Here is a 72,089-nt window from a genome sequence, read left to right as displayed (position 1 = left end):
TAAAAAAGAAGAATAAAAAGAAGCTAATTGCACGCGTGGGAATCCATGGTCATATATATTATATGAACAAAACGAGACAATTTTTGAATAGTTGAATATTATATGAATAAATTTGGCCCTTAAAAATTTGGTCATTTGCTACGCGATGTTAATTGATTTCAAACGATGCAAAAATACAAAGCCAGCACGTTCACAAAAAACAGAGCAAATGATGCAAAAAAGATACAAAAATACAGAGCCAGCACGTTCACAAAAAACAGAGCAAACGATGCAAAAAAAACGACGCAATTCGATGGCCCAACCAGAGCTTGGTTTCCTTTTGGGCCCAATAACAACGTTTTTTTCGCGGAGTCAGTGGTGGGCGAGCAACCGAGCACAACCAATAGGATAGCCTCTCGCGGATCGCCCCACGATCCAACGATGCGGAGCCGTCCTTGTGATCCAACGGCGCGGAGCCTCCATGCAGCCAGCCCACCTAATTCCTTCTAGAAGACCAGATCTGAGGGCTGTCACTTGGCGCGAGGGTATGATCGGATGGCTGACTTTGGAGCTAGGGTAAGGCGAAACCCCGCGGGGTTTAGAGGGTGTTTTGAGCTGGTCAACGGGGTTTCAAAGGTTTTGACTGAGCATAACTAATTTAAAAAAATCAAAAAATATGAAACCTTCGCCGTTCGTCGTTTTATAAGACAAACTAACGAGGAAAAATATTAAACTTGGTCTATGGTCATTTTCATGAAAAAACCCTAGCTGGTAGGATCGAGGTCAAATGAGCACCATTAATTTTTAAAAATAAAAAAAATATAAAACCTGCGCACAATGTTGTCTTATGTGACATGTTACCAACCAAAAATCATAAACTTGGTCTCTGGTCATTTTCATGAGAAAACCTTCATACATATGAGCTATCATGTACATGATTTCATAGAGTTCAAGGAGAGGAGGTGGTGTTACCTTCTGTTTTTGAAAAATAAAAAAAAAATAAAAAAAATCACTAAAGCTTTATTTTAAAGTGAATAAGAAGGATCTGAAGTTAGGTTTCCATTTTCATATTTCAAAACGTGTTTTTAATAGTTTTTATATTAAAGCATATGTTTTCAAAACAAAATGTAAAAATATGAAGATTAATTCAAAAAATAGTGAGACTTCGAATCTACACTATGGAAAGTGAATATGTGTTAATAAAAAAACATTTGGCTCATTTAGAGTAGGTTCAAAAAAAGTTGATTACAAATGGGTTGTTTACCCTAGCCTGGGAGCTCATTTGGAGCACATTTTATCAAATTCAAATTTATTTGACCTCCTCTAAATTACTTCAAATTTTGCACACATGATCTCCTACACAAACATTGCCAATGTTTTACTTGTTTTTGCATTTTCTTGAATTTGTACTGTCCAGGTTTGCCAAGGTTTACATGATCTCATTTGAAGCATGCATTTGATTTCCTACACAACATGTGTGATCATTGCAGCACCTAAGATCATAGTTCACAACATCTAAACATAACTAACCATAGATTCAGGACAAACAAATATACCACAGGCAAATTTAAGGACAGGCAAATATAGATAGCAACCAGATTACTAGCATAACCAACGAGAGATTCATTTCAATAAACCATAACCAACGAGATTCATTTCAACAAACCAAAAGTTACCCAACAGATAAACTTAAAGATTCAATTCACAGCATCACATCATCGATCACATCACGCCGGAGTCAGGGCCTTCGCGAGGGCGGCATGCTGCCCCCTGATCAACTAGTCCTTCCTGCGAATCGCCACATCCTCAGCATGATATAGAAGGTGATCGAAGCGGCCATCCCTTGGCTTTGGCTTGGTGGTGCAGTAGGGGCAGTGCCACTTCTTGAACTTGTGGTTGTAGAAGGAAGCAACTCCCTTGGCCTTGATCTTCTCCACCTCCTTGGCTGTGAAGGACGCGACGTTGCCCTTGTACACATCATCTCCAGAATCATACTGCACACATGAATGAATTGCATTAATACATTATAGATTCATATACACCATGTCAAAGGAACTAAATGAACAAGGGATAGGCTTACCTCATATTCAGAATCGTCACTAAACGCCCCCTCGTATGGGTCGTATTCGGCTAGCTTCCTCTTTCTCGCCCCCAACCATCATCCTCCTGAATATACAATTACATCCATCACTAGTAGCCAATTGAAAATTTAGATATGCACACATGACACATTGATCATAGGGCTAATATACTCCCAATATTAGAAATGTTTTAGAAGTGTTTTTTTATTTCTATGCCCCTTAGCTCTATGCATTCAAAAACCACATCCATCACTAGTATATCAATGTATTCGATTTGTACACACATTGATCAAAAACCCCAATATGACATTCAAATAACACATTGATCATTGGTCATGCACACACATTGAAGAACAGAGCTAATATAACTACATATTGTGGAAAAATTTATATACTATTGAATCAAATAACTTTTTAATCAATGGATTCCATTTGGGCATATGGCATTCAAAACCCCAATCTGAGTAGCATTCAAAAACAAATCTAATAGGGACCCAATCTAAGGCAACGAATCTAAGTAGCATTAAAAAACCCCAATCTGTGAGCACTAAAAACTAATATAATAAGCATCATAGCATTAAAAACCCCAATCTATTCACAACATCTAGCATTTTTGCAATGAATTTATCCAAATCTAAAAAAAAAAATCTAAAAACCCCATTCATTGCAGCACCTAAAATCATAGTTCACAACATCTAGCTAGCATTTTTGCAACGAATATATCCAACAAACCCTAGTCCAAAAACCCCCACCCCCAACCCATACAAAAAACCCTGGCTCATCCGTCAAACCAACTACTCTAACAATCTGAACTACTGTATGAATCACAATCTAACCAATGCAACTAGGGAGCAACTAACTCTACAAGCTAAGCAAGTGCAAATACCTGCTCCTCCACGGCAGGCGGCACAACGGGGGCATCGGGATGGACTGCGCCGCTCAACGCCGTCACCTTCTGCAGCGATGAGGCAGAGCCCGCCACATATGCAGCGGTTGCGAGTTTCCCCGCACCGCCGTGGATGCCGCCGACATCCGCGGTCACCGCGCCATGACCCTGCAGCTCCACCACATCTTCGGCCACTGCGCCGGCGTCGCCACGAGCGTCGGCCATCTGACAGATGGAGGCGATGAAGGTGAGGAAGAGGATGCGGTGGGGGAGAGCGAGACGGTGCGGTGGAGGAAGTGGAGGAGAGCCAGACGACACCGGTGGGGGAGAGGAAGACGATGCGGCAGGGAGGGGATTTGGGGGAAAATGGTAGGGGCGATGGAGGTGGTTGCCCTCTTTATATGATGGGACGTTTCGGGCATGTCCATGGACACGTGCTACCCCACGACCGCGGTCTTTCATGCGCCCACATATACGCGGCCCCACTCCTCAGCTAACGGTCAAAGGCATTGACCCGACGACAACGTCCGTTATAACCTGTTCTGAGGGTTTCGGGCAAGGGAGTGGAGAAAAGTGAGCAAAAGTTAACAGAGTGGGGATGAATGAGTAGAGCTAAGGAACCAGGGGGACAAGAATAAAAATCCCTATAATAATAATAATAATAATAATTTATCATAACATTAATAATTAGGTTTTTTATATTCTATGCCATGACTGTTATGGTTCCTGAATATGTGATTTAGAGGAAAAACTCATAAGCACGTGTAGAAGAAAAAAATGGTAAAACCTGATTCCCAGTCTTACCTCTAGGACTAGCTCAATTATTGTATGATTATTATATTTTCCTGATCATAGGCATTTGTTTAGTGTAATGGGAATGCCGACGACTTTGAGAATATTATGTTAGAAGAACGATCATATTAAATTTACCCAAGTGTTTTGTTATACTTAGAGATGTTATCGTCACAAGTATACAGTCAATAACACCGAGATTTAATGTATGCCTAGTTCCTTAGACATGAGAGTATCGAGTCATTTCATGTTGTACGATACACTTTGGCGTTGCTCCAGCGTCATATGTAACACGGTGATCATAACGATGAAGGAAATATGCCCTAGAGGCAATAATAAAGTTATTATTTATTTCCTTATATCATGATAAATGTTTATTATTCATGCTAGAATTGTATTAACCGGAAACATAATACATGTGTGAATACATAGACAAACAGAGTGTCACTAGTATGCCTCTACTTGACTAGCTCGTTGATCAAAGATGGTTATGTTTCCTAGCCATAGACATGGGTTGTCATTTGATTGACGAGATCACATCATTAGGAGAATGATGTGATTGACTTGACCCATTCCGTTAGCTTAGCACTCGATTGTTTAGTATGTTGCTATTGCTTTCTTCATGACTTATACATGTTCCTATGACTATGAGATTATGCAACTCCCGTTTACCGGAGGAACGCTTTGTGTGCTACCAAACGTCACAACGTAACTGGGTGATTATAAAGGTTCTCTACAGGTGTCTGCGAAGGTACTTGTTGGGTTGGCGTATTTCGAGATTAGGATTTGTCACTTCGACTGTCGGAGAGGTATCTCTGGGCCCACTCGGTAATGCACATCACTTAAGCCTTGCAAGCATTGCAGCTAATGAGTTAGTTGCAGGATGATGTATTACAGAACGAGTAAAGAGGCTTGCCGGTAACGAGATTGAACTAGGTATTGAGATACCAACGATCGAATCTCGGGCAAGTAACATACCGATGACAAAGGGAACACCGTATGTTGTTATGCGGTCTGACCGATAAAGATCTTCGTAGAATATGTGGGAGCCAATATGAGCACCCAGGTTCCGCTATTGGTTATTGACCGGAGACGTGTCTCGGTCATGTCTACATAGTTCTCGAACCCGTAGGGTCCGCACGCTTAACGTTACGATGACAGTTATATTATGAGTTTATATGTTTTGATGTACCGAAGGTTGTTCAGAGTCCCGGATGTGATCACGGACATGACGAGGAGTCTCGAAATGGTCGAGACATGAAGATTGATATATTGGAAGCCTATGTTTGGATATCGGAAGTGTTCCGGGTGAAATCGGGATTTTACCGGAGTACCGAGGGGTTACCGGAACCCCTCGGGGGCTTAATGGGCCATAGTGGGCCTTAGTGGAGAAGAGGAGAGGCGACCAGGGCAGGGCCGCGCGCCCCTCCCCCCTAGTCCAAATAGGACAAGGAGAGGGGGGCGGCACCCCCCCTTTCCTTCCTCTCCTCCACCTCTTTCCCCCTCCTCTCCTAGTCCAACAAGGAAAAGGGAGGGAGTCCTACTCCCGGCGGGAGTAGGACTCCTCCTGGCGCGCCTCCTCCTGGCCGGCCGCACCTCCCCTCTTGCTCCTTTATATACGGGGGCAGGGTGGCACCCTAGAGACACAATAATTGATCGTTTGATCTTTTAGCCGTGTGCGGTGCCCCCCTCCACCATAGTCCACCTCGATAATACTGTAACAGTGCTTAAGCGAAGCCCTGCGTCGGTAGAACATCATCATCGTCACCACGCCGTCATGCTGACGAAACTCTCCCTCAACACTCGGCTGGATCGGAGTTCGAGGGACGTCATCGGGCTGAACGTGTGCTAAACTCGCAGGTGCCGTGCGTTCGGTACTTGATCGGTCGGATCGTGAGGACGTACGACTACATCAACCGCGTTGTGCTCACACTTCCGCTTTCGGTCTACGAGGGTACATGGACAACACTCTCCCCTCTCGTTGCTATGCATCACCATGATCTTGTGTGTGCGCAGGAATTTTTTTGAAATTACTATGTTCCCCAACAGTGGCATCCGAGCCAGGTTTTATGCGTAGATGTCATATGCACGAGTAGAACACAAGTGAGTTGTGGGCGATATAAGTCATACTGCTTACCAGCATGTCATACTTTGGTTCGGCGGTATTGTTGGATGAAGCGGCCCGGACCGACATTACGCATACGCTTACGCGAGACTGGTTCTACCGACGTGCTTTGCACACAGGTGGCTGGCGGGTGTCAGTTTCTCCAACTTTAGTTGAACCGAGTGTGGCTACGCCCGGTCCTTGCGAAGGTTAAAACAGCACCAACTTGACAAACTATCGTTGTGGTTTTGATGCGTAGGTAAGAACGGTTCTTGCTAAGCCCAGTAGCAGCCACGTAAAACTTGGAACAACAAAGTAGAGGATGTAACTTGTTTTTGCAGGGCATGTTGTGATGTGATATGGTCAAGACATGATGCTAAATTTTATTGTATGAGATGATCATGTTTTGTAACCGAGTTATCGGCAACTGGCAGGAGCCATATGGTTGTCGCTTTATTGTATGCAATGCAATTGCCCTGTAATGCTTTACTTTATCACTAAGCGGTAGCGATAGTCGTAGACGCATAAGATTGGCGAGACGACAACGATGATACGATGGAGATCAAGGTGTTGCGCCGGTGACGATGGTGATCATGACGGTGCTTCGGAGATGGAGATCACAAGCACAAGATGATGATGGCCATATCATATCACTTATATTGATTGCATGTGATGTTTATCTTTTATGCATCTTATCTTGCTTTGATTGATGGTAGCATTATAAGATGATCTCTCACTAAATTTCAAGATAAAAGTGTTCTCCCTGAGTATGCACCATTGCCAAAGTTCGTCGTGCCCAGACACCACGTGATGATCGGGTGTGATAAGCTCTACGTCCATCTACAACGGGTGCAAGCCAGTTTTGCACACGCAGAATACTCAGGTTAAACTTGACGAGCCTAGCATATGCAGATATGGCCTCAGAACACTGAGACCGAAAGGTCGAGCGTGAATCATATAGTAGACATGATCAACATAATGATGTTCACCATTGAAAACTACTCCATTTCACGTGATGATCGGTTATGGTTTAGTTGATTTGGATCACGTGATCACTTAGATGATTAGAGGGATGTCTATCTAAGTGGGAGTTCTTAAGTAATATGATTAATTGAACCTAAATTTATCATGAACTTAGTACCTGATAGTATCTTGCTCGTCTATGTTGATTGTAGATAGATGGCCCGTGTTGTTGTTCCGTTGAATTTTAATGCGTTCCTAGAGAAAACTAAGTTGAAAGATGTTAGTAGCAATGATGCGGATTGGATCCGTGATCTGAGGTTTATCCTCGTTGCTGCACAAAAGAATTATGTCCTTGATGCACCGCTAGGTGACAGACCTATTGCAGGAGCAGATGCAGACGTTATGAACGTTTTGACAAAAGCTCGGTATGATGACTACTTGATAGTTAAGTGCACCATGCTTTACGGCTTAGAACCGGGACTTCAAAAATATTTTGAACGCCACGGAGCATATAAGATGTTCCAAGAGTTGAAATTGGTATTTCATACTCATGCCCATATCGAGAGGTATGAGACCTCTGACAGTACTTTGCCTACAAGATGGAGGAGAATTGCTCAGCTAGTGAGCATGTGCTCAGAATGTCTGAGTACTACAATCACTTGAATCAAGTGGGAGTTAATCTTCCAGATAAGATAGTGATTGCAGAGTTCTCTAGTCACTATCACCAAGTTACTAGAACTTCGTGATGAACTATAATATGCAAGGGATAACGGAAACGATTCCCAAGCTCTTCGTGATGCTGAAATTGACGAAGGTAGAAATCAAGAAAAGCATCAAGTGTTGATGGTTGACAAGACCACTAGTTTCAAAAAAAGGGCAAAGGGAAGAAGGGGAACTTCAAGAAGAACGGCAAGCAAGTTGCTGCTCAAGCGAAGAAGCCCAAGTTTGGACCTAAGCCTGAAACTAAGTGCTTCTACTGCAAAGGGACTGGTCACTGGAAGCGGAACTACCCCAAGTTTTTGGCGGATAAGAAGGATGGCAAAGTGAACAAAGCTATATTTGATATACATGTTATTGATGTGTACTTTACTAGTGTTTATAGCAACCCCTTGGTATTTGATACTAGTTCAGTTGCTAAGTTTAGTAACTCGAAACAGGAGTTGCAGAATGAACAGAGACTAATTAAGGGTGAAGAGACGATGTGTGTTGGAAGTGGTTCCAAGATTGATATGATCATCATCACACACTCCCTATATTTTCGGGATAAGTGTTGAACCTAAATAAGTGTTATTTGGTGTTTGCGTTGAGCATGAATATGATTTGATCATGTTTATTGCACTACGGTTATTCATTTAAGTTAGAGAACAATTGTTGTTCTGTTTACATGAATAAAACCTTTTATGGTCATACACACCAATGAAAATGGTTTGTTGGATCTCGATCGTAGTGATACACATATTCATAATGTTGAAGCCAAAAGATGCAAAGTTAATAATGATAGTGCAAATTATTTGTGGCACTGCCGTTTAGGTCATATTGGTGTAAAGTGCATGAAGAAAATCCATGCTGATGGGCTTTTGGAATCACTTGATTATGAATCATTTGATGCTTGCGAACCATGCCTCATGGGCAAGATGACTAAGACTCCGTTCTTCAGAACAATGGAGCGAGCAACAGACTTGTTGGAAATAATACATACTGATGTATGCAGTCCCATGAGTGTTGAGGCTCACGGCGGGTATCATTATTTTCTGACCTTCACAGATGGTTTGAGAAGATATAGGTATATCTACTTAATGAAACACAAGTCCGAAACATTTTGAAATGTTCAAAGAATTTCAGAGTGAAGTGAAGAATCTTCGTAACAAGAAAATTAAGTTTCTACGATCTGATCGCAGAGGCGAATATTTGAGTTACGAGTTTGGTCTTCAATTAAAACAATGTGGAATAGTTTCACAAACTCATGCCACCTGGAACACCACAGCGTAATGGTGTGTCCAAACATCATAACTGCACTTTATTAGATATGGTGCAATCTATGATGTTTCTTACCGATTTACCACTATCGTTTTGGGGTTATGCATTAGAGACAGCTACATTCACGTTAAATAGGGCACCATCTAAATCCGTGGAGACGACACCATATGAACTGTGGTTTGGCAAGAAACCTAAGCTGTCGTTTCTTAAAGTTTGGGGTTGCGATGCTTATAAGAAAAAGTTTCATCCTGATAAGCTCAAACCCAAATCGGAGAAATGTGTCTTCATAGGATACTCAAAAGAGACTGTTGGGTACACCTTCTATCACAGATCCGAAGGCAAGACTTTTGTTGCTAAATTTGGATCCTTTCTAGAGAAGGAGTTTCTCTCGAAAGAAGTGAGTGGGAGGAAGTAGAACTTGATGGGGTAACTGTACCTGCCCCCTTATTGGAAAGTAGTTCATCACAGAAATCTGTTCCTGTGACTACTACACCAACTAGTGAGGAAGCTAATGATGATGATCATGTAACTTCAGATCAAGTTACTACCGAACCTTGTAGGTAAACCAGAGTGAGATCCTCACCAGAGTGGTATGGCAATCCTGTTCTGGAGGTCATGTTACTTGACCATGACAAACCTACGAACTATGAAGAAGCGATGGTGAGCCCAAATTCCGCAAAATGGCTTGAGGCCATGAAATATGAGATGGGATCCATGTATGAGAACAAAGTGTGGACTTTGGTTGACTTGCCCGATGATCGACAAGCCATTGAGAATAAATGGATCTTCAAGAAGAAGACTGACGCTGATGGTAATGTTACTGTCTATAAAGCTCGACTTGTTGCGAAAGGTTTTCGACAAGTTCAAGGGATTGACTACGATGAGACTTTCTCACCCGTAGCGATGCTTAAGTCTGCCCGAATCATGTTAGCAATTGCCACATTTTATGATTATGAAATTTGGCAAATGGATGTCAAACTACATTCCTGAATGGATTTCTGGAAGAAGAGTTGTATATGATGCAGCCAGAAGGTTTTGTCGATCCTAAGGGAGCTAACAAAGTGTGCAAGCTCCAGCGATCCATTTATGGACTGGTGCAAGCCTCTCGGAGTTGGAATAAACGCTTTGATAGTGTGATCAAAGCATTTGGTTTTATACAGACTTTTGGAGAAGCCTGTATTTACAAGAAAGTGAGTGGGAGCTCTGTAGCATTTCTGATATTATATGTGGATGACATATTGTTAATTGGAAATGATATAGAATTTCTGGATAGCATAAAGGGATACTTGAATAAGAGTTTTTCAATGAAGGACCTCGGTGAAGCTACTTATATATCTGGCATCAAGATCTATAGAGATAGATCAAGACGCTTAATTGGACTTTCACAAAGCACATACCTTGACAAAGTTTTGAAGAAGTTCAAAATGGATCAAGCAAAGAAAGGGTTCTTGCCTGTGTTACAAGGTGTGAAGTTGAGTAAGACTCAATGCCCGACCACCGCAGAAGATAGAGAGAAGATGAAAGAAGTTCCCTATGCTTCAGCCATAGGCTCTATCATGTATGCAATGCGGTGTACCAGACCTGATGTGTGCCTTGCTATAAGTCTAGCAGGGTGGTACCAAAGTAATCCAGGAGTGGATCACTGGACAGCGGTCAAGAACATCCTGAAATACCTGAAAAGGACGAAGGATATGTTTCTCGTTTATGGAGGTGACAAAGAGCTCATTGTAAATGGTTACGTTGATGCAAGCTTTGACACTGATCCGGACGATTCTAAATCGCAAACCGGGTACGTGTTTACATTGAACGGTGGAGCTGTCAGTTGGTGCAGTTCTAAACAAAGCGTCGTGGCGGGATCTACGTGCGAAGCGGAATACATAGCTGCTTCGGAAGCAGCAAATGAAGGAGTCTGGATGAAGGAGTTCATATCCGATCTAGGTGTCATACCTAGTGCATCGGGTCCAATGAAAATCTTTTGTGATAATACTGGAGCAATTGCCTTGGCGAAGGAATCCAGATTTCACAAGAGAACCAAGCACATCAAGAGATGCTTCAATTCCATCCGGGATCTATTCCAGGTGGGAGACATAGAAATTTGCAAGATACATACGGATCTGAATGTTGCAGACCCGTTGACTAAGCCTCTTCCACGAGCAAAACATGATCAACACCAAGACTCCATGGGTGTTAGAATCATTACTGTGTAATCTTGATTATTGACTCTAGTGCAAGTGGGAGACTGAAGAAAATATGCCGTAGAGGCAATAATAAAGTTATTATTTATTTCCTTATATCATGATAAATGTTTATTATTCATGCTAGAATTGTATTAACCGGAAACATAATACATGTGTGAATACATAGACAAACAGAGTGTCACTACTATGCCTCTACTTGACTAGCTCGTTGATCAAAGATGGTTATGTTTCCTAGCCATAGACATGGGTTGTCATTTGATTGACGAGATCACATCATTAGGAGAATGATGTGATTGACTTGACCCATTCCGTTAGCTTAGCACTCGATTGTTTAGTATGTTGCTATTGCTTTCTTCATGACTTATACATGTTCCTATGACTATGAGATTATGCAACTCCCGTTTACCGGAGGAACGCTTTGTGTGCTACCAAACGTCACAACGTAACTGGGTGATTATAAAGGTGCTCTACAGGTGTCTCCGAAGGTACTTGTTGGGTTGGCGTATTTCGAGATTAGGATTTGTCACTTCGACTATCGGAGAGGTATCTCTGGGCCCACTCGGTAATGCACATCACTTAAGCCTTGCAAGCATTGCAGCTAATGAGTTAGTTGCAGGATGATGTATTACAGAACGAGTAAAGAGGCTTGCCGGTAACGAGATTGAACTAGGTATTGAGATACCAACGATCGAATCTCGGGCAAGTAACATACCGATGACAAAGGGAACACCGTATGTTGTTATGCGGTCTGACCGATAAAGATCTTCGTAGAATATGTGGGAGCCAATATGAGCACCCAGGTTCCGCTATTGGTTATTGACCGGAGACGTGTCTCGGTCATGTCTACATAGTTCTCGAACCCGTAGGGTCCGCACGCTTAACGTTACGATGACAGTTATATTATGAGTTTATATGTTTTGATGTACCGAAGGTTGTTCAGAGTCCCGGATGTGATCACGGACATGACGAGGAGTCTTGAAATGGTCGAGACATGAAGATTGATATATTGGAAGCCTATGTTTGGATATCGGAAGTGTTCCGGGTGAAATCGGGATTTTACCGGAGTACCGAGGGGTTACCGGAACCCCCCGGGGGCTTAATGGGCCATAGTGGGCCTTAGTGGAGAAGAGGAGAGGCGGCCAGGGCAGGGCCACGCGCCCCTCCCCTAGTCCGAATAGGACAAGGAGAGGGGGGCGGCGCCCCCCCCTTCCCTTCCCCTCCTCGACCTCTTTCCCCCTCCTCTCCTAGTCCAACAAGGAAAAGGGAGGGAGTCCTACTCCCGTGACCTCAAGAACAAAAGTAACTACTCACAAATGACAAACATGTTCATGATCAGAGGAATATTAAATAGCATAATGGATCTGAACATATAATCTTCCACCAAATAAACCATATAGTAATCAACTACAAGATGTAATCAACACTACTAGTCACCCACATGCACCAATCTATAGTTCCGGTAACAAGATTGAATACAAGAGATGAACTAGGGTTTGAGATGAGATGGTGTTGTTTAAGATGTTGATGGATATTTCCCTCCCCAAGGTGGGAGAGTTGTTGGTGATGATGATGACGATGATTTCCCCCTCCGGGAGGGAAGTTCTCCCGGCGGAATCGCTCCACCGGAGGGCAAAAGTGCTCCTGCCAAAGTTCCACCTCGAGACGGCGGCGCTCCGTCCCGAAAGCCTTCTCCTTATTTTTTGTAGGTCAAAATGACCTATATACCAGAAGATGGGCACCGGAGTTGGGCCGAGGAGGGCATAACCCACCAAGACGCGCATGGGGGCCCTGGCACGCCCAGGTGGGTTGTGCCCACCTGGTGGCCCCCCTCTGGTGGTTAGTTGCTCCAATAATTCTTAAATAATCCATAAAAAATCTCCGTGAAGTTTCAGCTTGTTTGGAGTTGTGCAGAATAGGTGGCCTGACGTAGCTTTTCCAGGTCCAGATTTCCAGCTGCCGGAATTCTCCCTCTTGGTGTGTTCCTTGCAAATTATGAGAGAAAAGGCATTAGAATTACTCCAAAAAGCATTATTATGGATGAAAACATTATAAATAACTGTAAGAAAACATGATGCAAAATGAACGTATCAACTCTTCCAAGCTTAGACCTCGCTTGTCCTCAAGCGAAAACCGAAATCGAAAAACATGTCCACATGCTTTGAGAGAGGTGTCGATAAAAACAAAATACGGACATAGAAGCATCATGTTGATTATTATAACAACAACAAATTTAAACATAAGACTTTTATCATAGAAATTTTATCATATACTTCTCATGAATAAGTAATAGTTCATCACACAATCGAAGTACAAAGCAAACACTCTATTAGAAACCAATGAACTATGTTCTCATTCAACTTTGCAACTACAATTCATCATCTTTTCATGAAGAGTCACGTGTCGGAGCCTTTAGGCAAGTCCAGATACTCAACCATCATATAGTCTTCTATGATTGCTAACACTCACCTCGTACCCATGAGCAAAACGTTTCAACCGGACACATAGAAAGATAGGGGCTTACAGTTTTGCCTCCCAACATACTCACCTCAAGTGTGATGTCAACAATAATAACTTATACTATCTATTTTCAACTGGACATATGTGCCTAGATCTTTCCTCACCACATGATGCTTGCCAAAGGAGAAAACTAAAAAAGGAATAGAAGGAAAACTTTGACTCTTTGCATAAAAGTAATAAATACATAAAAGTAAAAGATAGGCCCTTCACAGAGGGAAGCAGAGGTTGCCATGCGCTTATTTGTTTGTATGCTCAATCCCTTAGTGCAAGAGAACGTTAAGTTGTATTGCCCCTTAAGATGACAACCTTTATTATGTAGTCTGTCGCTTTTATTCTTTGTCATCCAAGTTCGTACGACGCTAAATTTTCTCATACACTAAACGATCTCACATATTTAGAAGCAATTTTTATTGCCTTTTTGCACCGATGACAACTTACTTAAGGGGTCTTGCTCAATCCCTAGGTAGGTATGGGGGACACTTGAAAAAGATTTGGGTTTAAGGGTTTTTCGGATGCACAAGTAGTATCTCTACTTAGTGCAGAATTTTTGGCTAGCAAAGACAGGGGGCAAGCATCACATGTTAAAGGATCTATGAAAATATGACTTCTATGTGAATATAAACAAACATAAACCATTAAGTTGTCTTCCTTGTCTAACGTCAACAATTTTGGCATATAATATTTTGATGAGGGCTCACAATCACAAAAGAGTTCTAGGATAGTATATATTTATATGTGAATCTTCTCTTCCCTTATTAATTCTTTCATGAGTTGCATCATTGACTAATGTTATGTTTATCAATCTCTAATAAAATTTTCTACTTATACTTTTCCTTATGTGGTGCTATCACCTACCATAGGATTAGTATATAATCTTATTGATTTATTTCCTTTGTTCTATTTATTTCCTTTCTCTTTTTCTTTCTCTTTTTCTTTTCTTTATTTGCAACAGGAAAGTAAAGAAAGCAAAAATTAAAACTAAACTTTATTATGTAACTTGCACACGATTACAATGATAGATCACTAAGCAAACTTTCAAAGAAGAAAGGATCGAACTAAACTTCATTTCATCTAAAGAAAAAGATCGAACTAAGATAAGTAAAAGCAAAAAGATAGTGGGATGAGACGATACCGAGGCACCTCCCCCAAGCTTGGCGGCAGCCAAGGGGAGTGCCCATACCCGATACTCAGTTCTCCTTTGGTGGTGAAGAAGATGATGGTGATGAAGTAGTATTCTCCAATATAACCATAAGTAGATCCTTCAACCCTTGAATCTCCCGAAGGGCTTGATGAATTAATTCACTATGTTTCTTCACCTCATCCATTATGTGTTTATTCTCAGGGCCCCACGGTTTGGTTCCTGCACTGTTTTCTCTTGGCCGAGATATGTCCTAGCTGGATGGTATGTGCCTACGAGGAGTGTTCTTGAACCCATAATTGTGAATCAAATTATAAAAATTGTTACGATGTAACCTGTGTAAGGGCCTCCTCGGTGGGAGCTCTTCTTGCACTTCCAGGCTCGCTTGATTGTTCGACGATCCCATGGCTTCATGAGGATTAGGGTGGGTGGAGATGCCAGCTAGTGTACCCCTCTCAGAGTCCGGAGGGTGAATCCCAAAGGGACTTTCCTCTTCTTCCTCCATAGCAACCTCTTCAGCTTTATCCCTCCTTAGATCTTCCTGAACCTGTTGGAGAACGTAGTAATTTCAAAAAATTTCCTACGCACACGCAAGATCATGGTGATGCATAGCAACGAGAGGGGAGAGTGTTGTCCACGTACCCTCGTAGACCGACAGCGGAAGCGTTATCACAACGCGGTTGATGTAGTCGAACGTCTTCAGGATCCGACCGATCAAGTACCGAACGCACGGCACCTCCGAGTTCTACACACGTTCAGCTCGATGACGTCCCTCGAACTCCGATCCAGCCGAGTGTTGAGGGAGAGTTTCGTCAGCACGACGGCGTGGTGACGATGATGATGTTCCACCGACGCAGGGCTTCGCCTAAGCTCCGCAACGGTATTATCGAGGTGTAATTTGGTGGAGGCACTACTGGAATCAGCTAATTTGCCATCTGCCAGCTCTTTGCCGTCTACTAGCTGACGGCAAAGAAGCTCTTTGCCATCAGCTACCCAAAAGCAGACGGCAAAGAAAGGGCAGACGGCAAAGAAGCTCTTTGCCGTCTGCCAGCTCTTTGCCGTCGGCCAGCGGACGGCAAAGAATCTTTGCCGTCCGCTGGCGGACGGCAAAGAGTGAGGTGGCCCCCACCCCCCGCCTGTTTTTTGAAAAACTTAACGGGCCACCTCTTTGCCGTCCGCTAGCAGACGGCAAAGAGGCAAAAAAGCGGACGGCAAAGAGCCTACTACCTAACGGCCCGTACCCCCCGCCCGTTACTCACTTCTTCCCTCTCCCTCGCCGTTTCTCTCCTCCCACGCCGCCGCCCGCCGCCGCCGCCCGCCGCGCGCCGCCGCCCCGTCGCCCCCGCCGCCCCGTCGCCCCCGCCGCCCCGTCGCCCCCGCCGCCCCACCGCCCCGTCGCCCCCCCGCCCCGGCCCCCCGCAGCCCCGCGCCCCACCGCCGCCCCGCGCCCACCGCCGCCACGGCCCCCCGCCGTCCCGGCCCCCCGCCGCCCCGCACCCCCCGCCGCCTCCTCCACTGCCACGCCCCGGCCCCCCGCCCCCCATCCCCCCCGCCGGCCGGGCCCCCGCCGCCCCGCCTCCTCCACCGCCCCGCCCCGGCCTCCGTCGCCGGCCCCTCCCCGACCCATCGCCGCCCCCCACAGTGAGCCCCTCCTCCCTTTTTTTTTCTGTTTTTTTGTTTTTTTTCTGTTTTTTTGTTTTTTTTTTCTGTTTAAGTTTAGGTTTAATTAGTTTAAATAGTTTAGTTTTAATTAGTTTAGGTTTTTAGTTTAGGTTAGTTTAGGTTTAGGTTAAGTAGAAGGGGGAAGAAGAAGAAGAAGAAGAAGAAGAAGAAGAGGAGGAGGAGGAGGAGGAGGAGGAGGAGGAGAAGGAGAAGAAGAAGAAGAAGAAGAAGAAGAAGAAGAAGAAGAGGAGGAGGAGGAGGAGGAGGAGGAGAAAGAAGAAGAAGAAGAAGAAGAAGAAGAAGAAGAAGAAGAAGAAGAAGAGGAGGAGGAGACACCCCGAAGCCCCGACCCCGAAACAGCACCCCGAGCCCGACACGGCACCCCGAGACCGACACGACACCCCGACCCCGACACGGCACCCCGAGACCGACACGACACCCCGACCCCCGACACGACACCCCCGACACCCCGACACCCCGACCCCGAGACCCCGACCCCGACCCCGACCCCGACCCCGACACCCCGACCCCGAGCCTGACCCGACACCCCGACCCCGACACTGACACGACACCACGACCCCGACCCGGCACCCCGACCCGACACCCCGACCCCGAGACCTCGACCCCGACACGGCACCCCGAGACCGACACGACACCCCGACCCCGACACGGCACCCCGAGACCGACACGACACCCCGACCCCCGACACGACACCCCCGACACCCCGACACCCCGACCCCGAGACCCCGACCCCGACCCCGACCCCGACCCCGACCCCGAGCCTGACCCGACACCCCGACCCCGACACCGACACGGCACCCCGACCCCGACCCGGCACCCCGACCCGACACCCCGACCCCGAGACCCCGACCCCGAAAAGGTGTTCTTTGGCCTTCCAGAAGCCGACGGGGTCATATATTTGTGAATTATTAGTTAGGTCATATATCTTTCGATTTTGTTATGAAAAACATCATATATAATTGTGTTGATCGGGTAGTTTTAAATGTGCAGTTGTTTCATCGCTGCGAGGTTTGGTGTTCGACGACCTCGCCGTGCGTTTGACGAGCTCTGCCCCTTCGTTCGTGGGTGAGCACAAATGACATGTCCTCCTCCCCCATTAATTATTTGATCTATTCCGATGAAACTTGATAGCTAGATATATATGTGTCTTGAATCATCAGTATGCGTAACCAATATGTGTCTCCCGTTCGAAAGCGTCATAGTTATAAATATGCATGCATTTGCATATTTATAACCTTGATTCTTTCGAATTGTCCAACGCTATCCATGGACAGCCCGAGTATGTTTAGATTGGGTTCGTTTTCCCATATGCTTTGCTCCGGATCCGACGCATAAATTTCGTCAGTGCCTCCCCTGTTGTTCTCCGGGTACACATCCTCTCTGTTTATTGCAGAGACGTGTATCAGGAGAACAGCGGGGAGGTGCTGCCGAAATTTTGCGTAGGATCCGGGGCATAGCATGGGAAAATGAACCCAATCTAAACATACTCGGGTGGGATTAGGACCTATCATTACCTATTAGAGTGTAGGTTGCATGGACGTAATAAAATTGACAAAGTAGATCAACTGATGAATACATACATGGTGAATTATATATATATATTTGTTGTGTGTCTAGTAGCTCTGAAACTCAAGATGAGTGATCGTGCGTGGATGTACACCGGTCACACTGGTCAGAACAAATGGAGCACTGAATGGTTCACAAAAACCAAGGGGTTTGTGCGAGCCGCATTTGCAAATGGCCAGAGGAAAACCTGGTGCCCCTGTTTACGGTGCGGCAATTGGGAAAAGAGGACAGAGGCTGAAATGGGCAAACACCTGCAGAAGAGTGGTTTTACGCCCGATTATACGGTGTGGACATTTCATGGTGAGTCTGCGCAACGTGACCGAGCTGAGGTGGATCGTCGTCGCACCGACGAGCATGGTACCGGTATGGAAAACATGGTGCAAGACTTTGATGATGCTCGGGATTCGGACGAGGAGATGGAGGAATCTGCAAAGGCCTTCAATGAAATGTTGGAGTCTTCAAAACGTCCGCTCCGTGAGCACACTGAGCTTTGTCAGTTGGATGCCATCTCACAAGTAATGGCTCTGAAGGCTCAGTTCAACTTGGGCAGAGAATGCTACGATGCAATGATGACAGTATTTGGACGCTTTCTACCCAAAGGCCATGTAATGCCTGCAAACCTGTACCAGTCGGACAAAATCCTCCGTGCACTGAAGATGCCCTATGATAAGATACATGCCTGTGAGAAAGGATGTGTCTTGTTTAGGCTTGACTATGCGGACTTGAACTGTTGTCCCATTTGCAAGTCTTCCAGGTATGTTGTGGTAGACAACGGTATGGGTGAGAAGACACAGACCAAAATCCCCGTTAGTGTTCTTCGGTATATGCCAATCGTACCAAGACTTCAACGTCTTTTCATGGTTGAAGAGACGGCCAGACAGATGACATGGCACAAAACGGGCAAAAGAACCGAACTAGATGCAGATGGGAATCTGATGATTGTACACACATCGGATGGTGTTGCGTGAGATAAGGCCTCGTGAACGGCCAGTGCAACTCGCCATCAAGGTTAGTGATACGTACTCAGTTATCTTTCTCCATTACATTGTGTGCGCTTCCATCAATGATTACAAATGGTCATGTGAGTGGTGTTGCAGGCTGCTATACAGACTGAGAGAGATAGAACGGATAAACTTCTGGCGGAGGCGGCGGAGAGGCAGCGGGAGATGGAGGAGAGGACGAGAAAGATGATGGAGGAGGAGAGGGCACGGAATGACATGCAGGCAAGGGCCATGTACGAGCTCCTTGTGGTAAGTTTCTTCTGCAGATTACTTGCTAGTATTAACATTTGAGTCTCATTACTAACTAGTATGACTCTGTTCTGAAAACCAAATGTGCAGTCTGTGTGCGAGAAGTCCGGTCAGCCCGCTCCGCCGATGCCAGTGATTGCTCCTGGGAGCACGGTGAGTTTAGTTTGAATGGACATTACTTGGTAGTCTTAACATTTGAGTGTCGTAATGCTAACGAGACATTGGAAATGATCTTTGGTGCAGCTTAACTCCAGAAACGCATCGCACGATCCTTCTCCAGGTAGCGGCACTAGCCACCCCGCTCCTACACCTCCCTGATCACGGTAAGTTTCTCTAGTGTTTTGCTTAACAAATGCATAAAGACCTAGACTTAGCTTTATTTCCTCCAATATGCTTACCATAATGACCTAGAGTTAGCTTATTTTCCTCCAAAATGACCCATTTTACCTAGGTTAGCTTATAAATGATGCAGTTCATCCAAGTTAGCTAAAAAATGACCCATTTTACCTACATTAGCTCCTAAATGATCCATTTTACCTACGTTAGCTTTAAAATGGCCCATTTCACCTAGGTTAACTCCAAAATGACCCATCTTACCTAGGTTATCTCATAAACGATCCATTTCAACTAATTTAGCTCATAAACGATCCATTTGACCTAAGTGAGCTAAAAAACGATCCATTTCACCTAAATTAGCTCTTAAATGATCCATTTCACCTAAGTTAGCTCAAAAAGATCCATTTCAACTAAATTAGCTCATAAATGATCCATTTCACCTAAGTTAGCTCAAAAACGATCCATTTCAACTAAATTAGCTCAAAAATGATCCATTTCAACAAAGTTAGCTAAAAAACGATCCATTTCAACTAAGTTAGCTCAAAAACGATCCATTTGACCTAAGTGAGCTAAAAACGATCCATTTACCTTAGTACCTCAAAAACGATCCATTTCAACTAGGTTAGCTCCAAAATGACCCATTTCACCTTACTTAGCTCAAAAACGATGCCCTTCACCTTAGTTAGCTCATAAACGACCCATTTCAACTAAGTTAGCTCATAAATGATCCATTTCAACTAAGTTAGCTCATAAACAACCCATTTCAACTTAGTTAGCTCATATATGATCCATTTCACCTAAGTTAGCTCATAAATGACATATACTTCTTGTTCTAGTCTTCTTCTTGTTCTAGTCACCTATTTCTAACTTTCTTATTTACCATTTTGCAGATTTCATTCACTTGATGGAAGCTAGCTTGCTATGATGGAGTGCTTGCTTTTCCTTTGATGAAACTTTGCATTGTATCTAGCTTGCTATCTTCATGACACTTTGCATTGTAATATATATATGGATGGAACAATGTGTATGGATGGAACTTCCTTATGTATGAACAATGTGTATGGATGAAACTGATGTGATATGTGATATGAAACTTATGTGCTAGATATGTGTTGGATATGTGCTGGATATGAAACTTATATATGTGATATGTGCTGCAAATTGTGGGATTTAATAAAAAACAGAAAAAACAGACAATATGCAGGCTCTTTGCCGTCTGCCACCGACGGCAAAGAGCCTTTGCCGTCTGCCGCGGACGGCAAAGAAGTCACGTGGCAGCCAACTGTGCTTCCTGGGAGCTGACCCATTTGGTCAGTTTGCCTACAGTGGCAGACGGCAAAGACTTTGCTGTCCGTGGCAGACGGCAAAGAACCTGCACTTTGCCATCAGTGGCAGACGGCAAAGAACCTGCCATCTAGTGACGTGTAGATGACATCATAAGGCGGACGGCAAAGACCAAAGGCTCTTTGCCGTCTGTGGCCGACGGCAAAGGTCTGCCGTTAGCCACTTAACGGACTGACAGCGCAAATATTGCCGTCCGCCCTCTTTGCCGTCTGCCACGGACGGCAAAGAGCCTTTGCCGTCCGCCGCCAGGAAGCAGACGGCAAAGCAGCTGTTTACCGTAGCCTTCTTTGCCGGAGCCTTTTGCCGTCCGCGGCTGACGGCAAAGGTCTTTGCCGTCCGCCTTTCGAGCCTTTGCCGTCCGCCATGGCAGACGGCAAAGTAGCTATTTCCTGTAGTGAGGGGGGCACCGCACACGGCTAAGAGATCACAAGGATCAATTGTTGTGTCTCTGGGGCGCCCCCTGCCCCCGTATATAAAGGAGCAAGGAGGAGGCAGCCGGCCAAGGGAAGAGGCGCGCCAAAGGGGGGAGTCCTACTCCCACCGGGAGTAGGACTCCTCCTTTCCTTGTGGGAGTAGGAGAAGGGAAGGGGGAAGGAGAAAGAAGGAAGGGGGCGCCCCCCTTCCCTAGTCCAATTCGGACCAGATCATGGGGAGGGGCGCGGCCACCTTTTGAGGCCTTTCTCTCCTTTCCCGTATGGCCCATTAAGGCCCAATACGAATTCCCGTAACTCTCCGGTACTCCGAAAAATACCCGAATCACTCGGAACCTTTCCGAAGTCCGAATATAGTCGTCCAATATATCGATCTTTACGTCTCAGCCATTTCGAGACTCCTCGTCATGTCCCCGATCTCATCCGGGACTCCGAACTCCTTCGGTACATCAAAACTCAATAAAACTGTCATCGTAACGTTAAGCGTGCGGACCCTTCGGGTTCGAGAACTATGTAGACATGACCGAGACACCTCTCCGGTCAATAACCAATAGCGGGACCTGGATGCCCATATTGGCTCCCACATATTCTACGAAGATCTTTATCGGTCAGACCGCATAACAACATACGTTGTTCCCTTTGTCATCGGTATGTTACTTGCCCGAGATTCGATCGTCGGTATCTCGATACCTAGTTCAATCTCGTTACCGGCAAGTCTCTTTACTCGTTCCGTAATACATCATCCCGCAACTAACTCATTAGTCACAATGCTTGCAAGGCTTATAGTGATGTGCATTACCGAGTGGGCCCAGAGATACCTCTCCGACAATCGGAGTGACAAATCCTAATCTCGAAATACGCCAACCCAACAAGTACCTTTGGAGACACCTGTAGAGCACCTTTATAATCACCCAGTTACGTTGTGACGTTTGGTAGCACACAAAGTGTTCCTCCGGTAAACGGGAGTTGCATAATCTCATAGTCATAGGAACATGTATAAGTCATGAAGAAAGCAATAGCAACATACTAAACGATCGGGTGCTAAGCTAACGGAATGGGTCAAGTCAATCACGTCATTCTCCTAATGAGGTGATCCCGTTAATCAAATGACAACTCATGTCTATGGCTAGGAAACATAACCATCTTTGATTAACGAGCTAGTCAAGTAGAGGCATACTAGTGACACTCTGTTTGTCTATGTATTCACACATGTATTATGTTTCCGGTTAATACAATTCTAGCATGAATAATAAACATTTATCATGATATAAGGAAATATATAATACTTTATTATTGCCTCTAGGGCATATTTCCTTCAGTCTCCCACTTGCACTAGAGTCAATAATCTAGTTCACATCGCCATGTGATTTAACATCAATAATTCACATCACCATGTGATTAACACCCATAGTTCACATCTCTATGTGACCAACACTCAAAGGGTTTACTAGAGTCAATAATCTAGTTCACATCGCTATGTGATTAACACCCAAAGAGTACTAAGGTGTGATCATGTTTTGATTGTGAGATAATTTTAGTCAACGGGTCTGTCACATTCAGATCCGTAAGTATTTTGCAAATTTCTATGTCTACAATGCTCTGCACGGAGCTACTCTAGCTAATTGCTCCCACTTTCAATATGTATCTAGACCGAGACTTAGAGTCATCTAGATTTAGTGTCAAAACTTGCATCGACGTAACCCTTTACGACGAACCTTTTGTCACTTCCATAATCGAGAAACATATCCTTATTCCACTAAGGATAATTTTGACCGCTGTCCAGTGATCTACTCCTAGATCACTATTGTACTCCCTTGCCAAAATCAGTGTAGGGTATACAATAGATCTGGTACACAGCATGGCATACTTTATAGAACCTATGGCCAAGGCATAGGGAATGACTTTCATTCTCTTTCTATCTTCTGCCGTGGTCGGGCTTTGAGTCTTACTCAATTTCACACCTTGTAACACAGGCAAGAACTCTTTCTTTGACTGTTCTATTTTGAACTACTTCAAAATCTTGTTAAGGTATGTACTCATTGAAAAAACTTATCAAGCGTCTTGATCTATCTCTATAGATCTTGATGCTCAATATGTAAGCAGCTTCACCGAGGTCTTTCTTTGAAAAACTCCTTTCAAACACTCCTTTATGCTTTGCAGAATAATTCTACATTATTTCCGATCAACAATATGTCATTCACATATACTTATCAGAAATGTTGTAGTGCTCCCACTCACTTTCTTGTAAATACAGGCTTCACCGCAAGTCTGTATAAAACTATATCCTTTTATCAACTTATCAAAGCGTATATTCCAACTCCGAGATGCTTGCACCAGTCCATAGATGGATCGCTGGAGCTTGCATATTTTGTTAGCACCTTTAGGATTGACAAAACCTTCTGGTTGCATCATATACAACTCTTCTTTAATAAATCCATTAAGGAATGTAGTTTTGTTTATCCATTTGCCAGATTTCATAAAATGCGGCAATTGCTAACATGATTCGGACAGACTTAAGCATAGATACGAGTGAGAAACTCTCATCGTAGTCAACACTTTGAACTTGTCGAAAACCTTTTTGCGACAATTCTAGCTTTGTAGATAGTAACACTACTATCAGCGTCCGTCTTCCTCTTGAAGATCCATTTATTCTCAATTGCTTGCCGATCATCGGGCAAGTCAACCAAAGTCCACACTTTGTTCTCATACATGGATCTCATCTCAGATTTCATGGCCTCAAGCCATTTTGCGGAATCTGGGCTCACCATCGCTTCTTCATAGTTCGTAGGTTCGTCATGGTCTAGTAACATAACCTCCAGAACAGGATTACCGTACCACTCTGGTGCGGATCTTACTCTGGTTTACCTACGAGGTTTGGTAGTAACTTGATCTGAAGTTACATGATCATCATCATTAACTTCCTCACTAATTGGTGTAGAAGTCACAGGAACAGATTTCTGTGATGAACTACTTTCCAATAAGGGAGCAGGTACAGTTACCTCATCAAGTTCTACTTTCCTCCCACTCACTTCTTTCGAGAGAAACTCCTTCTCTAGAAAGGATCCATACTAAGCAACGAATGTCTTGCCTTCGGATCTGTGATAGAAGGTGTACCCAACTGTCTCCTTTGGGTATCCTATGAAGACACATTTCTCCGATTTGGGTTTGAGCTTATCAGGATGAAACTTTTTCACATAAGCATCGCAACCCCAAACTTTAAGAAACGACAACTTTGGTTTCTTGCCAAACCACAGTTCATAAGATGTCGTCTCAACGGATTTAGATGGTAGCCCTATTTAACGTGAATGTAGCTGTCTCTAATGCATAACCCCAAAACAATAGTGGTAGATCGGTAAGAGACATCATATATCGCACCATATCTAATAAAGTACGGTTATGATGTTTGGACACACCATTACACTGTGGTGTTCCAGGTGGCGTGAGTAGCGAAACTATTTCACATTGTTTTAACTGAAGGCCAAACTCGTAACTCAAATACTCTTCTCCACGATCAGATCGTAGAAACTTTATTTTCTTGTTACGATGATTTTCCGCTTCACTCTGAAATTATATGAACTTTTCAAATGTTTCAGACTTCTGTTTCATTAAGTAGATATACCCATATCTGCTCAAATCATCTGTGAAGGTCAGAAAATAATGATACCTGCTACGAGCCTCAATATTCATCGGACCACATACATCTGTATGTATGATTTCCAACAAATCTGTTGCTCTCTCCATAGTTCCGGAGAACGGCGTTTTAGTCATCTTGCCCATGAGGCACGGTTCGCAAGCATCAAGTGATTCATAATCAAGTGATTCCAAAATCCCATCAGTATGGAGTTTCTTCATGCGCTTTACACCAATATGACCTAAACGGCAGTGCCACAAATAAGTTGCACTATCATTATTAACTTTGCATCTTTTGGCTTCAATATTATGAATATGTGTATCACTACGATCGAGATCCAACAAACCATTTTCGTTGGTGTGTATGACCATAGAAGGTTTTTATTCATGTAAACAGAACAACAATTGTTCTCTAACTTAAATGAATAACCGTATTGCAATAAACATGATCAAATCATATTCATGCTCAACGCAAACACCAAATAACACTTATTTAGTTTCAACACTAATCCCGAAAGTACAGGGAGTGTGCGATGATGATCATATCAATCTTGGAACTACTTCCAACACACATCGTCACCTCGCCTTTTACTAGTCTCTGTTTATTCTGCAACTCCCGTTTCGAGTTACTACTCTTTAGCAACTGAACCAGTATCAAATACTGAGGGGTTGCTATAAACACTAGTAAGTACACATCAATAACATGTATATCCAATATACCTTTGTTCACTTTGCCATCCTTCTTATCCACCAAATACTTGGGGCAGTTTCCGCCTCCAGTGACCAGTCCCTTTGCAGTAGAAGCACTTAGTCTCAGGCTTAGGTACAGACTTGGGCTTCTTCACTTGAGTAGCAACTTGCTTGCCGTTCTTTTTGAAGTTCCCCTTCTTCCCTTTGCCCTTTTCTTGAAACTAGTGGTCTCGTCAACCATCAACACTTGATGTTTTTCTTGATTTCTACCTTCGTCGATTTCAGCATCACGAAGAGCTCGGGAATTACTTTCGTCATCCCTTGCATACTATAGTTCATCACGAAGTTCTACTAACTTGGTGATGGTGACTAGAGAATTCTGTCAATCACTATTTTATCTGGAAGATTAACTCCCACTTGATTCAAGCGATTGTAGTACCCAGACAATCTGAGCACATGCTCACTAGTTGAGCGATTCTCCTCCATCTTTTAGCTATAGAACTTGTTGGAGACTTCATATCTCTCAACTCGGGTATTTGCTTGAAATATTAACTTCAACTCCTGGAACATCTCATATGGTCCATGACGTTCAAAACGTCTTTGAAGTCCCGATTCTAAGCCGTTAAGCATGGTGCACTAAACTATCAAGTAGTCATCATATTGAGCTAGCCAAACGTTCATAACGTCTGCATCTGCTCCTGCAATAGGTCTGTCACCTAGCGGTGCATTAAGGACATAATTCTTCTGTGCAGCAATGAGGATAATCCTCAGATCACGGATCCAATCCGCATCTTTGCTACTAACATCTTTCAACATAATTTTTCTCTAGGAACATATCAAAAATAAACACAGGGAAGCAACAACGCGAGCTATTGATCTACAACATAATTTGCAAAATACTATCAGGACTAAGTTCATGATAAATTTAAGTTCAATTAATCATATTACTTAAGAACTCCCACTTAGATAGACATCCCTCTAATCATCTAAGTGATTACGTGATCCAAAGCAACTAAACCATGTCCGATTAACACGTGAGATGGAGTAGTTTCAATGGTGAACATCACTATGTTGATCATATCTACTATATGATTCACGCTCGACCTTTCGGTCTCTGTGTTCCGAGGCCATATCTGTATATGCTAGGCTCGTCAAGTTTAACCTGAGTATTCCGCGTGTGCAACTGTTTTGCACCCGTTGTATTTGAACGTAGAGCCTATCACACCCGATTAACACGTGGTGTCTCAGCACGAAGAACTTTCGCAATGGTGCATACTCAGGGAGAACACTTTTATCTTGAAATTTTAGTGAGAGATCATCTTATAATGCTACCGTCAATCAAAGCAAGATAAGATGCATAAAGGATTAACATCACATGCAATCAATATAAGTGATATGATATGGCCATCATCATCTTGTGCTTGTGATCTCCATCTCCGAAGCACCGTGCTCGTGATCTCCATCTCCGAAGCACCGTCATGATCACCATCGTCACCGGCGCGACACCTTGATCTCCATCGTAGCATCGTTGTCGTCTCGCCAACTAATGCTTCTACGACTATCGCTACCGCTTAGTGATAAAATAAAACAATTACATGGCGATTGCATCTCATACAATAAAGCGACAACCATATGGCTCCTGCCAGTTGCCGATAACTCGGTTACAAAACATGATCATCTCATACAACAAATTATATCACATCATGTCTTGACCATATCACATCACAACATGCCCTGCAAAAACAAGTTAGACGTCCTCTACTTTGTTGTTGCAAGTTTTACGTGGCTGCTACGGGCTTAGCAAGAACCGTTCTTACCTACGCATCAAAACCACAACGATAGTTTGTCAAGTTGGTGCTGTTTTAACCTTCGCAAGGACCGGGCGTAGCCACACTCGGTTCAACTAAAGTGAGAGAGACAGACACCCGCCAGTCACCTTTAAGCAACGAGTGCTCCGAACGGTGAAACCAGTCTCGCGTAAGCGTACGCGTAATGTCGGTCCGGGCCGCTTCATCTCACAATACCGCTGAACCAAAGTATGACATGCTGGTAAGCAGTATGACTTATATCGCCCACAACTCACTTGTGTTCTACTCGTGCATAGCATCAACGCATAAAACCAGGCTCGGATGCCACTGTTGGGGAACGTAGTAATTTCAAAAAATTTCCTACGCACACGCAAGATCATGGTGATGCATAGCAACGAGAGGGGAGAGTGTTGTCCACGTACCCTCGTAGACCGACAGCGGAAGCGTTATCACAACGCGGTTGATGTAGTCGTACGTCTTCACGATCCGACCGATCAAGTACCGAACGCACGGCACCTCTGAGTTCTACACACGTTCAGCTCGATGACGTCCCTCGAACTCCGATCCAGCCGAGTGTTGAGGGAGAGTTTCGTCAGCACGACGGCGTGGTGACGATGATGATGTTCCACCGACGCAGGGCTTCGCCTAAGCTCCGCAACGGTATTATCGAGGTGTAATTTGGTGCAGGGGGGCACCGCACACGGCTAAGAGATCACAAGGATCAATTGTTGTGTCTCTGGGGTGCCCCCCTGCCCCCGTATATAAAGGAGCAAGGAGGAGGCAGCCGGCCAAGGACCGGGAGTAGGACTCCTCCTTTCCTTGTGGGAGTAGGAGAAGGGAAGGGGGAAGGAGAAAGAAGGAAGGGGGCGCCCCCCTTCCCTAGTCCAATTCGGACCAGATCATGGGGAGGGGCGCGGCCACCTTTTGAGGCCTTTCTCTCCTTTCCCGTATGGCCCATTAAGGCCCAATACGAATTCCCGTAACTCTCCGGTACTCCGAAAAATACCCGAATCACTCGGAACCTTTCCGAAGTCCGAATATAGTCGTCCAATATATCGATCTTTACGTCTCGGCCATTTCGAGACTCCTCGTCATGTCCCCGATCTCATCCGGGACTCCGAACTCCTTCGGTACATCAAAACTCAATAAAACTGTCATCGTAACGTTAAGCGTGCGGACCCTTCGGGTTCGAGAACTATGTAGACATGACCGAGACACCTCTCCGGTCAATAACCAATAGCGGGACCTGGATGCCCATATTGGCTCCCACATATTCTACGAAGATCTTTATCGGTCAGACCGCATAACAACATACGTTGTTCCCTTTGTCATCGGTATGTTACTTGCCCGAGATTCGATCGTCGGTATCTCGATACCTAGTTCAATCTCGTTACCGGCAAGTCTCTTTACTCGTTCCGTAATACATCATCCCGCAACTAACTCATTAGTCACAATGCTTGCAAGGCTTATAGTGATGTGCATTACCGAGTGGGCCCAGAGATACCTCTCCGACAATCGGAGTGACAAATCCTAATCTCGAAATACGCCAACCCAACAAGTACCTTTGGAGACACCTGTAGAGCACCTTTATAATCACCCAGTTACGTTGTGACGTTTGGTAGCACACAAAGTGTTCCTCCGGTAAACGGGAGTTGCATAATCTCATAGTCATAGGAACATGTATAAGTCATGAAGAAAGCAATAGCAACATACTAAACGATCGGGTGCTAAGCTAACGGAATGGGTCAAGTCAATCACGTCATTCTCCTAATGAGGTGATCCCTTTAATCAAATGACAACTCATGTCTATGTCTAGGAAACATAACCATCTTTGATTAACGAGCTAGTCAAGTAGAGGCATACCAGTGACACTCTGTTTGTCTATGTATTCACACATGTATTATGTTTCCGGTTAATACAATTCTAGCATGAATAATAAACATTTATCATGATATAAGGAAATATATAATACTTTATTATTGCCTCTAGGGCATATTTCCTTCAGAACCAACCTTATGTCTCCTTCTCCCTTGTTGAAGGGTGAGGAAGACATGATGTTGGTCTAGTTGAATCTGTCAGAAAACAGAAAGAAAGGAGAACAGAGGATTTCTTCGTGATACGGTGGTTAACAGGTTCGGGAAGTTGATACGTCCATTTTACATCATGCTTTTATATCGATATTTATTGCATTATGGGCTGTTATTACATATTATGTCACAATACTTATACCTATTCTCTCTTATTTTACAAGGTTTACATGAAGAGGGGGAATGCTGGCAGCTGGAATTCTGGGCTGGAAAAGGAGCAAATATTAGAGACCTATTCTGCACATCTCCAAAAGTCTTGAAACTTCACGGGAGCACGTTTCAGAATATATAAAAAATATTGGGCGAAAGAAGTACCAAGGGGGGCCACCCACCGTCCACGAGGGTGGGGGGCGCGCCCCCTGTCTCGTGGGCCCCCTGGCAGCCCTCTGATGCCCATCTTTGACTATATGGAGTCTTTCGTCGAGAAAAAAATCATAAGCAAGCTCACGGGATGAAACTCCGCCGCCACGAGGCGGAACCTTGGCGGAACCAATCGAGGGCTCCGGCGGAGCTGTTCTGCCGGGGAAACTTCCCTCCGGGAGGGGAAAATCATTACCATCGTCATCACCATCGATCCTCTCATCGGGAGGGGGTCAATCTCCATCAACATCTTCACCAGCACCATCTCATCTCAAACCCTAGTTCATCTCTTGTATCCAATATTTGTCCCAAATCCTCAGATTGGTACCTGTGGGTTGGTAGTAGTGTTGATTACTCTTTGTAGTTGATGCTAGTTGGTTTACTTGGTGGAAGATCATATGTTCAGATCCATTATGCATATTAATACCCCTCTGATTATGAACATGAATATGATTTGTGAGTAGTTACGTTTGTTCCTGAGGACATGGGAGAAGTCTTGCTATAAGTAGTCATGTGAATTTGGTATTCGTTCGATATTTTGATGAGATGTATGTTGTCTTTCCTCTAGTGGTGTCACGTGAACGTCGACTACATGACACTTCACCATTGTTTGGGCCTAGAGGAATGCATTGGGAAGTAATAAGTAGATGATGGGTTGCTAGAGTGACAGAAGCTTAAACCCTAGTTTATGAGTTGCTTCATAAGGGGATGATTTGGATCCATATGTTTCATGCTATGGTTAGGTTTACCTTAATACTTCTTTTGTAGTTGCGGACGCTTGCAATAGGGGTTAATCATAAGTGGGATGCTTGTCCAAGTAAGGGCAGTACCCAAGCACCGGTCCACCCACATATCAAATTATCAAAGTACCGAATGCGAATCATATGAACGTGATGAAAATTAGCTTGACAATAATTCCCATGTGTCCTCGAGAACGCTTTACTTTATATAAGAGTTTGTACAGGCTTGTCCTTTGCTACAAAAAGGACTGGGCCATCTTGCTACACCTTATTTACTTCTATTACTTGCTACTCGTTGCAAATTACCTTATCACAAAACTATCGGTTACCGATAATTTCAGTGCTTGCAGAGAATACCTTGCTGAAAACCGCTTATTCCTTCTGCTCCTCGTTGGGTTCGACACTTTTACTTATCGAAAAGGCTACGATAGATCCTCTACACTTGTGGGTCATCAAGACTCTTTTCTGGCGCCGTTGCCGGGGAGCGAAGCGGCTTTGGTAGGTGGAATTTGGTAAGGAAAAATTTATATAGTGTGCTAAAATTTACTGTCACTTGTTACTATGGAACATAATCCTTTGAGGGGCTTGTTCGGGGTATCTTCACCCCGACCAGTAGAGCAAAGAGTTGCTCCTCAACCTACTGAACCTACTGAAAAAATGTTTACTTTGAAATTCCTTCGGGTATGATAGAGAAAATGCTAGCTAATCCTTTTATAGGAGATGGAACATTGCATCCCGACTTGCACCTAATCTATGTGGATGAAGTTTGTGGATTATCTAAGCTTGCAGGTATGCCCGAGGATGTTATCAAGAAGAAGGTTTTCCCTTTATCTTTTAAGGGAAAGGCATTGACATGGTTTAGGCTATGTGATGATATGGGATCATGGAACTACAACCCGGTATCATCATAGATGTGGTGGGCTCCTACTTCTATGACAAAAAATCATGACAGAAAATGGGCTTTTGTCCTGGGCGTGCCGGACACGCAGCTGCATGACATTCTTTGGGCCGTCCATGACGGAAAAAACTGTGGTAGAAGCGAGGGCGAGGAAAATTTCGGGGAGTTCCCGGTTGCGGTGGGAGGTCGGGGCGAGCGACCGCGCGTTTCCTCTCGTACACGTATCGCGTGTGTGCGAGGCGTTGGCTCTAACTTGAACACTGAGCGAGGCGTTGGGCTCTAACTGAACCCGGCGATTGCACTGGCAGGCTACGCGTTACTGAACCCGGCGTCGATCGATGGCTGTTAATGAACCCGATCAAGCGATTCCTTCCTACCTGCTGCTAACTGAAGCGATTCGATTGGCATGAACAGTGAGCGTTGCGGGGGGGGGTTGGATGAACAAGTGAGCGGTGGCGTTCATCCTGGATGAACAGGAACCCGTGGTGTGGTGGAGGGTTGGATGAACAGTAGACGATGGAGGGGTGCCCGTGTGAGGGTTGGGTTGAACAGCGACCCCGTGGTGTGGAGGGCTGGATGAACAGTAGACGATGGAGGGGTGCCCGTGGAGGGGTGGTTGAACAGTAGCCGGTGGAGTAGCGCGCGGTGCAGGCTGGATGAACAGGAGCCCGTGGAGGCTGGAGGAGGTCGACGGTAGCCCGTGGAGGCTGGAGGAGGTCGACGGTGGAGATGAACAGTATCCCGTGGAGTCCCGTTTTGCGGTACGCCACACCCCTCCCGATGAACAGGAACCCCGTTTCGACCGTAGCGCTCCAACACAAGTCCGTTTAGTCGGTTTTGCGATATGCCACACCCCTCCCGATCAATAGGACCCCCGTTTCGACCGTAGGAGGTCCGTTTCCTCCGTTTTGCGGTACGCCACACCCCTCCCGATCAACAGGATCCCGTTTCTAACGTGGCCGGTCGAACACGAGGTCGTTTCCTCCGTTGTGCGGTACGCCAGGCCTCGTTTCCATCGCCTGTTCCGTCCAAGCCCTCCCGATGAACACGACCACGCATTCCGTTCCGACCCAGCCGGTTGGCTCCCCATGAACACGACGACGACGCTGTTTCTCCGTTCCGACCCAGCCATGTACACGAGCCCTGGCCGTACGAATGCGCGAGTAGGCGTTCGAGACCCCGCCCGTATGTACCTACGTGGCCGTATTTTCTTTCTTGCACCCTGGCCGTTGTACGTACGTGTACATGCTACGTGCGCGCCTCTACTACGACACGTGCGCGCCTCTACATCGACCAGTACGTACGTACACGTTCGCGACCAGAATGACAATGCTACGTACGCTTCGACCAGGTGGGTCCCGACTGTCAGGCACTTCCTTGCCTGCGAAGATGTAGCTGGTGGGTCCCAACAGTCAAGGGGGCGAATCATTTTTTTGCCCGGACGCACTTCCTTGCGTGCGAAGATGTAGCTGGTGGGTCCCAGCAGTCAGGGGAAGACGTTTTTTTCATGAAATACGATGGCCCGTCCGGTGGGTCCCTGCTGTCAGGTGGAGGAATAATTATTTTACGCGTAATAAGGAGGCACTTCCTTGCTGCGGCCGTGGACCCAGCTGTCAGCCTCTCCACGTACAGTCCACGTCCGATGGAAGCCGTTCCTTCACCACGTTGACCACGCCGCGCCGAGAGCACCAGGGCGGTGGACGACGGCGAGGCCTAGGAAGGGGATGACGCGGAGCCGGGGAAGACGCGGCAGTGGATGCCCACGCGTAGACGACTACGAGGGTTCACTGGCTCGCTGCGGTGTGAGGCTGTCGTCGCCGCAGAATAACAGGGGGTGTGGGTGAGTAGAGGGATGGCCTGGCCAACGGTGGGAGTAGTAGGGGGCGGTGAGGCCTCCGCCGCATCCCAGCCGACCACGGGAGGCAGGAGCACGAGGCACGACCGGCGCTGGTTTGGGCGGCTGGAGCATGAAGACCAGAGGTTGAAGAAGCACTATGGCCGTTGGATGGACATCGTACGGTCACTGGAGCTAGAATCATGCATATTGACTAAGTTGACAAAGCCCTCCGACCCCGTCAACTTAGTAGGCCCACAAGTCAGCCTGCCACTATACTAGGTCCCAGCTAACAGGGGGAGTATTCATTTTTTTTGTGCGTAATAAGGAGGCACTTCCTTGCGTGCGAAGATATAGCCGGTGGGTCCGAGTTGTCAGTGGTGGTAACGTTTTTTTCACGAAATACAGAGGCCCTTTCGGTGGGTCCCCGATGTCAGGTGGAGGAATCATTATTTTGCGCGAAATAAGGAGGCATTTCCTTGCGTGCGGCCGTGGACTCAGCTGTCGGCCTCTCCACGTACAGTCCACTTCAGATGCATGTCGGTCGTTGACCACGTTGACCAGGCCGCGCCGAGAGCACCAGGGCGGTGGACGACGGCGAGGCCTAGGAAGGGAACGAGACGGAGGCAGGGAAGACTCGGCAGTTGTTTCCCACGCGGAGGGGAGTACGACTGTACGAGGGTTTACTGGTTCGTCTGCCGTCACCGGAGAATAACAGCAGGTGTGGGTGACTGGAGGGATGGCTAGCCCAGCGATGGGAGTACGGTGGGGCGGTGAGGCCTGCGCGGCAGCACAGCCGGCCACGGGGGGGAGGGAGCAGGCAGTCCTGCCGGCGCTTGTTTGAGCGGCTGGAGCAGGAAGAGAAGAGATTGAAGAAGCACGACGGTCGTTGGATGGACATCCAATAGTCACTGGAGCTAGAATCGTTCATATTGACTAAGTTGACAAAGCCATCCGTCCCCGTCAACTTAGTAGGCCCACAAGTCAGCCTCCCACCATGGTGGGTCCCAGCTAGCAGGGGGAGTATTCATTTTTCTGTGCGTAATAAGGAGGCACTTCCGGTGGGTCCGAGCTGACAGCGGGGGGGACGTTTTTTTCGCAAAATACGGTGGTTTGTCCGGTGGGTCCCAGCAGTCAGGGGCAAACATTTTTTTCACGAAATACGGTGGCCCGTCCGGTGGGTCCCAGCAGTCAGGGGGAAACGTTTTTTTCACGAAATACTGGTGGCCCGTCCGGTGGGTCCCTGCTGTCAGGTGGAGGAATAATTATTTTGCGCGTAATAAGGAGGCACTTCCTTGCGGCTGCCGTGGAACCAGCTGTCAGCCTCTCCACGTACAGTACTCTTCCGATGGAAGTCGGTCGTTGACCACATTGACCACGCCACGCCGAGAGCACCACGGCGGTGGACGACGGCGAGGCCTAGGAAGGGGACGACGCGGAGCCGGGGAAGACGCGGCAGTGGATGCCCACGCGGAGAGGAGTACGAGGGTTCACTGGTTCGGCTGCGGTGTGAGGCTGCCGTCGCCGCAGAATAACAGGGGGAGTGCGTGAGTGGAGGGATGGCCTGGCCAGCGGTGGGAGTAGTATGGGGACGGTGAGGCCTCCGCGGCAGCACAGCCGGCCACGGGAGGCAGGAGCATGCGGCACGACCGGCGCTGCTTTGGGCGGCTGGGACAAGAAGACCAGAGGTTGAAGAAGCACTACAGCCGTTGGATGGACATCATTGACCATGCCGCGCCGAGAGGACCAGGGCGGTGGACGACGGCGAGGCCTATGAAGGGAACGACACGGAGCCAGGGAAGACACGGCAGTGGCTGCCCACGCGGTGGAGAGTACGAGGGTTGACTGGTTCGGCTGCCGTCGCCGGAAAATAACAGGAGGTGTGGGTGAGTAGAGGGATAGACAGGCCAGGGATGCGAGTATGATGGGGCCGTTAGGCCTGCCCGGCAGCACTGCCGGCCACGGGAGGGGGGAGCAGGCAGTTCCGACGGCGCTGGTTTGGGCGGCTGGGGCAGGAAGATTAGAGACTGAAGAAGCACGATTGCCGTTAGATTGACATCTAACAGTCTGACGCTGGTAGAGTCGATTGTTGACTAAGTTTCTTTTTTGAGAAACCTTGTGTATGCATGAACTTAGTAGGCCCACAAGTCAGCCTCCAAATCTGTGGCAGACAACATAAAGCCCATTTGCTATTTTTTATAATTTGCAGCCCATTTGCTAATTCTTAAGTAATTTATTACAGCCCATTTTCTGCCCAGGACCACGGCCAAAAAGTTCAACCTTATTTTGCATATTTCGGTGGAGTCCGAACTGTTGTAATCACGAAATGATAAATATTTTTTTAAGAACTTATTGATTTTCCAAAAAAATCGTTTTGTTTTTGTAAGCAAATAAGATGTGGGACAATTGAGTTGGTTTAAGGGAAAACCAGTGGTAAAAAAATCAGCGCTGGGTGGGGAAAAACAACAAAAATAAGCATGTAAATATGAAAAGGGAATTTTATGTGTTTTAAATATAATGATACGTGTATATGAACTAGTAAAACTATAGGTAGAGATTAGAAAACGGATGTAGGACATGCGTTTCAAGAGGAAAATAGAACTCGGCTGTGTGTTTGATTTAGTAAAAAAAACTGCCTGCGGATGTTGTAAGACAAAATATAACTAATGCTGGCGGGCAAGAGGCCAGTAGATACCTGCTGGATCTTGGTGCCCCGTTGTCGTCATGGGCTGGGCCTGTTAAAAACAAAACCAACCCTGGGCAGTCTACAGCCCAGTTGAAACTTGCTCGACCTGAAAAAACAATATACGTGCTCAATAAACGAGAGAATTCTGCAAGTACAGACTGATAACTGGGATGCAGCACGGATATTGTTTTTTTATCGTGATAATAAGTGCATGCACTTGTTTCAAAAAAAATGGAGAACTGGGAATTCGAACGACAGGTGCTTATGCTAGCCATCAAATAAAAATCAGGTGCCTGAAAATTCGTTTCGAAACAAATGATTCAGCTTTATATCCACGTCGACCCTCGGCATGATGGTTGGAAGCAAATGCAAGTTCATACCAAAAGATCGTTACCAACAATACCAACTTGCGGACGACAAGGTAGTACAACTACCAATACCAAACTAACTTATAATCTTTTTACTCCTGGCCCTAGTGTTCGTCTGGTAGAAAATCTTGCAGAGGACCAGCTCCCGCTCCTTCTCTTGCTCCAGGTCCCCGAGGTGGTACTGGTGCATCACCCAGTTGGTCCTCTGCTGGTCGAAGTTCTCGTTGGTGTGCAGCACCAGAACCTTTTTTGCTGCCCATCTGCCGGCCGTTGACCATCACCGGCAAGGTATTGCCGGTCTTGTGCCACATCGCGTGCATGCCGCACTCCGACTGTATCTTGCGACGCGTCCACGTGCCCCTTTTGAATGCCCTGGAATTGCGCTGGAAGAAATGCTTCCTTAGGCCACTCAGTGTGATACCCGCAGTATTGTGGAATACAGGTTTTAGTGTACGTAGTTGGCATTTTCATAACATCTTTGGCATGTTGCAGTCACTTGTTTCACTTTTTATTAACTGTCGAATTGCAATTGCTTCACCAGGTCTGCGCCTAAAAAGAAAAATAGAGCTATAAACAAAGGAAATATGTTTGTGCAAGTAGACGGACGATCGGTGTCTTACCTGGAAGTTTCTCAGGTTGGGTGTAGCATATGTCGTGTTCGCTGTCGATGGTTGGTATGAACAAATTGATGAGAGACTGAAATCTCGCGCTGTCAGCACTCACTTTGGCCTCAAGGTGCTCGATCGGCTCCTGATCCGTGGGATCGAACTTGACGCCAGCCGGCAGCACCGACCAATCCTTCTTCGACTTGCATCGGTAATTCCAGTTATATGGTACTCAATGTATGATCAATTGATTGTTTTAAGTGAATGATGAAAGATTTCGACAGATAAGTGGTACTCCAAATCTGAAGTACAGAATACCCGAACACGCCGCCGGGATTCTTGTGTCACCTCACGCGCAGCGTGTTGTCACGTCAATTCAATGTGTGGACATGATGAATAATTTGACCGACGTATACTAGTACTGCTACTGTACTACTTACTAGTCATATTTAGTGTCACAATTTATACATAGGTTTAACTAACAAGTACGCACTTGAAGCCTAACTGATATATATATATATATATATATATATATATATATATATATATATATATAGCTTCTGCACAGCATCTCCATCATCATTATCAGTACATCCTACGCAGGTGAGTTAGGATGCACTTGATCCCAGGAAGGTATCTATCCTTCAAACCAGGGGAGTGCTTCAAACTAACAACAGTACATAATATCCAACAAAAGAGGGTCATGCTACAGCAGCAGAATACATGGCTCAGTCTAGATATCAGCACGAATCAAGTTGTGCATATTTGATGTTGGCATGAACCACATCGCCGCATGTCGGGTTTGCAAAAGCCATCCATCGCATGGAAGCTTGATGCCTTTCACACACTGAAGATTATCTGGCAACAAGCTATGTCAACGAATCTCTGGATATGGTGATTCATGAAACCCATGGTATGATGTGTAAACACAGCCCCCCCTCGCGAATGGAAGTTGCATAGCACGGTAATCATCGCCGGTGATATGATCGATAATTGGTTGGATGATCGGATAATTGAGCCTGAGGAACAAGGAGTGGTTGCCGAGGCTATAAACCCGCCTCCAGTTGAATACGCCTGGCCCAACGGAGCTGGGATCTTTCTCGAACACGAAGCAGCCATAGGCATCAATGTCACGAATGCCCCACGCATTGTACTGCATGTGGGTTGATGTAATGGTTTGGTCAATTTGGTACATGCGAATGAGCATCAAATGACCGCCGTCAGCTGAACGAGCGATAAACTACCCCCCCATCGGCTGGTATGATTCCAGGTCCTAGAATCATGAAGGCCAGCGCATTTGCGTCTGCTGCAACAATTCAAATTGGAGATCAAAAGGACAAAAATAAACAATCATGTTCAGAGTATGTGTGGAATTAAGATTATTATAACAGTGACACATATCATAGACAGAGAATTGCAATGCCGTGGTCATAATCATACCCCAAGATAAAAAATAAGCCAATGGCTTTCATATTCTAGCAATATGTCATGGTTCAAACATCATGTAACAATGAGAGGAAAACAGCTATGACAACGCCTACTCATATTCTACCATAGCACTTACTACTACTGTTCTCATATCAACTCTAAGAAATAACATGTGTTGTTATAAAAATCTTGTAAACGAGAGTAACATATAGCAATCATGATGTTATGCTCATAATATGTATTCTAACAATCATTAGATGCCAATTGTTCTCATATCAACTCTAACAATAACATGTGTGGTCATAAAAATCTAGGAAATGAGAGGAACATATAGCAATGATGTGGTTATAGACATGCTATGTATTCTAAATTTGTAACAAATGAACAGGCATTCATATTGATAAGGTAAAGATGAGATGAGATAGAACAATTACACGGCGATAGATTCCACCAGTATAGGCAGCCAATTTGTGCGTCGACCGCGTAAACGATGCCATCGTGCACTATAGCATCAGACAAAAATGTTGCCTCAACAGGATTGATGATGAGCCATAACCATGTATGGCGACCGGATTCCAGATAGACTAGTCTCATGTTGAACAAGGCAATGAGCTTGTAATCCATGTAGTCTTCTGATGGTGTGGGCACTTCGCAGATTACAACTTTCTGCAAACAGAGGTCGAGCCAAAAGTTCGACGTGTCTCGTGCGTAGTAGGCAGGAGTGTCCGGCGGGCCGCGTGGCTCGATGGCGGCGGTATCCAACGATGGAAGGGTGATCTCTCGCTGGGTGTAGATATCCACGAGATGCCACGGACTACCGGAGTGGTGGATGAGGACGATCCAGTTGGCCTTCATGCCCGCCCAGTAGTGGCCGCGCATGAAGGACAGGTGGACGGGTAGTGGTAGCATGTCGAGGGGCACCACGGCAACCTCCGTAGGATCGTCAAGTCGGTGTCTGGGCTACCTGCGAGGATCGGGCATCACCAAGCAGGGTGTCTTGAAAAGAGCCGGCCGGTTGCAGACGAGTAGACGGTACAAAGACACCGAGCATGCGGCCAGATAGACGGTGCTGAGTAGGTCCATACGACTACAGATATGCTCCAAGAGAACATCGGGGAGGGAATTCAAATCGCGGCTCTGCGTGTCAGTCGGTTCTGCCATTGGGGTTTTCGGTGCCTGCGAGCCAGTGGGGAAGTGGATTCGGGCGGGCGAGCGAAGAAGCTTCTCCTCGTGTGGCCGAGCAGTGAGCAGGGGGATATGGTACGCGCGAGCTACCAAGGAAGATAGCGCGGGCGGGCGAGCAATGAGCGGGGGTAAATGGTGTGCGGCCGACGATGGGGAAGAGAGGAGGAAGAAGAGTGAAGACGGGGAAGAAAGTGCATTAAATCTCAATTCTACTAGTACTACTACCAGGATATACCGTCCTTCGGAGTGTAAATAATTACACCGATGACATGTGGGTCTACCACAAGAGGGCCCATATGTCAGTTAATGGAGGACAGAGGTGCGTAGGCGTATTTGCGGAAGCGTGCTCTACTGGCAAACATGATGGCAGTACTGGGTAAGGCTGATTTAGTAACACCAACACGCTGGTTCAGCTTATTAATTACGTGTCCCATCTGCTGCAGCGTGTATTGTCACTTCACTGCGAAGACTAGTTGAATAGTTCTCTCTGACCGAGATGGGGAATAATGGATCGCGAGGACTTCCTTTCTACAGTATCCCTATGCCTCTACGCTCACTTCACTCATTTTGCTCCGTACCTAGTCACTTGTTGAAATCTGTAGAAAGACAAATACTCCGTATTTGGGAACAGAGGGAGGCTTTTACTCCGTATTTGGGAACAGAGGGAGTATCACCATATGGAGGGAACAGAGGAAGCTTGAAATATGAACATGTCAATGGGAGGGAGTAAGCCCCATGCATGCATGCATGCATGCAACATGCAACACTCACACGTACACATGGATGCACGCAACACTCACGCACCCGTGCGGCACACAGCACACGACGCAACACACACGCTCACGCTCAAGTGCTCAACCTACTCCCTACGTCCGTGAAAGACTGTACATTTAGAGATTTACACATTGACCAGGGCATAATTAACGCCCAAAAGTAGCAGACTTATGTGTGCATGCGACCATTGAGAGAAGAAGATTAAATGAAGGCCGTTGCATGCTATAATTAAGGATAGACATGTAGCCTATACCTACAACACAAGTTGGTGCATTAGTCAATCAATATCGATTTAGATTAAAGGCTAAATGCATTGAAAGTGTAGATGTACATCATGTACTACACTCTTTGTTTTATAGCCGATGTACACTCTTTGTTGGAAGACCGAGGGAGTACACGTGCATGCACTCACATACACAGCCAGGGCGGTTCGCGCGCAAGGGTTGGACTCGTGTCGCGCCTGCGTAAAGTTTTGTTTAACTGATTTCTTTGCTCTGCCAACTGACAGGTGGGACCCAGAAACTAGGTGACAATTTAACCAGTCAACAAAGTGCCACGTCGACTATGTGGCCGGTCAGTAGGGTGCAATACGGTGCTCTACGATGAGCTAGTGATCGTATAATCACCATAAAACTATATATAGTGACCGTAAAGAGCGTATTGTTACATACGTTGACCGCCAGTGTATTTTTCTCGTTTCAAATTAAGCCATATTAATCGGAAAGGACGTAGTATGGACTACTAGTACAAGTACTGCTTTGATGTGTCCCGTCAACTCGCCGAACGAGGAGAAGCTTGCTTACTACGCCTCTCCCTCGCCCACGCGCGCGGTGGTTCGCAGGACGAGGAGAGGGTTTTGACTACAGCGCGCTCTCCCTCTCCCTCTCCCTCTCCCTCGCCCTCGCCCTCGCCCTCGCCCTCACGGTGGACGTGTAGCAGTTCAATCGGTGTCAGATTGCCAGAAGCATATTGTACTGTAGTATCATCATTGTTGGACCTTCCGAAGAGGCGAAGAGCCAAGTGCAAGGTTCACACGAGTACGAACTGTTGAACCTCCCGAAGAGGCAAAGAGCCAAGCGCGAGGTTTTATAGGAGTTGTCGTCCTAGTAGGAGTGTACTACAACTATAGCGAACGATGCTACTGTATGATGCCGCCACGTCACGTATATCCAAAGCTGTGCCACCTTTTTTTCTCAAAGAGCGTGTTGGAGCCCGTGCAACAACCACACAAGTTGCACGTACACATAACACATTTACTAGTAATAAATTCTAAAGGACAAATGCCAGTATGCCACACAAGTTCATCTCCAATTAATGTGATAAATTTGTGCACGACTAGTCCACATATATTCACAACGCTACCGTTCACAATTACCGTACTCCACTTACACGTTATAGATGGGCCACATGTCCTCCTCCAGGTTCCAGTCCCAGGTGTTCTTCATGGATGGCACGATCCATAGCGGTGGGCAACGGGAATCATTGTCGCAGCTTTCTATTCTAGTTCCACACGATGGAGACTCATCCAAGCTGAAGCGGCATAAATCAGGGATAGCGTGTCCCAGCATGTCGTTCATCCGGCGGTGCGCAATGAAGACACAACCATGCTTCATGAACGGCAGGAGTTCAATGTCGTGCACGGAAGGTGGCATCCGCTTCACAATGGGGTAGCTGTCCCCGATGAAAAGCGAGTACTCTCCAAGAGTGTTCCTCGGCACCCACATAGCATCACGGGGGTCGAACTCGGCGCCGTTCATCTGGTACACGCGGCATCTCAGATCTGGACACATGGTGACGTACGTAGTCAAGGTCCATGCATAATAATGTTGTGCTCAAATATGGCAGTCAGTAATACTGTGCAGCAAATAATACTACTCCGGTATAGAGGAAGTAAAATAACCGGCTTATTATATATAGCCACTCTTGGCTACATGGATGAGATAGTAAGACATGGAAAAACAAAAATGGTGGCAGCTAGTGGGTTCAAGTCTTCAAGGGCCTAGCTAGCTATACGCGTCCTCCAAGGTAAAAAGTACTCCTACTAGTACTACTAAGTATACTACTAGTACAACAATGAAAGAGAAGGCGAGAGGGTTAAAAAATGGAATACCTGGGTAGATGGTGATGGTCCGATCGTGGTAGATTGTGGGACCATGTTGCACATCAGTGGTACCATGGGTAACGACTGCTAAGATAGTTGATCCCAATATGCCAAAGTCAGCTACAAGGTTCCAGGTTGGACCGAATCGTGAATGCAAATGCACATCCAGGATCGGCGATCTTATTTTGATCGGGGGATGACTGGTCCCTGCAAAATAATGGAGTACCGTTAGGGATGCAAATGATGGTTTGTGCATTCCGTTTGTAATCTCCCGTACCGTAGGATGGCAACCAGATGAAACAAGTCCCCTGGCTTGTCACCGCGAAGATGCAGCCTAGATGGCACACGGCGTCTTCGAACGTGTAGGGGTACAAATCTGCCGCCGCCAACATGCGCCAGCCTCTGCCGTTACTGCCTCTTGCATTGATGGCAATCCTTATGTCGAACACCGCGATGAGATAGTAATCGAGTAATCGTCGTAGCCGCGTCGCTTTGTCGGCGGCTCCGCAATTGCTATCTTCTTCAGGCTCATGTAGGCATCATCATACGTATTCAAGCCCAGCCAGTCCGGAAGGCCGATCCCAATGGTGGAGAAGGGGTCTACTGGAACGGCCACACTGTTGTGGATGTTGTGCAAAATGATGGTGGTATCCGGCCGGAGGTATGCAAGCCAATCTTCGTTGGCACCGACCCAGACCTATATATAAGACGGTGGGCAGCGGAGAAATTACGGGATGGAAATGGAATAACTAAGTACTACATGATCAAACTCCATTACTGACCTGCTCATCGGACAAAATCCGACTACCTCTCAACGTCGGCAACTCTAGCGGAGTCAACGTGCAACCATGGCCAGGGAGCGGTGGAATGTTCGAAGGATTGTCCCATAGAAGAACCTTCTCCTCGAGGACGCATGGAAGACCAACGAGCATGGCCTTTTCCCAAGCCTGTTTAAGCAGCGTCTTGAAAAAGTTGGTGCAGGAAGCACCGAGTCTTGCGGTGGTGAGGACGTCGGAGCGGCATGCGATTTCTCCCAGAGGATCGTCGTCCAAGGTCTCCCAGCCCCGACGAGGAGGAGAACCGCCTGGCGAATCCATGGGAGCAGCGACGAACTGCCTTCTCTTTGGGGGGAGGGGAACTGGCAAGGAGGAGATAAGAGCGTAGTAACCGTAGGGCCTCGTCCCTTCCAACTGTAGATCGTTCCTCAGCGAAGGGGTGAGGCTATTATTTACTACTAGTACTAGCATTATGGAACGTTATGGGATTGCATTATACTGTAAATAATAGCACTAGTAAGAAATTTTTGGCACTAGGTAGTAGTTTTTGGCGTGGATTAAGAAATTTTGGGTACGTTTTTGCCATTTTTTGTACACGCCAACTAGTGTCAAAAAACGTCTTACATTATGTGACGGAGGAGTACGTACTCGTACTGTAGCAGTACTAGTACTACTTTTCTCAACTAGTAGTGCGATGTACTGTACTTCTAGTCTAGTCTAGTATAGTGCACCAGTTTTGAACTCTTGAACCAGGGCCAAGGAGCTACAGTTGGAAGTGGAGGGTACTACTGTTCTCTAGAACCATCGCTGTACTATCAATGCAGGGAAAGTACACCTGCGTAGTGGCCTAGTGGGTACTCTCGGTGCTCTATTCAGCCGATCCTCTCATGTAGCTGGCCTACTCAGCAGCCGCTCCTCTCACGCACACACTAGCAGCCTGTTTATCAGCAACGGTTACTGCGGGGGCAGAACATTTGAGTTATTTGATACAGCGAGACTAGGCTTTTCGCTTCCATTTGTGGAGGTGTAATGGATCTCGTTGAACTTTGTTACTAGTTCCTTCTTTATGAATGAGATGAAGCAAAGCTTTTGCCTCCGTTTAAAAAAACACGTCAAGAGGAATTTCTTTTATAGTAGAGCCGATAATGGAGTGAAGTCCATGCGTGCAACGCCACAAGCTACAGAGTAGTAGTAGAGCACTTTACGTACAGAGCCATATTGCACAGTTCCCAATGCCCCGCCAGGCTTTTCCGTCTCCTCGGCCTTAATTGGTAGGTGCTAGTTTAAATATGCTACTAGCTGATGAGGAAGCTGCAAGCGAGGTGCGGCTAGGGCGAGCACGCGAGCAACGGGATGCTGGGAAGGAAAACCCGTTCACGTGGCTAGGCTATCCAGTGCACCAAGATTGTGGGGCCGCACGTCCGTTTGACTTCAAAACTCAAACTACCCGTGTAAAATATTGACTCACAGCGAAGTGTAGTATTACTATTTAAAAAAAAGACCGTCGTGCGTTCGGCCGGGATCGAACCCACAAAACGAGGTATACACTCCCGCGACCACTAGTAGTACTCGTTGGAGTACAACGCAACCTAGAATCGCCTTTTGTCGCTAGTAGTACGTACATTGTTCCTTACAAGAAACCCCTAATAATGCAAGAAACCACTAAAATGCCAAGAAACTACTACCACTTGCATACGTGGCAGACTTAAGATAAGACTACCTTATCAACCATTGTACATGCTCTTACCAACAAAAATCCTCGAGTGACCTCCTACCTACGGCCCGTCCACCTAGTCATCCTCGGCCATGGGACGCAGCTACCGCCGCCGGCAGACGGCGAGGTCAAAACCGCCGACGGTGCGGAGCCCATGTTGCGGCAGCCCGGATGCCAGCTCCGTCCGGCGCTCGCGACCGCTAGCTAGCCAAGATAGCTCCATCCAGCTGCTTGTCTGCAAGGTTTGCTAGCTAGATTGGCACGGCAGCGCGGCTACTTGCTCGCGCGCGCCGCGCTAAGGCCAGCCATCTGGCTCGAGCGAAGGCCAGCGCGGCGGCTTGCTCGCTCGTGAGTCACACTCGGGCCAGCCTGCCAACCCGTGCGGAGGCCAGCGCGGCGTCCGGCCCGTCCGGCGGAGCGGCGGCCAACTCGCTCATCACCGACGCCACCGACGAACACGCATCAGTAATGTTTGAAGTAATGTTCAGAAAAAATAATGATTTGAGGGGGAATAACAGGATAGAAGGTCAGATGTGGGTCCCTCGTGTCAACGGTCAAACAAAATGTGTTGGTTTAAGCTGCCTCGTCAGCACGGACGTGTGGGCCAACCCTGTCATAAATGGGTTTAAACGAACCTAATCGGTAGGAGTACTAGGTAGTAGTTTTTGGCGTGGATTAAGAAATTTTGGGTATGTTTTTGCTATTTTTTGTACAATAGATTCTTCCTAGGGCTGGTTGAAAGTGGTAGTTTTTTGTTAAATACTCTACATATTGTAAGTAGGAGTGAAAGTTAAGCTTTGGAAGCCAATAAGCAAGGCTAGTTACATAGTGCATATGTGTACATGATTGAAAGTAAATATCAACCATGAGTGACTAATATCTTGATGGAAAACTCGAAACTATGGAATACTAGGAAAAAATGCATGGTTGGAAATACTAGCAATGTTCATGTCCATTGCAACGAATCATAATTAGAATAATACTTATTCACAAACTTGGTACAAAACACTCTAATTTTGATATACATATGTCACTAGAGATATATTATGTTTCAATTAGAATATATTCCTTGGGCTGTTTTGGTGAGGTCAGGGAGGGATGTGGTTGGTTTTAAGATACTAATTATGGATTTTTCTGCAAATTGGTAGACAAGTGGGATGTTGGTGAGAAAAGACAACAACTTACCTCACAATCGTTAGATGTAGATCTAATGGTCAGAAACGACGGATGGCAGACACACCAGCATCACCAACTTAGTCTTGTGTAGGAGTACTAGCAAGATCCGTGCATTGCACGGAACATCAAGATGCATTTTTTTATAAAACACTTGTTGTGATTGACCCTTGCGGGAGTAATCCCATGTGTAAAAACTAATGATATCTCGAGAAATATGAGATAAGGTGAAGAGGAGTGGGGTGTGGTGGCGGTTGGTGGTCGGACTGAGCGGAGGCACGGGGATTGACGACGCCGGCAGCGGCCACCAGGCCAGTTTGTTCCAGAGGCTTCCTTTCTTAATTGCTCAACAATGAGGTTTGTTGGAGATAAGGATGAACGAGGGAAGGCCTTGTCCGCAAATGTGGAGAGGGGTGCGGGTATCTTTTAGTTTAATTTCCATCCATCAGATATAGATCGGACGGTCTATATTGTAAGATGGCACACGTACCATCATCACCAACTCGGTTTTTTATAAGAGAAGAAATATAAGTATGGAGATACAAACGTATTATCGATACTTGCTTCCGTAAACTAGCATCTACATTCTATTCAACGCCTCGGCATCTGGGGCCTTAGCACAATGACTTCTCGACTGTGTAAAACAAAGATTTTCCCGTCGCCGACAAGGAGGGGGTGACGGCGGCGCGCTTTTTGGCTTGCTCTAGTCCTAGTAGTCATACTAGGTGGTCTAAGCACGTGTAGATTTATTCTTTTTCACGTCTCGTGTTCGCCGTACTGCCACGACCGTTGATGAATAGATGGTACGTTATTCACGGGGAAACCCTTGTTGAGCGTGTTTGCGAGAGAGAGAGAGACAGTGTGCGTGTGTGATATGTTAGAGACTGAGGCAATGATAACAGATTCTTTGTGTCTATCTGTGTGGAGGATAGAGAGAGACATGTACATGGGGCTTTGTGTTGTGTAACGTGGAGACACATATACATAATTAGAGAGTGAGTGTGTGAGATACACATGCGGACATGGGAAGAGATGAGGATCCAGATAAATGGGTGTTTGTGCGTGTCTGTGTGTGTTTGTGCACGCGTTTGTGTGTGAGAGGGCACTACTAGGAAAAACACTACCAGTAGCGTGGGTTTTTTGCATACCAGTAGCATGGGTTCCCGCGCTACTGCTACGGCGCTACAGCTAGTTTTTAGCAGTAGCGCGTTTGTTACCCCACGCTACAGCTAAAAAGTTAGTAGTAGCGCGTGTGCACCCACGCTACTACTAACCTAAAACCCACGCTACTACTAACCTAACTACTAGTAGCCCTCACTTTTGACCCACGCTACTACTAACAATTTAGGAATTAAAAAAAATAAAAATTAGATGTAGTACTTATGAATGGTAATACGTCCAGTGCAAACCAAACCAACTCACAGAACCATCTCAAGATTCCATTTAACATCAGACACACGCAACCATCATCGTAAGGTGGGTACCTTCCCTAGTGGTCTACCACCAACCTAAACAGACCACCTCTCTAGATGTATCTATAAGGCTAGGAGTTCAGACGCCGGTGGACACGAATCCTCCCTCTCGCGGACGGTGGCGTCGAGGTCCTCCACATCGGTGACCTCCGGCGTCGAAATCACCTGGACGATCATCTGTGCGACGTGGCCACCGGGCTTCACGGCGAAGTCCGCCTCTGAGTGGTTGAAGAGCACAGCGCCACCGGGCCGCGCTTGTCAGCGTCGATCACCTCTGCGCCCATGTCGGGAAAGTTAAAACTTGTTAGTACGCACATTGCATCAATTCAACAAAATAGTACTATTAACAATGTGCTACAAGAATAAGAAAGCTCAATGTCAAACATCACTTTGGTTGTTAAAAATATCATTCATTCATCATATAACATTATTTTTTGTTGTCAAATCCTGTACACCAAATTCACATTTACAAGAAGTCAACTTCTCATTTCTAAATGGCTGAAAAGTGATCTATTTTGGTAACAACAAATGCCAACAGTCAAATTCATATTGGCAGAGATCAGACCATAAGAATCTAAGACAAACATACAAGCACTGAAGTATATGGGCCTTCAAAAGTTCAGTCAACCCTTCATATGAATCCGACCAAATCTAATAACATAAAAGGTTTTGAGTAGAGAAGGCACCTTTGGGAATGATAACTTTGGTGGAGTTTCGACAACTTCACCAAATTTAACCTTTTCACGTCCAGGGAATTCAAGATGAGTCTCGACCTTACCAGCCTTGCACTTCTTTTTCTTCTCGTCCAGATGTCTGAAACCAATGACACAACATACTTTATTATCATACATTGCCATGAGTGAATGTGGAAGTTCTCTTAGAATATTGTCCTAGTTCAAAAATAAAAGTTGAAGCAAGATACATGGTTTATTCTTTACACGAGGCAACATTGGATCCAAATGAATTGAAGCAAAATCTACACATTTAGAGTCAAGCAAACCAAGACAGATCAAATGGTTAGACAACTTCTTCATTTTCTGCTTCTTCGAAACCGAGAAATATAGAACATCCACAAAGTACATTTTCTTTAAAGTCATTCTTTTCTACACCCCATAAAAGCTGTCACTCAAGGAGTGACATGTTTTTTATTACAAAAATTCACCACATTCTGATTAACATGGAAAAGCAAGCTAGAGTTAGCAGACCAAAATTAGGTTCAAAATGTAATGCTACAGATATCCAATATGCACAACTAGTACTTTCAGGCGGCATGTCAAATCACTCTATACAGTGGCGGATCTAGGATTACACTATGGGGGTGCCACTAAAAAATAATTCTGCGCAAAGCTCACAATTTAAGTGTAATGCAAGCATTGCAAATTCACATATTGTAACAACTATGAAAATGTCGAAAACATACATGGTAATTACCTTGTTTGTCTACACCAGACTTGCACATGCTTCTTGTTCTGGAGCAGTCCCCTGTTCTTGAGTGTGCCCTTCAGCAGCCTCTTCTACTAGAGCATTAGGAGCAGTAGCAAATAACTAGTATCATCATTAGTCAGTACAGAGCACCACTTCAAAGGAATTTAAAAAGGAAGATAAGAACTACTCATACTATATGCCAACCAACATCCACCCAGTTCAGAAGAAAGCGTATATGCTAATATCAGAAGTTCAGAACCATATGACTGAAACTCGGGATTACAGGAGAACTGCTTTCACCTGACAGCGCAGCAAGAGCAACCAGTAATATACATACGCATTAACACTAGAGCTAGCTCAATTTACACTAGGACTACTCCGGTTATCAACATAAAGAGGCGAGAGGCCGAGAGGCTCAGACCTCGAGTCAGAGGCGAGAGCTCCAAGCCTCCAACAGGATGTGAGGATGACCGCCGACTGGCCACCCACCAGCGGCGCAGCAGCAGCGCCGGTCGACATGCACCCACGGCCCCACGCCGGTCACCGTCCCCGCCGCCGCGAATCGGTGAAGCAAGCTAGGTTTTGGTCTATGCCTCACTGTGGTGAATCGATTCGTGCAGCTCGCTCTGTTGTGGCCGTGGCGTTGTAGTGTCCAGCAGTTCCCGAAAGGCCAAAAAGCTCAAGAACGCACTCCAGAGACTCCAAGAACTCCAAGAAAAAACAGCAGCACGTTGCAGAGGCCTTCACGTTCAGCTGGTGATTCTACATACTGTTATCATAAGGGATGGACAAATCTAACACAACTAGGTTATGCAATGATTTACAGCAAAATCAGATAGCTAGCACTATAGAGGAACAACATTGTTAATACCCATGTGCTTTCGAGAATGATTGGCTGGAACACAGGCAAGATCTCTGACACTAAACCCTGAACATGAGATGTAATATAGGTGTTTGTCTAGTCAATTCTTGCGAAGCGACTGATGGACATCAAACTAAATCCGATACTTGCAGCATACACCACATAACACTGAACATTCCCATTAACAAATTTTCCAGTACATTACAGATAAACTGGTGGGGGGTGGTTCGGGACCAATTTGACTGGGTCAAGCGTGACACACATAGGCTGAAGTGATAAATCCAGGACAAAGAAACCAAGAGTATCCCTACTAGCTGAATTTTTTAGTCTGAAGTATGTTATAGATACCATAGTAAGACAGAAAAACAATCAGATGAGTAGCTAGATCAGTCAATAAAAGGGGGAGGGGGAGGGGCAGGGGCAGGGCAGGATAGCTCACGAGGTCGAGGATCTGGAGCAGGGAGCGGACGTTGGCCTCGTCCATGGAGCGGACGTGCTGCTCCGCCCAGGTCCCGAGCACCAGGTCCAGCTCCAGGAAGCCCCTCTGCTTGCTCCTGTACATCAGACTGCGCGCACGCAGGTGTACGCGGCCTCCCAATCAGCAAACCGTTCTTGCTGGCCCAGAGGTTGAAGACTCGAAGGGGTAATGGAGGAGACGCACCTGTTGACGAGGCGGCGGCGGCTCTCGTCGTTGGAGAGGTCGATGGCGGTGTCGGCGGTGTTCTGCTGGGTGGAGGCGGTGACGGAGAGGAGGCGGCTGGAGGCCGCGGGGAGGATCGCGCGCGAGGAAGCTGGAGAGGGGAGGGCGCGGCGGAGGGCGTGGCCGGCGAGGAACTGGCGGGCGTGGGTGGTGGCGGCGGGGAGGATATCGTGGGGAGAGGAGGTCCACAGAGGGGTGGGGGTGAGGTCGCGAGAGTTTTTTTGATGAATTCACGAGAGAGTTCCGTGGTGCGACTGGATCGGGGTAGTAGTAGCGTGGGGTGTCTCACCTGCGTTATAGCTTTTCACTTAGTAATAGCGAGGTTTTACGACATGCGCTACTACTACGTCGTGTCCATGGGAGATATTTATTAATAGCATGTTCAAAAGAAACCGACGCTATTGGTAATTACCAGTAGCATGGGGGTTTAAATAAACGCTACTGTTAAACTTCTATGTATAAACATTTTCCTAGTAGTGGGGAGAGAGTGTATGTGGAGCGGAGAGACCATTGATGATGTAAACCTAGTATAAGGGAAGGGGGAATAATGTGACATGTGTAATAGCGGGATAGCATGGGTGCGGGCGGGGGGAGCAGACTATTTGGAAGAGACATCGATTGTGTGTGTGGGAGAGGGGTGTGAGAGCGAGAGAAAGAGAGAGCTAGCGACGGAGAGAGAGAGAGAGAGAGAGAGGAAGAGAGGGGGCGAGAGGGTCGTTTGTGTCCATAAATGGCGTATAGATAGGGAGACAATGTTGATGTTGTCCGAAATTGGCCTATGAACGGAGACGCAAGGGAAGCGAGTCATCATGTGTGTGATAGGGACTTCATGAGAGATCTAGAATAGATGGTGTAGAGAACAATGTGCGAAATCGAGAACGATTATACATTAGGGAGGTATGTAAAGAGTCACGACATATATGTATACAGGGAAGGAGCTGGGGCGGGTCCGCATGTGGGAGAGATAGAAAGAGGAGAGTGGTGCACAAGGAGACAAAGTGTGCTTGTTTGCAGTGGGGGTGGTGTGTGAGGTGAGTGCGCGAGAACCACATAACTAGGGAGATGGATGTTTGGGGGCGACGTTTTGTGTGTATGGGAAATATACACTCTACATAGTGCGTGTGCTTGGGTAAGAGAGATAGCGGGAGACCTAGAGAGTGAGGGAAGAGATGTGTGCATGCCCGAGAGACAAAGTGATAGAGACCTATGTTGGGGTACGGACTTTACAAGAGAGAGGGGTGTTAATGTGCTCGTGTGTTGGTGTTTGGGGGAGAGAACGACTTCTCTATGTGTGTGTGTGTTGGTGGGTGGGGGGGGGGGGGGGTTGACTTCAGATAAAGAGTGAGGTGTCTATATTTGAGGGACTTTAGCGTAATTGAGATATTGTGCACTCATGGTTGATCAATTTGTTTCACAGTTTGTACTATGAGATAATGATACTTTTGAACATACGTGATATACCTTGGTGTACCAGAATTACAAACCTAAGATTGGAATTTTGGAATTCGACTCCATCATTAGCTTTTGTAATTCATTTAAATGGAGGTACATTTTTTAAGTCGGGATTTCGTGATTTCAAATTCATATATCAAACCTAGAGATATACACATACAGGCATGTTCAAACTTTATAATCATCGACTTTATTCATACACATACACACTTTTGCTTTTGTCGTCATATTTAGGATAAACACATTTGGAATTTCATTTGAATTGGACCGTATGATGGTATTTGCTTGTAGTAGCTCAATGATCCATATTTGAATTGAATGGACAATCTAAGTTTCGAGTTGGAGACATTGATTTTCAAAACTTGCACATATTTTTTGCGTGTAAAACAAACAAATTGTCGGCCATGATAACATAGTCGGCCGTACGAGAGGAGAATACTTATAATTTTAGGCGCCAAAAGCTTTCAAACTTCCCTCTCACATCGAAATATCACGCGCCCGAAAGTTTAGCCCTGCGATATTCCTGTTTTACCCCTGCCACATGAACGGAAAAGGGCTGCTTTGGTAACTCCATTGTTTTCCCCTCTATGCCCCCAACATTCTTCCCCAGAGCCCCTCCCCTTCCCCTCCCCGACCCCCCCAACCACGGCAAGCCGCCGAATCTAGTCCTCCGCCGCAGCGGTGGACCTCACACCCCGCCGGATCTACCTTCCGCACCTTGGAACCCCCAACTGCCAACTCACCACTTCACCGGAGCCGCTTCAGCGACTGGCTTGTCCACCGCTCCAGATCTCCTTGACCGCCATCATGGTCCACCGCACCGGATCTGCTTAACCGGCGCCCTCGTCCAACACAGCGTAGGCCCTTCACTGACTCCCTCGTTCGCCCCTTCCCTGGCCCTTCATACAAGCCCTCGTCCGCCGTAACAGATCTGCCTCACCGAAAGCACTGTACAACGCGCCCGCCGAAGCCTTCATCCACTACACCGGACCCGCTACACGGACGCCATATTCAACTCCACCGGCCCTGCTTTACCGACGCCGTAGCCTTATCAGGTTATTTCGGTTTGTACTCCTTCGGTTTTTCTCTTTATCGTGCAACTGTGCACTTACCACAGATGAGCTTTCTTGTATGTCGACAGGCGCTGCAACCGTAGCACCGGAGCCGCTTCAGCGATGGCGACAGCCGGCCCAAACTCAACCGCAACACGAGCACCATCGACGATCCTTAGCTATCAAGTATGACAACGATACCCATACGCCGCCGAGAATCAGGTACTATTATCCAACGGCCGGCGCCTACGTTCACTTTCCTAGCATAAGCACTGCACCTTTGAATTTCTTCAGGGCATCATTCTGTTTTTCATGAGACGCATTATTCTGCTTGCACCTGTAGGGCCATACTTGTGGCAGTGAACATGTTACATGTGCTAAATTACATACCAGTGCACATATAGTTAATATGCTTTAGTTTTGTTCTGATGCCACCTGTTGGTTCCATCAGACTGCTTAATGTTCTCTATGCTTAATTACACATCAGCAAACTAGCATGTGGTTCCGCTGCTTTTTGTTCGTTTTACCCTACATTTTCTGATGCTATCTATTACATCACTGCTCCGAGCCTCTGTTCATTACTTGTTTGTGTGTTCTTGATTTCCCAAGTTGCATGACTAATTTGATGCTTCTATTAATTATGGAGCTGCCAACCCCATCAAGCAAAATATTTGTTCTTTTGGGGCTGGCACCTCGAACAAGCATAAAAATAGAGGGAAGCAGATATATTGTCGTGTATGCACACACCCTTCTTTCATTAGTTTAGATGAACCATTGATGATCAATTCGGACCAGTGCATGCGATTAAAATTAATTTTGCCTAAATAGAGGGTGCAGAATAAACTACAACAACTAGATTTGCAACCACGGGATGATGGCGATATCTTCAAAGAACATTGCAACAGCAACGAGGCTTCACAGCAACATATGGTAAGCCAGTGTGTTTTAGTACATGTGAAATGTAATGCGAGTGGGCTGCTTTCTTGGCTTGTGCCCTCAACGTGTAATCCTACCGAATTACAAATAGTCCAGTTGTCTGCTTTGCTGTAGTGCTTGATTCGAATGCTTGTTTGTTGTTACGCTATACCTGAGTTGGCCAATATGTCAGCAGTGCCTGTTGTACTATCGTAAATAAATGCATGCCTATTTCATTTGAGTCCTTAACTTTTCCTCTCAACTTCATCACAAGACTGTCTTCATAGTTTATATGAGGCCATACTGTTAAGTGCTTTCTAAGATTATTTCAACTGCTTAGATGCCTTGGCAACTTAAATATAGCGGTGGTACATTCCCTTTCAACTAGGGATGTCAACTGGGTCCCGTTTAATCCCGATTAAAGTCCACTAGTGGTATGATAGTTCAAAAGATTTTTCGTTTTTTGAGGAAAATGAACTAGGGAGGTAGCAAAAACTAACTAGATGGGACTGGCGGATGTCGTTTATTTGCCACTTACATCCCTAGTTTCATCTTACCATTTTAATTTCTTTTTGGCTGATGCTGCTTCGAACCATTTAAATATAGTTTGCCATGCTCGGCAATAATTCGTCCGTCGTTTACCATGTAAGCTTACTGCCTGGATCATACGATAACTATCTCTTACTTATGTCCAGCGGAAACCTTTCAAGATGCCGTTCACACTAGGACACAATGTACAACCCCAGAATCTATTTGTGGAAGCAGTGCGCCATCCATGTTACCAGATGGTAGCAGTTCAGAGGCAACACCGCCGGAGAGCAGTCTGAGCACAGATATTATAGTGCTTGAGGCTCTACTAGAGGCAGAAAGAGATGGTGTGGCTGCCATGAATGAGGTAATCTTTATCTTGAGGCTGGAAATTACGGAATTTAGGCATTATGCAAGCAACTCAAGAATTGGAGGAAGTTAGAATGTTGCATTTGAAGACGGAGGAGGTCCTGCTGTTTTTGCTATCTGAATCCCAAGGTAATCCCGGTTCTTCTTTAGATACCAGTTGAAATTGTTATTAGATTATTGTACTTGCATGTTGTGTCATGTCTCTGAATGGATTATGTTGCAAGACCCCCTATGTTGTCCATGTGTTGTAATGATCCAAATTTTTTAGGCGAGGTATCCTTAGTACTTGTATGATTGACATAAGGTGAACTGTTTTTCGTGTGAGCATATTGTATTGGATGAAATAACTGTTTGACTCAGAGTGTATCCAACCTACTGATTTCGAAGATCACGACATTTCTAAATCATAATCATATATAAATGTGGAATAAATCTTTGTTGTGGTTTTGAAGAAATAAATAACAAAACGTATAATTATCTGTGGATATTCGTAATCGAATACAAATTGGATTTGAATTTAGTTTGCCAGGGCCCGGGGCAAACGTGAATGCTAATTCTCCCAAGTTTTGAACGAAGCGGCTAAACACCCACTATAATTTGTGGGCTGCCCGAAGCAAGTGTTTGCGAGATGGAAATTACTATCTACCCCTGACACTTGACATCCTTATCGACCGGATTTACACTGCTGTCGATAGGGGTAGACTAGTAACTTCAATCAGACGTGACACGACGGCCTCTGAGCCCATTCAGACACGGTGGGCGCCAAACGTGGGCGGCAAAATACATTTGATTCAAGCTCGTACGGAAGACATGTGTCTCTTCCTCCATTTCCCCATTCATACACGGTGGGCAGCAAAGCAAACTCTCCTCGTCCGAAATCGATGTAGGCTAATATTTTAAATAGGGCAGATGTGTAACTTCCATCAGACGTGACACAACCGCCCTACCTGTCAGCCCCGTTCATACACCGTGGGCGTCAATCGTGGGCGGCAAAACACCCTCTCCTCGCCCGAAATAGTTACCGGCAAATATTTGGGAGATGCGAGACTACCGTCCTATCTCCAACTGACGCGATGTCCGAAATTTTAAACGGGGGATAAGTTCGTAACTTTCCCCCATTTCAGAGAAGCGCGTCCCAAAGTTTGAGATCCCCCCTCCCCTCCATTTCCCCATTCATACACCGTCGGCGGCACGACAACCTCCGCACTGCGGCTAACCTCCTCCGTCCGCCACCCCATCCTCCACCTTGCCGGAGCCGCTACCCCTACCCCGTCGTCCACTGCAAGAGATGGACGTCTCTCATCCACGGCGCTGGACCAGGATCCTTTCATCGCCTCCTCTCGCTTCATCGGCACTGTCGTCCACCTTGCCGTTGCCGATCCTACGACCGCCTCGTCCACGGCAACAGGATATATCCCCCGACCCGGCCGTCTGTCGTCTAAAGTCTTCTTCCCCGCCGCCGACAGCCATCGCACCCGCAGCACCCTCAACGTATCAGCATAGGCCTACACGGCGTCGCAAGAGAGGTGGTACTCTTCCATATGTGCTTAAGTTATTGATCTCACCCGGAAAATAGATCGTAATTTGTTTACTGTACTTTTCTTGTCTGTACCAAATCGTAGTGGCTAGTTGAAAGCAAACATTGGTTGCGAAGTAGCTTTGTCCAGTTTTCACCTTCAGATCCGCCATGGCACGGGCACTATACTCATAAAGCTTATGGTTTCCCCCCTTTATATTCACTACCATCATCGTAGGTGCTTCGTGTCGTGCTAGCACTGCTCCTCAAGACCTCAACCCAAAGCTTACATGTTGAAATACGAATCTGATATGATGCACATATCACTAAAACAGAGAACACTTAATTGGTCACCTAATGTTCCTATATTCGTTTCGAAAAGCATGTGCGCCACCCAGTGGTCCAGCTAGTTCCACTTTCCTGATTTTACTCTTGATGCTTAGGGTTTTCCCCTTTTATTACTCTACTATGATCTGCGTAGGTGCTTTCTGTCGTACTAGCATTACTCCACCCTTCAAGCTAAACAACACAACACTTAGAATTTGAAAGCTTAGTTGTTCAAATATGATTGTGATATGATACTGATATTAGTTAACCGACACATTTAATTGGTTAGCTAAAGGTCCCACTTGAGTTTCCAAATGCATGTCGCGACATATAGAGAGACAGCATAATTGCATTTCTTTGTCACTTGTTGACCGTACTTTCTTGTCCATACCAAATCTTAGTTGTTATTTCAAAGCAAACATCCGTTGCTAACTACCCTTTGCGCGGTTTGCAGCTTCAGATCTGCCATCCCACTGCCACGGTCAACACTGTACTCATCATGCTTATGTTTTCCCCGTTTTATGATGACCACAATCAGCCTACGTGGTTCGTGTCGTAATAGCACTGCTCCACCCATCGAGCTAAACAAGCTTAGTTGTACAAATTCATATCTGATATTATTGCTGATATTAGTAAAACTGAGAGATGTTTAATTGGTTAGCTAAATGTTCCTACTTTAGTTTCGAAATGCATGCGAGCCACATATGGAGAGACCGAAAAGAATAGTATTTCTCCGTGCGCTCTGGTTCATCATGGGTGGCCAACCGACATTGTATTGAAAGACTTGTAATATCTTCAATCTATAACTCCCACTTAAATAGACATCCCTCTAATCATCTAAGTGACCACGTGATCCATATCAACTAAACCCTGTCCGATCATCACGTGAGATGGAGTAGTTTTCAATGGTGAACATCACTATGTTGATCATATCTACTATATGATTCACGCTCGACCTTTCGGTCTCAGTGTTCCGAGGCCATATCTGCATATGCTAGGCTCGTCAAGTTTAACCTGAGTATTTTGCATGTGCAAAACTGGCTTGCACCCGTTGTATGTGAACGTAGAGCTTATCACACCCGATCACCACGTGGTGTCTTGGCACGACGAACTGTAGCAATGGTGCATACTCAGGAAGAACACTTATACCTTGAAATTTAGTGAGAGATCAGCTTATAATGCTATCGTCGAACTAAGCAAAATAAGATGCTATCGTCAAATCATCTTGTGCCTTTCATCTCCATCTCCAAAGCACCATCATGATCACCATCGTCACCGGCTTGACACCTTGATCTCCATCGAAGCATCGTTGTCATCTCGCCAACTATTGCTTCTACGACTATCGCTACCGCTTAGTGATAAAGTAAAGCAATTACATGGCAATTGCATTTCATACAATAAAGCGACAACCATATGGCTCCTGCCAGTTGCCGATAACTTTATTACAGAACATGATCATCTCATACAATGAAATTTAGCATCATGTCTTGACCATATCACATCACAACATGCCCTGCAAAAACAAGTTAGACGTCCTCTACTTTGTTGTTGCAAGTTTTACGTGGCTGCTACGGGCTGAGCAAGAACCGTTCTTACCTACGCATCAAAACCACAACGATTTTTTTGTCAAGTGCGTTGTTTTAACCTTCAACAAGGACCGGGCGTAGTCACACTCGATTCAACTAAAGTTGGAGAAACTGACACCCACTAGCCACCTGTGTGCGAAGCACGTCGGTAGAACCAGTCTCGCGTAAGCGTACGAGTAATGTCGGTCTGAGCCTCTTCATCCAACAATACCGCCGAATCAAAGTATGACATGCTGGTAAGCAATATGACTATTATCGCCCACAACTCTTTGTGTTCTACTCGTGCATATAACATTTACGCATAACCTGGCTCGGATGCCACTGTTGGGGAACGCAGTAATTTCAAAAAAAATCCTACGCACACGCAAGATCTATCTAGGTGATGCATAGCAACGAGAGGGGAAAGTGTTGTCCACGTACCCTCGTAGACCGTAAGCGGAAGCATTATGACAACGCGGTTAATGTAGTCGTACGTCGTCATGATCCGACCGATCCTAGCACCAAAGATACGGCACCTCCGTGATCTACACATGTTCAGCTCGGTGACGTCCCACGAACTCTAGATCCAGCTGAGGTCGAGGGAGAGTTTCGTCAGCACGACGGCGTGCTGACGGTGATGATGAAGCTACCAGCACAGGGCTTGGCCTAAGCACTGCAACGATATGACCGAGGTGGAAATCTGTGGAGGGGGGCACCGCACACGGCTAAACAATCAACTTTGTGTGTCTATGGGGTGCCCCTCCCCCGTATATAAAGGAGGGGAGGAGGGGGCCGGCCGGCCCTCATGGTGCGCCCCAAGGGGGGATTCCTACTCCTACTAGGAGTAGGTTTCCCCCTTTCCTAGTCCTAATAGGAGGGGGAAGGAAGGGGAAGAGGAGAGGAAGGAAAGGGGGGCCGGCCCCCTTCCCAATTCGGATTGGGCTTGGGGGGGGCGTGCCCCCACCTCTTGGCCGCCTCCTCTATCTCCCACTAAAGCCCATGTAGGCCCATTTAGCCCCCGGGGGGTTCCGGTACCCCCCTGGTACTCCGGTATATGCTCGAACTCATCCGAAACCTTTCCGGTGTCCAAACATGACCTTCCAATATATCAGTCTTCATGTCTCGACCATTTCGAGACTCCTTGTCATGTCCGTAATCACATCCAGGACTCCGAACTACCTTCGGTACATCAAAACACATAAACTCATAATACCGATCATCACCGAACGTTAAGCGTGCGGACCCTACGGGTTCGAGAACTATGTAGACATGACCGAGACTCATCTCCGGTCAATAACCAATAGCGGAATCTGGATGCTCATATTGGTTCCTACATACTCTATGAAGATCTTTACCGGTCAAATCGCATAACAACATACGTTGTTCCCTTTGTCATCGGTATGTTACTTGCCCGAGATTCGATCGTCGGTATCTCAATACCGAGTTCAATCTCGTTACCGGCAAATCTCTTTACTCGTTCCATAATGCATCATCCCGTGACTAAGTCATTAGTCACATTGCTTGCAAGGCTCATAGTGATGTGCATTACCGAGAGGGCCCAGAGATACCTCTCCGATACTCAGAGTGAAAAATCCTAATATCGATCTATGCTAACTCAACAATCACCATCGGAGACACCTGTAGAGCATCTTTATAATCACCCAGTTACGTTGTGATGTTTGATAGCTGATACGTCTCCAACGTATCTATAATTTTTGATTGTTCCATGCTATATTATATTCTGTTTTGGATGTTTAATGGGCTTTATTATATACTTCTATATTATATTTGGGATAACCTATTAACCGGAGGCCCAGCCCAAATTGTTGTTTTTGCCTATTTCAGTGTTTCGCAGAAAAGCAATATAAAACGGAGTCCAAACGGAATGAAACCTTCGGGAACGTGATTTTCGGAACAAACGTGATCTAGAGGACTTGGAGTCCACGTAAAGCAATCAACGAGGAGAGCACGAGGCAGGGGGCGCGCATACCCCCCCCAGGCGCGCCCTCCACCCTCATGGGGCCCACGTTGCTCCACCGACGTACTTCTTCCTCCTATATATACCCATATACCCTGGAAACATCAGAAGAGGAGCAAAAACCCTATTTCCACCGCCGCAACCTTCTGTACCCGTGAGATCCCATCTCGGGTCCTTTTCCGATGCTCTGTCGGAGGGGGCATTGATCATGGAGGGCTTCTACATCAACACCATAGCCTCTCCGATGGTGTGTGAGTAGTTTACCTCAGACCTTCGGGTCCATAGTTATTAACTAGATGGCTTCTTCTCTCTCTTTGGATCTAAATACAAAGTTCTCCTCGATCTTCTTGGAGATCTATTCGATGTAATCTTCTTTTGAGGTGTGTTTGTCGAGATCCGATGAATTGTGGGTTCATGATCAAGATTATCTATGAACAATATTTGAATCTCCTCTAAATTCTTTTATGTATGATTGGTTATCTTTGCAAGTCTCTTCGAATTATCAGTTTGGTTTGGCCTACTAGATTGATCTTTCTTGCAATGGGAGAAGTGCTTAGCTTTGGGTTCAATCTTGCGGTGTCCTTTCCCAGTGACAGCAGGGGCAGCAAGGCACGTATTGTATTGTTGCCATCGAGGATAAAAAGATGGGGTTTATATCATATTGCATGAGTTTATCCCTCTACATCATGTCATCTTACTTAAAGCATTACTCTGTTCTTATGACCTTAATACTCTAGATGCATGCTGGATAGCTGTCGATGTGTGGAGTAATAGTAGTAGATGCAGAATCGTTTCGGTCTACTGGTCACGGACGTGATGCCTATATACATGATCATACCTAGATATTCTCATAACTATGCTCAATTCTATCAATTGCTCGACAGTACTTCGTTTATCCACCGTAATACTTATGCTCTTGAGAGAAGCCACTAGTGAAACCTATGGCCCCCGGGTCTATTTTCCATCATATTAATCTTCCAACACTTAGTAATTTTTATTGCCGTTTATTTTACTTTACATCTTTATCATAAAATACCAAAAATATTATCTTCTCAAATCTATCAGATCTCACTCTTGTAAGTGACCGTGAAGGGATTGACAACCCCTTTATCGCGTTGGTTGCGAGGTTCTTATTTGTTTGTGTAGGTGCGTGGGACTTGAGCGTGATCTCCTACTGGATTGATACCTTGGTTCTCAAAAACTGAGGGAAATACTTACGCTACTTTACTGCATCACCCTTTCCTCTTCAAGGGAAAACCAACGCAGTGCTCAAGAGGTAGCAAGAAGGATTTCTGGCGCCGCTGCCGGGGAGTCTACGCACAAGTCAAGACATACCAAGTACCCATCAAAAACTCTTATCCCTCGCATTACATTATTTGCCATTTGCCTCTCGTTTTCCTCTCCCCCACTTCACCCTTGCTGTTTTATTCGCCCTCTCTTTTTTGTTCGCCTTTTTTCCGCTTGCTTCTTGTTTGCTCGTGTGTTGGATTGCTTGCTTGTCACGATGGCTCAAGACAATACTAAATTGTGTGACTTTACCAATACCAACAACAATGATTTTCTTAGCACTCCGATTGCTCCTCTTACCGATGCTGAATCGTGTGAAATTAATGCTGCTTTGTTGAATCTTGTCATGAAGGATCAATTCGCCGGCCTTCCTAGTGAAGATGCCGCTACCCATCTGAATAGCTTCGTTGATTTGTGTGATATGCAAAATAAGAAAGATGTGGACAATGATATTGTTAAATTGAAGCTATTTCCTTTTTCGCTTAGAGATCGTGCTAAAGCTTGGTTTTCATCTTTGCCTAAAAATAGTATTGATTCATGGAATAAGTGCAAAGCTGCTTTTATCTCTAAGTATTTTCCTCCCGCTAAGATAATCTCTCTTAGAAACGATATCATGAATTTTAAGCAACTTGATCATGAACATGTTGCACAAGCTTGGGAGAGGTTGAAATTAATGATACGTAATTGCCCTACACATGGTTTGAATCTGTGGATGATTATACAAAAAATTTATGCCGGATTGAATTTTGCTTCTAGAAATATTTTAGATTCGGCCGCGGGAGGCACTTTTATGGAAATCACTTTAGGAGAAGCTACCAAACTCCAAGATAATATTATGGTTAATTATTCTCAGTGGCACACCGAAAGATCTACTAATAAAAAAGTGCATGCGATAGAAGAAATTAATGTTTTGAGTGGAAAGATGGATGAACTTATGAAATTATTTGCTACTAAAAGTGTTTCTTCTGATCCTAATGATATGCCTTTGTCTACTTTGATTGAGAATAATAATGATCTATGGATGTGAATTTTGTTGGTAGGAATAATTTTGGTAACAACGCTTATAGTGGAAACTTTAATCCTAGGTCGTTCCCTAGTAATTCCTCTAATAATTATGGTAATTCCTACAACAATTCTTATGGAAATTTTAATAAGACGCCCTCTGAATTTGAGACTAGTGTTAAGGAGTTTATGAATTCGCAAAAGAATTTCAATGCTTTGCTTGAAGAAAAATTGCTTAAGGTTGATGAATTGGCTAGGAACGTTGATAGAATTTCTCTTGATGTTGATTCCTTGAAACTTAGATCTATTTGCCAGGGAACGTAGTAATTTCAAAAAAAATCCTATGCACACATAGGATCATGGTGATGCATAGCAACGAGAGGGGAGGGTGTGTCCACGTACCCTCATAGACCGAAAGCGGAAGCGTTAGCACAACGCGGTTGATGTAGTCGTACGTCTTCACGATCCGATCGATCCAAGTACCGAACGTACGGCACCTCCAAGTTCAGCACATTTTCAGCTCGATGACGTCCCGCGAACTCCGATCCAGCAGAGCTTCACGGGAGAGTTTCGTCAGCACGACGGCGTGATGACGGTGATGATGTTGCTACCGATGCAGGGCTTCGCCTAAGCACCGCTACGATATGACCGAGGTGGAATATGGTGGAGGGGGGCACCGCACACGGCTAAGAGATCAAGAGATCAATTGTTGTGTCTATGGGGTGCGCCCCTGCCCCCATATATAAAGGAGCAAGGGGGGAGGCGGCCGGCCAAGGAGGAGGGCGCGCCAAGGGGGGAGTCCTACTCCCACCGGGAGTAGGACTCCTCCTTTCCTTGTTGGAGTAGCTAGGAGAGAAGGAAAGAGGGGGAGAGGGAGAAGGAAAAGGGGGCTGCACCCCTTGTCCAATTCGGACCAGAGGGGGGGTTGCGCGCCTCCTTCCTTTTGGCCTCTCCCGTCTATTCCCGTATGGCCCAATAAGGCCCAATACTTCTCCCCGGCGAATTCCCGTAACTCTCCGGTACTCCGATAAATACCCGAATCACTCGGAACCTTTCCGAAGTCCGAATATAGTCGTCCAATATATCGATCTTTACGTCTCGGCCATTTCGAGACTCCTCGTCATGTCCCCAGTCTGATCCGGGACTCCAAACTACCTTCGGTACATCAAAACACATAAACTCACAATATAACTGTCATCTAACTTTAAGCGTGCGGACCCTACGGGTTCGAGAACTATGTAGACATGACCGAGACATGTCTCCGGTCAATAACCAATAGCGGAACCTGGATGCTCATATTGGCTCCCACATATTCTACGAAGATCTTTATCGGTCAAACCGCATAACAACATACGTTGTTCCCTTTGTCATCGGTATGTTACTTGCCCGAGATTCGATCATCGGTATCTCAATACCTAGTTCAATCTCCTTACTGGCAAGTCTCGTTCCGTAATACATCATCCCATAACTAACTCATTAGTTACAATGCATGCAAGGCTTATAGTGATGTGCATTACCGAGTGGGACCAGAGATACCTCTTCGACAATCGGAGTGACAAATCCTATTCTCGAAATACGCCAACCCAACAAGTACCTTCGGAGACACCTGTAGAGCACCTTTATAATCACCCATTTAAGTGGTGACGTTTGCTAGCACACAAAGTGTTCCTCCGGTAAACGGGAGTTGCATAATCTCATAGTCATAGGAACATGTATAAGTCATTAAGAAAGCAATAGCAACATACTAAACGATCAAGTGCTAAGCTAACGGAATGTGTTAAGTCAATCACATCATTCTCCTAATGATGTGATCACGTTAATCAAATGACAACTCATGTCCATGGCTAGGAAACTCAACCATCTTCGATTAACGAGCTAGTCAAGTAGAGGCATACTAGTGACACTATGTTTGTCTATGTATTCACACATGTATTATGTTTCCGGTTAATACAATTCTAGCATGAATAATAAATATTTATCATGAAATAAGGAAATAAATAATAACTTCATTATTGCCTCTAGGGCATATTTCCTTCAGTCTCCCACTTGCAGTAGAGTCAATAATCTAGTTCACATCGCCATGTGATTTAACATCAATAGTTCACATCTTTATGTGGTTACCACCCATAGTTCACATCGACATGTGACCAACACCCAAAGGGTTTACTAGAGTCAATAATCTAGTTCACATCGCTATGTGATTAACACCCAAAGAGTACTAAGGTGTGATCATGTTTTGCTTGTGAGATAATTTTAGTCAACGGGTCTGTCACATTCAGATCCGTAAGTATTTTGCAAATTTCTATGTCTAAAATGCTCTACACGGAGCTACTCTAGCTAATAGCTCCCACTTTCAATATGTATCTAGATCGAGACTTAGAGTCATCCAGATCGGTGTCAAAGCTTGCATCGACGTAACTCTTTACGATGAACTCTTTATCACCTTCATAACCGAGAAATATTTCCTTATTCCACTAAGGGTAATTTTGACCGCTGTCCAGTGATCCACTCCTAGATCACTATTGTACTCCCTTGCCAAAATCAGTGTAGGGTATACAATAGATCTGGTACACAGCATGGCATACTTTATAGAACCTATGGCTGAGGCATAGGGAATGACTTTCATTCTCTTTCTATCTTCTGCCGTGGTCGGGCTTTGAGTCTTACTCCATTTCACACCTTGTAATACAGGCAAGAACTCTTTCTTTGACTGTTCCATTTTGAACTATTTCAAAATCTTGTCAAGGTATGTACTCATTGAAAAAACTTATCAAGCGTCTTGATCTATCTCTATAGATCTTGATGCTCAATATGTAAGCAACTTCACCAAGGTCTTTCTTTGAAAAACTCCTTTCAAACACTCCTTTATGCTTTGCAGAATAATTCTACATTATTTCCGATCAACAATATGTCATTCACATATACTTATCAGAAATGTTGTAGTGCTCCCACTCACTTTCTTATAAATACAGGCTTCACCGCAAGTCTGTGTAAAACTATATGCTTTGATCAACTCATCAAAGTGTATATTCCAACTCCGAGATGCTTGCACCAGTCCATAGATGGATCGCTGGAGCTTGCACATTTTGTTAGCACCTTTAGGATCGACAAAACCTTCTGGTTGCATCATATACAACTCTTCTTTAAGAAATCCATTAAGGAATATAGTTTTGACATCCATTTGCCAGATTTCATAAAATGTGGCAATTTGCTAACATGATTCGGACAGACTTAAGCATCACTACGAGTGAGAAAATCTCATCGTAGTCAACACCTTGAACTTTTTAAAAAACCTTTTTTTCGACAAGTCTAGCTTTGTAGATAGTAACACTACTATCAGCGTCCGTCTTCCTCTTGAAGATCTATTTATTTTCTATGGCTTGCCGATCATCGGGCAAGTCAACCAAACTCCATAATTTGTTCTCATACATGGATCCCATCTCAGATTTCATGGCTTCAAGCCATTTTTGCAGAATCTGGGCTCATCATCGCTTCCTCATAGTTCGTAGGTTCGTCATGGTCTAGTAACATAACCTCTAGAACAGGATTACCGTACCACTCTGGTGCGGATCTTACTCTGTTTGACCTATGAGGTTCAGTAACAACTTGATCTGAAGTTCCATGATCATCATCATTAACTTCCTCACTAATTGGTGTAGGTGTCACAGGAACCGGTTTCTGTGATGAAGTACTTTCCAATAAGCGAGCAGGTACAGTTACCTCATCAAGTTCTACTTTCCTCCCACTCACTTCTTTCGAGAGAAACTCCTTCTCTAGAAAGTATCCATTCTTAGCAACGAATATCTTGCCTTCGGATATGTGATAGAAGGTGTAGCCAACTGTCTCCTTTGGGTATCCAATGAAGACACATTTCTCCGATTTGGGTTTGAGCTTATCAGGATGAAACTTTTTCTTATAAGCATCGCAACCCCAAACTTTAAGAAACGGCAACTTTGGTTTCTTGCCAAACCATAGTTCATAAGGCGTCATCTCAAGGGATTTAGATGGTGCCCTATTTAACGTGAATGCAGCTGTCTCTAGAGCATAACCCCAAAATGATAGCGGTAAATCATAGATCGCACCATATCTAGTAAAGTACGATTATGACGTTCGGACACACCATTACGCTATGGTGTTCCGGCTGGCGTGAGTTGCGAAACTATTCCGCATTGTTTCAAATGAAGACCAAACTCGTAACTCAAATATTCTCCTCCACGACAGATCGTAGAAACTTTGTTTTCTTGTTATGATGATTTTCCACTTCATTCTGAAATTATATGAACTTTTCAAATGTTTCAGACTTATGTTTCATCAAGTAGATATACCCATATCTGCTCAAATCATCTGTGAAGGTCAGAAAATAACGATACCCGCTGCGAGCCTCAATATTCATCGGACCACATACATCAGTATGTAGGATTTCTCAACAAATCTGTTGCTCTCTCCACAGTACCAGAGAACGGCGTTTTATTCATCTTGCCCATGAGGCACGGTTCGCAAGTACCAAGTGATTCATAATCAAGTGGTTCCAAAAGTCCATCATGTGACGCCCCCGATTCAATCGTACACTAATCATACACGCAAACGTGTACGATCAAGATCAGGGACTCACGGGAAGATATCACAACACAACTCTACAAATAAAATAAGTCATACAAGCATCATAATACAAGCCAGGGGCCCCGAGGGCTCGAATACAAGTGCTCGATCATAGACGAGTCAGCGGAAGCAACAATATCTGAGTACACACATAAGTTAAACAAGTTTGCCTTAAGAAGGCTAGCACAAACTGGGATACAGATCGAAAGAGGCGCATGCCTCCTGCCTGGGATCCTCCTAACTACTCCTGGTCGTCGACAGCGGCCTGCACGTAGTAGTAGGCACCTCCACTGTAGTAGGAGTCGTCGTCGACGGTGGCGTCTGGCTCCTGGGCTCCGGCATCTGGTTGCGACAACCAGGTAGAAGGGAAAGGGAAAAGAGGGAGAAAAGCAACCGTGAGTACTCATCCAAAGTACTCGCAAGCAAGGAGCTACACTACATATGCATGGTTATATGTGTAAAGGGGCATATCAGTGGACTGAACTGCAGAATGCCAGAATAAGAGGGGGATAGCTAGCCCTATCGAAGACTACGCTTCTGGCAGCCTCCGTCTTGCAGCATGTAGAAGAGAGTAGATTGAAGTCCTCCAAGTAGCATCGCATAGCATAATCCTACCCGGTGATCCTCCCCTCGTTGCCCTGTTAGAGAGCGATCACCGGGTTATATCTGGCACTTGGAAGGGTGTGTTTTATTAAGTATCCGGTTCTAGTTGTCATAAGGTCAAGGTACAACTCCGGGTCATCCTTTTACCGAGGGACACGGCTATTCGAATAGATAAACTTCCCTGCAGGGGTGCACCACATAACCCAACACGCTCGATCCCATTTGGCCGGACACACTTTCCTGGGTCATGCCCGGCTTCGGAAGATCAACATGTCGCAGCCCCACTTAGGCACAACAGAGAGGTCAGCACGCCGGTCTAAATCCTATGCGCGCAGGGGTCTGGACCCATCGCCCATTGCACACCTGCACGTTGCGTGGGCGGCCGGGGAGCAGACCTAGCAACCTCCATTACAAAGGAAGTTGCGTTACGCAGTCCAACCCGGCGCGCGCCGCTCAGTCGCTGACGTCACGAAGGCTTCGGCTGATACCACGACGTCGAGTGCCCATATCTTTCCCGCGTAGTTGGTTAGTGCGTATAGACCAAATTGCCAGACTCTGATCAAATACCAAGATCTCGTTAAGCATGTTAATTGATGTAACCGCAGACACCGACCAGGGCCAGGCCCACCTCTCACCTAGGCGGTCTCAACCTGCCCTATCGCTCCGCCACAAAGATCCACCCAGAGGGCCGTCGGGACAAAGGTCCTTTCAGCCCCCAATCCGTGAATCACTCGCGGGTGCTCCACGAGCCGACCCGACTTTAGTCACCACATGTATCATGTATAAAGTATATAGTATATACCCGTGATCACCTCCCTAGTGATCACGGCCTGATAGTATAGCATGGCAGACGGACAAGAATGTAGGGCCACTGATGGAATACTAGCATCCTATACTAAGCATGTAGGAATGCAGGTAAAGGTAACAATAGTAGTGGCAAAGACAGGCTATGCAGCAGAATAGGATTAACGGAAAGCAGTAACGTGCTACACTACTCTAATGCAAGAGTATAGAGAAGAATAGGCGATATCTGGTGATCAAGGGGGGGCTTGCCTGGTTGCTCTGGCAAGAAGGAGGGGTCGTCAACTCCGTAGTCGAACAGGGTAGCAGCAGCGTCGGTCGAGGTCTACCGAAGAAGAAGAGGGGGAAAGAAAGAGTAAATACGGAGCACACAAGGCATCACAAAACATAACATGGCAATAAGCGGTGCTAGGGGTGACCTAACGCGGTAGGAGGTGATATCGGCGAAGGGTGGAAACAACCGGGAAAGTATCCCCGGTGTTCCGCGTTTTCTTACAGATGAACCGTAGGGGGAAAGTTGCGTGTTTGCTATGCTAGGGATGTGTGGCGGACGAACGGGCTGCGTATCCGGATTCGTCTCGTCGTTCTGAGCAACTTTCATGTACAAAGTTTTTCCATCTGAGCTACGGTTTATTTTATATTAATTTTTACAGTTATAAATCATTTTTTAAATTATTATTATTAAATTAATTCAAAATTAGTATTATTGCATCAGCATGAGGTCAACATGACGTCAGCAGTCAACAGAGGTGTTGACTGGACAAACGGACGTGTGGGTCCCGCATGTCATTCACTGTTAGTTAATTAATCATAGTTAATTAGGTTAACTAGTTAATTAGGCTAATCTAATCAGGTTTAATTAAGTTATTTAATTAATTTATTTATTTAATTAATTAATTAATATATATTTTTATTATTAGTTATTATTATTTTCTAAAATCTTTTTTATTAAACGTTCTGGGGGCGGGGCCCCTTTGTCATAGGCCCATAGGGGCCAATCGGGCGATGGGCGTCGCGGGGTGGTTGGCGGGCGCTGGCGCCGGCGCACGGCGAGGCGCGGCTGAGCAGAGCAGGGGGCCGCGGTGGGCGTGGTGGCCGAACGGGACGGTAGCGAGGAGGAGAGAGCGTCGAAACGGCGGTAGCCCACGGGGCCAGAGGCGGAAGCGGGGCACGGGGTGAGCGGGAGAGGCCAAGGACCGTGCGGGAGCGCGACCACGAGACGGTGCAGAGGAGCTCCAGGGAGCGCGGCGAGGCTAGGGCGGCGGAGCCGCGGCAGGGTGAGCCGGTACGGTAGGACGGTGAGGGCGCGGTGAGAGCAGGTGACAGAGCAAGGAAGAGGCCTGGGGCCTCACCGTGATTCGTAGGGCAACGGCAGCGGGTGTCGAGGAGGGGGACGGGGACGGCGCGACGCAGGGGAGGATGACAGTGTGGCGGTCCGGCGGGGAGGCGTGGTCGAGGCGGCGTTCCGGGCGACGGAGGGGCGACGAGGTCGGTGGAGGCCGTTGGGGAGGAGGACGGGGACGCGAGGCGGCTGATCCGGCAACGAAGCTCGGCGGCGGGGCGCGGGATCCACGGCGAAAACGGCAACGTCGGCAGGGGCGCGGCCGGGGTTGAGCTCTGATCCAGATCCATGCAGGGCGGAGGGCTGAGAAGGCGGGCGTCGGCGAGTTGGCGGCGTGCTCAGCGCGGCGGGGTGGCCTAGCGAGCGGCGACGAGGCGCCTGCGCCCGAACCAAAACGAGGGGAGGCAAAGGGGAAGTGGGGGCGAGCGACGTGGTAGTGGGGGAGAGTGGGTGGACCGATCTAGGTCACCGGGGGAGTGGCGAGGGTTGTAGGCGCGGTTGGGCCGGGGGAGGGATTTGTTTCTATTTTTTTGTTTTTGTTTTTTTATTTATTTATTTCTTTTCTGTTATATTTTATTCCTCCTTTTATTTTAGTTTAGTAAAGTACAAAAATGACCCCGGAATTAGTACTACCACTAAACCCACTACCATATAAAGTTTAGTCCTAAATAGAATAGTTTAACACTTTATTAATTATAAAAGGCATTTCATTAATTGTTTTGCTACTGTTTTATTCACTTTAGAGTATTTAAAGATTTTATAAAAGTGGGGTTTCTTCACCAATATTTAATATGGATTATTTGGCTCACTCCGAACATTTTAGTTTTAATATTTGAAAACATTTATTGTTTTAACTTTAAATTCAAAATTTGATTTAGCACCTGTTTCGAACTAACGCGAGATTATCAACAGTAACCGAGGTGACGTGGCATCATTAGCGGGGTTCACTGTAGCTTAATCATCCGGGCGTCACAATTCTCCTCCACTACAAGAAATCTCGTCCCGAGATTTAAGCGGTGGAGTAAGGGGGGAAAAGTGCTGGTAGCGAAAACCTAACGAGTCTTGTCGGTCTTGGCTGCCCTTTCGAAGGGGTTGATCCCTTTCGTTGACGTCTTCATTACTCTGCTTCAAGTCATCATGATGAAGTCATCATCCTTTCTTCGGAAATTTCATCGTACTTACGAAAGGACAAGGGGTAACTTCGGAAGAACGGACCGCTACAATGTTGCTTATCTGGTCGATAACATCGGGGAAGGTGGTGGAAAGTAACTCTCGAATTGAAACTTAAGAAATTATCGAGAGCAAAGTAAGAAGGTGCAAATTAGAAGTTTCAAGCGCATAGGCAATCGTTCATTGCCTGAAAAGAAGTGTGAAAGGGGTTCAGGGCAATGGGAATAAGTATTGCGTCTGATACCATAATAGATCACCAGGCAGGTGACCCGTGAATTACATACGAAGTCAAGCGCGAGGAATAACTTTGACAATAGGTTGTACAGGAGAGTCAGGTTTCGATCCTGTGGAACTGTGGGTTAAGGGCCCACAATGTGGGTTAAAAGCAGGAAGGGCGGTGACATCTTGCACGATCATGATGGCAAGGCATGTCAGATGGTAGCCTGTCAGTTTTGTCAGCAACAACGTCGAACCGAGGGCGAGGGACAAAGAGAACCATTTTCCTGCTCATTGAAACGAGGCGGACCAACAGGCAAAGTTCTCGTCCATCGGTGGTTACCGGAATGTTATCAACAATAGTAATAGGGTCTTACTGACCGAGTTGTACACCGAGGTGTTTGCACAAGCAGGAAATTATTACTGCTTATATCATATAGATCACAAGAAACGTTAAACCAACCAATGGAAAGGAAAATACGATTATCTGATTAAACAGAACACTGGAAAGGAAAATGTGTTTAAACACATATTTCAAGGGTATATCCTTCCCAAGGACAAGCAGAGCATGATATCCATGACAGGATATAAAGTAGAAAACTCTTTAGGTATGGGAGAGAATTTTCATGACATTACCCATACAGCGGTGTTTGGATAATTGAGCAGGAAACATTAGCGTTGGGCTTCAAATGTTCCTGTTGAAAATCGGAGTACCATAGACATGCTTCGAGTTAGAATTAACATGGTCATCTGGTGAAGATCAGACTTTGGTAACACAAAGGATCCATCAAGAATAACTTGTAGGA

General features: G+C 45.8%; 1 protein-coding gene across 1 annotated transcript; it reads right to left on the bottom strand.

Annotated features, from left to right (window-relative positions):
* Positions 1 to 47,504: 47,504 nt before the first annotated feature.
* Positions 47,505 to 70,187, bottom strand: LOC123171512 (uncharacterized). The gene is made up of 6 exons (XM_044588977.1): positions 69,753 to 70,187; positions 50,523 to 50,791; positions 50,301 to 50,427; positions 49,006 to 49,088; positions 48,261 to 48,387; positions 47,505 to 47,848 (listed from the first exon to the last, which is right to left on the bottom strand). Exons 1-6 carry the CDS (start codon positions 70,185 to 70,187, stop codon positions 47,843 to 47,845), a joined length of 1,047 nt encoding a protein of 348 aa, XP_044444912.1. The 3' UTR covers positions 47,505 to 47,842.
* Positions 70,188 to 72,089: the final 1,902 nt, after the last annotated feature.

Source organism: Triticum aestivum, chromosome 7D, assembly GCF_018294505.1.
Source record: "Triticum aestivum cultivar Chinese Spring chromosome 7D, IWGSC CS RefSeq v2.1, whole genome shotgun sequence".
Classification (NCBI taxonomy): Eukaryota; Viridiplantae; Streptophyta; class Magnoliopsida; order Poales; family Poaceae; genus Triticum; species Triticum aestivum.
The sequence above is the reverse complement of the archived record's forward strand: the minus strand, read 5'-3'. Positions and strand labels throughout refer to the sequence as shown.

Bases quoted from the DNA above. Each gene is read 5' to 3' on its own strand.
- LOC123171512 (XM_044588977.1), bottom strand. From the start codon at position 70,187: ATGGATCTGGATCAGAGCTCAACCCCGGCCGCGCCCCTGCCGACGTTG. The intron at 50,428-50,522 runs GTGCGTCTCCTC...GCGTGCGCGCAG, and splicing joins CGCCGCCGCCTCGTCAACAG to TCTGATGTACAGGAGCAAGC. The intron at 49,089-50,300 runs GTGAGCTATCCT...ATGCTCTAGTAG, and splicing joins TGCTCCAGATCCTCGACCTC to AAGAGGCTGCTGAAGGGCAC.